The following is a 72089-nucleotide window of genomic DNA, read 5'->3' on the forward strand; positions in this document are numbered from 1 at the left end:
CCATACAACCAAAGCATACTTGTAGCACATCACAACTAATCAAGCAATATCCAATAGCAACAAGTAATTCAACACAAATAACAATTCTTTAAATAATGCATCTATACCTAGATGACATTTATCTATCATGTATGAATGCATGACATTTATCCGTGTATGCATATGCAATTGGCAATAAATTATCCAATACTATTCACTGCTTTACGATGTAGCCGGAAGCTATGCTCCATATTCCAAGCATTCTGCTATGCAACATTTGGTTCCTCGAGACTCGCAATCATATCTAAGGAAAGAATTAGAAACAAATTTTATCATTAATGGGAGCCACTTGCTATTAGCATAAGTCCTCTTAGTTCTAAGTGATCTATTTAAATCTTTCTTATTATTAATTATTATTAATTATTAATATTATTATTTTTATTTGTATTTATTTATATATAATTTTAATATAATACTTAATTATTAATATTTTGTTAATATTTGATTATTGTAATATTAGGTTCCTATTTTATATTCTATTTTCTATTTTATTTCTCAAGAACAAATCTTTTATATTAGCTTATTAATTCATCTATTTTATAACTCTCTAATTCTATCACTTGACTTACTAACTAGATTTTCTAATAATAATAGCAATATTGTTGGTATTGGTAATTAGCTGTTATTATTAGTGTAGTTAGTTTAGTCCTTGATAAATGTTCTACCAAAAATACGGCAGCATCTCCCTAAAACCGGATTAGTCCCATATTTTCAATTTTTCACATTTAAACAATAAAACACATATATTTCAACACAATCCATTCATGGGGCAAGCAATCATCGGTCAATTCCCATCATCCATTTCATACAACTTCATTTTCTAAATACAATTATAATGACCACACATAAATACATTTCTCATCATCTGTCAACTTAATTACATAAATACATAAATACATTTCATTTACCGCATAAGCATCATCATCGCCTTTGTACCCAATTCACTTAATACTTTGCGTGCTTAATTACTTTACTAGCAGCCGCTTTATCACCATACCACAGTTTTGGAATATGCCATTAGTTGTTCCATTGCATCATTACACTATGGCTCTTATACTAACAAGTTTGTTGACTTCTACTGCGTTTTAAGGTAAGTAATTTAAATCCTATAATTGTTTTATATTTACACTTATAAATGATGAATATAATATAATATTATTTGTCACAACAAAAGGTCCCAATTTATAGTTCAATACCAATTTAAAAATAAGGAATTCAAAATTTAATGTTTTACTTTCATTTTTAGAATTCACATTATATGATTGTTCAGTGCCCAATTATCTTGATTAAGTTTCCTATAATTATATATATCGAAACTTAACGACCGCTAACTATGCTCATTGAATATGATTCTATGTAATTAAACAATCTATAACCAAGTCAAGCCAACGGGTTCTAAATGAATATAGCAAGAAAATATAATATCGAAACTTAGAGCTCACCAATTGCAGAATCGCGATCAGGAGGATGAAATTCTGCCTCTCAAGGTCCCGTCGGAGCCTTGCCGGCCGGTCACGGGACTGCCGCCGCCACGGAGAGCCTCACCGGATTTGAGAAACCTTACAACCTCTTGCTCGAATTTCACGGGGAACTCGAAGCTAATGTCCGTTGGTTAATTCAGTGGTCCGTTTGGCCGGAACAAGCCTCGACAGCCGCCAAAGGAGCCACCGATCATGTTGGCTTCATCATTCTCCACAGGAAACCTCCATTCGATAGAGGGGAAATGCTTGCGAGGCAATAAGGAATTGATTGGACCCATTCTCAGCGTGTATGGTGGCCGGAAACGGCAAGAACTCGCTGGCGAACGGAATACGGTGTCGAACGTTTCAACGTCGTTTCCTCTCGATCCAAGCCCAAATCGCGCAAACCAAGGCTTGAATCAAATTCCTTGCGACAAGTAGAAGATTTTAGAGTCTTGATTCGCTCGATTCCATGGCATTTTGGCCGGAAAATGGAAAGGGGAGGAGGAGGTGAAGTCGGCGACGTGAGAAGGAAAATGGGGAGGAAGATGAGATTTTCTCTCTCCTCCTGATTGGTTATGACCTCTGGTTCGGTCCATTCTAACTTGGTTTGGTCTGAATCAGATTTTTCTTTGGTTTTTAATGATTTGAGTCTGTTTCTCGACGGTTCAGGGATGGATTTTGATTTAATCATGGTTCAATTTGAGATAATAAATTTTAACATCATTTAAAATTATTCTCAATTAAATTTAATTCAAAAACTTATGAAATTAAATTTTCCGGTTATTTCAGATTTTCAATCCTATACGAATGAATATTATAATTAAAGTATTTCATTATCAACACAAATTCGATTCGGAAAAGCGCACTTTGCTAAGAGGGTTAAAACCCTTTATGGTTAGAGTTCGAGGGAATTAAATCTCGTGACTATATAAAAAAAAAAAAAAAGAGTATTTCATTAAACTATATACTTTTTAGAATATAAATAAGAGTTTTTTTAATATTAAATTTTGAAAATATTTTACTCAAGTTTAATATTTTATTATTAAAATATATAATCAAAACTAAAAATGAAAAAAAATAAAAGTTCTGTATACGGATCCAAATACTAAATTTTCTACTAGTTTTCTATTCCATATTGCACGTACCAATATTCCCAAAAAATACATTTCACTTTAAATTTCATATTTCAAAATTCCGTTTTAAATTGAAATTCGATTTGGAATGTTATATTCCAAACCAATTTATACGCCCTACCAGTAGACATATTACAAATAACATTGTCAAGCCCAGAAAATTATTCACTCCATGAGCAACAAAATAACTGGTAAAGGGCTCATGCAATAAAAGTAGATCTTGAGAAAGCAAATGACAGAGCACAATGAGAGTTTCTTTATGATACCATGGTTGACATGGGGTTGCCTGTCAATTTCATTTCGGCAATCATCAGGTGTGTTACTTCATGTTCTATATATGCAAGTGGATTGAAATGGAGGCAGTTCTGAGATTTTTTATCCATCTTGGGTGTCAGGGTGATCCCTTAAGTCCTATTTATTTGTCATGTGTTTACTCTATTGGCAAGGAGACTAATCAGGGTATTTGGAAACCAGCAAGGTTGTCTGATAATGGACCTCCTATATCTCATCTTTTTTTTTGCTGATGATCTTATTCTCTTAGCAGAAGCTTCTATTGGCCAAGTTGACATTATTAACGGGGTCCTAGAGGATTTTTGCCATTAGAAATCTGTAAAAAAAAATACAGTCACTAGTATAAAAATAGTTGGAGAGGATACAAAGGAGTTCTATCTACTTTGAGCCTATATTTATTTATCCTAATAATGAATGAGCTAATCAGTAGTATACAAGATAATGTTTCTTGGTGCATGTTATTCACAAATGATATTATCTTAATTGATGAAACTAGTGAGAGATTAAACTATAGAGAAGAACTTTTGAATATAAGAATTTCAGACTAAGCGGAAGTAACACTAATTGTAGTTTAAAAGTTTACAACCCATATGAAAGCGTATTCCGTTTATCTACTAGTAGTAAAGTTTAAAAAGTTTAGGTACCAAACATGTAATTATTCCCTTTCAATTACTATTAATGAACAAAACCGCGGAACGATTCAAATCTATAGAGAGAGCATAGGAAAGCAGAACACAGTAGAGAAAAATGACGAATGAAACCAAGTTCAGTGTGATGGTGAGTTTGTTCGAATGGATACAGAAGACCAAATACCCAGCAAAGAAGCGTTCCAAGTTTCGCAAGTTCCTTGACACTTTCTGTAAGCCCGACGATTACTTCTCAGCGATTCGGTTAATTCTTCCAAGGCTCGACCGAGAGAGAGGCTCTTACAGACTCAAGGAGTCGGTGCTCGCCACCTGCCTTGTTGATGCTCTCGGAATGTCCAGGGAGTCAACCGATGCTGTTCGGCTCTTCAATTGGCGCAAAGGAGGCGCCAAGACTGGCGCCAATGCCGGAAATTTCTCACTCGTCGCTTTTGAGGTGGGTTTTCTCTTCCCTTTTTTTTTTTTTTGATTTAGTTTCGGATTTTTTTTTTTGGAATAAGACAATAGTTCTTTAAGAGAGAAATGATGTTAGTACTATCTGGGTTTGAAATTCTAGAGACACCTCCATAGAATCGCCTTAATTTGTATGTCACTGTGTTTTATTTTATGGAAATTATTTGTTGCTACTTCATTGATGCAAAATTGGTCTTGAACAGAAGGCAAGATACCGTTCATCTTTACTTTCCAGACTGCCAAACCTGCTCTTCAAACAACCCCAAATTCTTGAATTTTGTTTGATAAAAATACCAATTATTAATCCATTGTTAAACTTATGATTGGTTATTTGTTGTTTGTTATTTGCCCTTCAACGAGAGCATTAAGCATAATCTGATAAAATAATTTCAAATATTTAGTAAATGGGTCGAGAACCGAATTTTGGTTTGGTACTATCAGTTTAATTAGAGAACCGTTTGAGCCCCAGGAAATTACCTTTGAGATGGGATTCAGGACGGAATGGTTTTTGGGTAAGGGTTGAGATTCCTACGGTCTTGTGCCCAACCTTAGTTGGCATATCACACTCTGACATAGCAGTGTGTAATTTATAAAAAAAAGGGAAAAGAAAATCTCGTAAATACATGCAAGGAAGGGAGAACGGAAAATTGGACAAATGAACATGTTTTCGAGTTTTCTACACGAAAGCAGAAAGTAGGTAAAACAAATACAAAAAAAAATTAGAAAAGTGAAACAAGAAAATTATTCAACACAACTAAACATAGTCTTAATGCCTAAAATTTGTGTCATTGGGCAATGGAAAACTAATAGGATAAGGCAACACTGCAGATAAATGAGTAAAAATTGAAATTTTGTTCCTCATATGTTTATGTAAACCTTACAAGAGAAATGCTATGAATCAAGGATTTCAACTATCTCTATTGTTACGATTTGGATGAGCTTCCTCTTTTCACTTAAGCTTTGAGAGTACCCCTTCTATCTATAATTCAGTAATCTTTTGACGGAGCATACTCAAAATCCTTGAAATTCTAATTTTGAACTTCTCTTTGTATAACAAAGTTGCTTATAAATTTAAAATCCTCTTGCTCTTCATTCCATGCTTCCCTAGATTTTCAACAGAACATGACAATTATAATCTCAAAACAAAAAGAAGTAATTGTACAAATGATTGGGGGTGGGGGGGGGGGGGTGCAGATAGTGGTAACATTAATTTTTCCCTAGGGATAAGTTATTATAGTGAAAGGAAAACATTTTCTAATCTTAGGCTCCATTTGTTTTTGGAAAATATTTTTTTGGAAATTTTTTAGATTTTCTAATGTTAGAGGGTGTTTAAGAAAATTAATGCATGGAAAATATTTTCCTAACTAAAGAAAAACTAAACCATTTTAAATAAAAATGACTTTCTTTTCTCAAGAGATGAAAACATTTTCCAAACTTTGACAAATTTATTATAATCAAAGGAAAGCACATGACATAGCATTAATTCAGTAAACATCAATAATCACCCTTTATGACTGTTGCTAACTACTGATCACTTGCGTGATATTCTATGGGTACAGGCTGTTTAATGTCTATTATGATTTGCTATGATCTGTTAGATGATTATATATGATTTGATTAGGGCTATAATTAAGGATTGTATTTATTTGTATTGATTTCCTTTCTTACTTGTATCATTCTTCATGCTATTTAATCCCCAAGAGCTTGAGGGAATAATCAAGCAATGTGCTTCAAACAGTTCTTCTCTTCTGAGTTTTCACATGGTATCTGTTGAAAGAATATTTTGTATTTCCTTTTATTGTGTGTTATATATTCAATCTCTACACCACTATATATATACACAAGATTGTTCCAATATAGGAAGTAATCTAAATAGAAATAAACATAAACTAGGAAAGACAATAAACCTAAACTAGGAAAGACAATATTGACTTTAATTACAAAGATTTCAATACTCCCCCTCAAGTTGGTGCATAAATATTACTCATGCCCAACTTGCAAACTAAAGGATGAAACAGTTTGCTATTTAAACCCTTTGTGAAAACATCGGCTAGTTGCTCTTTTGAAGCTATATAGGAGACATTTATAAGGCCTTCAACTATCTTCTCTTTTATAAAGTGACGATCAATCTCTATGTGCTTAGTTCGATCATGCTGGACTGGATTATTCATAATACTGATGGCCGCTTTACTATCACAAAACAAGGATATATTTATTGTTTCAACCAACTTTAACTCTTCCATTAATCTGCGCAACCATAGGAGTTCACATATTCCCTGTGCCATAGCTCTATATTCTGCTTCTGCACTAGACCTTGCAACAACAGCTTGCTTCTTGCTTCTCCATGTGACAAGGTTTCCTCCAACAAAAACACAATATCCTGAGGTTGATATCTTATCATCAAGGGAACCAGCCCAATCCGCATCTGTATAGCCTATTATTGTCAAATGGCCATGTTTAGAAAATAAAAGTCCTCTACCAGGAGCTGATTTTAAATATCTTAGAATCCGATGCACAGCTTCTCAGTGAGACTCCCGAGGGTCATGCATATACTGACTCACTAAACTTACAGCATAGGCAATATCTGGTCTAGTATGGGCAAGGTAAATCAACCTCCCGACCAATCTCTGATACCTGCCAACATCAACTGAACTTCCCACTCCAGCTTGAAGCTTATGATTGGCTTCAATAGGTGATTCTGCAGGTTTGCATCCCAACATACCAGTTTCTTTAAGGAGATCAAGGACGTACTTTCTTTGAGAAATAAAAATCCCTTTTTCTGATCTAGTAACTTCTATCTTAAGGAAATATCTCAACTTTCCCAAATCCTTAATCTCAAACTCCCTAGCTAACAAATTTCTCAAGTGAGTCATTTCTTTTTCATTATTTCTAGTCATCACTATATCAACAACATAAACAATAAGCAATGTGATCTTACCTTAATGATGTTTAATGAACAAAGTATGATCAGCATCGCTCTGAATGTACCCAAAAGAAAGCATAGCTTTACTAAACCTTTCAAACCATGCCCTTGGTGATTGCTTCAGCCCATATAATGACTTCTTCAGCTTGCAAACTTTTCCTCTGGTCTTGTCATCATCAAATCCGGAGGAATCTCCATATACACCTCTTCTTTCAAATCACCATGTAGAAAAGTGTTTTTAACATCAAATTGATGTAATTCCCAATCAAGATTGGTTGCACAAGACAACAAAATTCTGATTGTATCATCTTGGCTACAGGGGCAAAAGTTTCCTGGTAATCAACTCCATAGGTTTGACTGAACCCTTTGGCTATCAATCTGGCCTTGTACCTCTCAATGGAACCATCTGCCTTATGTTTAACTGTGAACACCCATTTACATCCAACTGGCTTCTTTCCTGATGGAGGAGTTACAAGATCCCATGTCTCATTTTTTGCCAAAGCTTTCATCTCCGCAGCCATTGTAGCCTTCCATTTCGAGTCCTGTAACGCCTCTTGCCAATCTTGCGGTATAGAAACAGAAGAAACAGACAAAACAAAGGCTCTATAGGAAGGGGACAGAGCATTATAGGAGATGAAATGGGAGATGGGATGTTTAGTGCATGTTCTAACTCATTTTCTAAGAGCAATAGGAATATCAAGGTCATTGTTAGAAGGGCTGGAATCAAGATTAGGATCAGAATCATCAGGAATTAAAGAAGACTCACCAAGTTCTTGTTCAGCTGTATTTTCAGAGCCTGAAATTGGAGAAGACGGTTGATTAGAGGTCTCATGCTCCATGGTTGTATCTGTATTAGTCCGCTGTGTGTAGGTTTTCAAATCAGGTCTATCCAATCTTTCTAGAGGTTTGGGTGGTTGTTCTCTCCTACTATCTATGTCTATAGGAAACTCCCCCTGGAAAGGAATGTCATTCATCACCTCTTCCATCTGATATTTCTCCCCCTGAAGAGGTGATTGGGAAGGAAAATAAGACTCAAATTCCCGAAATGTAACATCCATACTCACAAAATATTTTCTAGAAGGAGGATGATAACAGTTGTATCCTTTTTGAGTAGTAGAGTAACCAACAAACACACACTTCAAGGCTCTAGGATCTAATTTGCTTAGACCATTCTGATGAACAAAACAAACACAACCAAAGACTTTAGGAGGTACAATATAAGAGTTTTTTCCTTGAAGAACCTCTAATGGAGTTTTAAAATTTAAAGTACGAAGAGGCATACGATTGATAAGGTAAGCAGTAGTCAAAATAGCATCCCCCAAACTGAGTACAAATCATTTTATGGAAGTTCCGAAAACATGAAAAAACTTCATTTTTTGTTTTCATTAAATAAATCCAAGTCGATCTAGTGCAACAATCAATAAAGTTCACAAACCACCTATAACCAGAAAGAGAGACAGTTTTAGTAGGACGCCATACATCAGAATGAATAGTAGCAAAAGGAATCAAGCTTTTATTAATAATTGGACAATAAGAATGCCTGGTGTATTTGGCTAGTTCACAAGTATCACATACTAATGAATCGAAATCACACTTAGCAAATAAAGTGGGAAATAAATGTCCTAAAATAGAAAAAGAGGGATGTCCTAATCTCCTATGCTATTGAATAACTTTATGGGAAGGATTTCTAGAAGTTCCTAACAAAGCTTGACCGGTACCCGAATTTGAAAAACGACAAACGTCATCCAACTTTAACATGAAGAACAACTCCAATACATGAAGTTTTATATACTTAGTATTCTAAATTTTGAGTTATCTAGAATTTTTGAATCTTGACATCACTTAGGCAAGCGCCTTGAGTGGCGCCTGGTGCCTCAAGCGATGGAGGACCTTGTCACCTCAAGGGCACCTAGCGCTTTTGACAACACTGGTGCTTACTTAGTGGTTTTTGTTGATGACATTGTCATAGCATGCAATGATCATGAAAGAATCTCTCAACTTAAGCAACATTTGTTTAGCCATTTCAAACCAAAGGTTTGGGAAAATTGAATTACTTTTTGGGAATTGCGGTAACACAGTCTAAGACAGGAGTTGCAATTTCACAAAGGAAATATGCCTTGGAATATTGGAGGAAACTGGCATGATGGATTGTAAACCTATGATACCCATATGGACCCTAATGTTAGACTTGTTCCAAGATAGGGGTAGCCGTTAAAAGACCCTGGTAGATATCGAAGACTTGTCGATAAGTTTAACTATCTCATAATCACACGACCAGATATATCCGTTGCAGTAAGTGTGATTAGCCAATTTCTTTAGTCTCCTTGCAATAGCCATTGGGATACTGTTGTTCACATTTTTCGGTACATCAAAGGAACTCTTGGACAATAATGCTATATGAAGAAAGAGGTCACACACAAGTGGTTGGCTATTCAGATGCGAACTGGGCAAGTTCTCTTGATAGGCGATCCACTTCAGGCTATTGTGTTATGATTGGAGGGATTTAATATCTTGGAAAAGTAAAAAGCAAGATGTTATAGCTAGATCAAGTGCAGAAGCGGAATATTTAACCATGGTATTGGTCACTTGTGAACTTATCTGGCTAAAGCAAATTCTTCAAGAATTGAATGTGGAGAAGTGAATCAAATGAAACTAATATCTAACAATCAAGTAGCACTGCATATTGCTTCGAATCCAATGTTTCACGAAAGAATGAAATGTATAGAGATAGATTGTCACTTCATTAGATAGAAGATTGAGTTCGGATGCATAGCTACCTCTTTCATTGATTCAAGTGATCAGTTGGCGGATATTCTTACTAAATCTCTACGAGGGCCTCGAATTGAATACATTTGTGGCAAGCTAGGACCATACGACATGTACGCTCCAGCTTTAGGGGGAGTGTTATGATTTGCTATGATCTGTTGTATGATTAGATATGATTTGATTAGGGTTGTAATTAAGGATTATGTTTATTTTTATTGATTTCCTTTCTTACTTGTATCATTCTTCATACTATTTAATCCCCAAGAGCTTGAGGGAATAATCAAGCAATGTGCTTCAAACACTTCTTCAGTTCCTAATTTTCTCAATGTCCAAAACCTCTTATTTTTTTATTCTGGATTGCGAGCGTTATTTGATTCGATCTCTATCCTTTTGCCTGTAATAGGCATTGATATTTATCTGGATTTCGTTTTCTCATTATCAATTGACAAGGTTGAAGCTATTCTATCTAATTATTTTTATAGATATTCTTTTTTCTATTTTTCTAAATAAAACAAAAAATAAATCCTATGATTTTTAAAAATGTAAAATCCTTGTATCATACAATGAAAAAGCTTTGTTTTTTGTCTTTTAAATTTAAGTTAAAAAAATGAATTGTAACCAAATTGTTTTGGCATTTGTGAGAGCTTTTTGAATCAAGCAATGGTAATTCAAAAGGTTCTCAATGGCGTACCTGAAATTTTTTTGTCTATATGCTTTGCTGTCCTATATAGTTTGTCAGTGAATTAGAGCGACCATCATGATTTGCCTTGTAATGTTTTTTTTTTTTTTTTTTTTTTTTTTTTTTTTTTTTTTTCATAATTAAAAAGAAATTTAAACGATATTAGGTTCTTATAATAATTCAAAATTTTTCTAATCTTGTCAATTAAAAATTTTAACATTTTTCTAGTTAATTTTCAACATTGCAATGAAATTATAGAAAATGAGTTCTTTGGAAAATATTTTCTAGACAAGTTATTTTTCATAATTAATGGAGCATTGGTATAATTTCATGATGTTCTAATCTAATTTAGTTATTTAGTTTTTTTGGTTAAGGATTTGAATGTTTAGTTTTATCTATCATGCTAATACCATTGAAGTAGAAAATTTATTGGTTAGAACATTGAATTTGAACTGCAATTTGTCCCTTGAAATTGTAAGCTTCAATCATTGGTTGATTGAGGCATTCTGCATGTTATTGTGGAAGTTATTGCTTTTAGTTGGTAAGGTTTATAAAAGGTTAATTTTGGAGTAGGTAAGGTTTTCCTTCTGTTTTTCATCTCTTTTTTTTTTTTCATGATAAAAAGATGTTTTAGAAAGTTTTTTCAGAATTAAATTGCTTAAATATTGAATTAAGACTTGTGCAACTTTGCATATTTTTCTTCCTCCACATTCAAAGTCTTGGAATTCTGACATGGATGTACAGGAGTTTATATATGGATATGTTAATTGCATCCATATGTATACGTAAATAGCATCCATACAGTACTTATTAGCATCTAAATTTTTCCTTCAATTTCATAATAATGATGTTTTTCATTGTCCAATTCTTGCTTGGAACAGGTCCTCCAACATAGGCAAGGAATGTCATCAGGTGGGCTAACAGTAAAGGAGTTAAATGACTTGCTTGATAGCTTGGCATTGAGTGAAAATAGGTATACCATTTGATTTTCTTTGCATCCTTTTGCATAGGGAATTTGCTTTTTGGTAATTTGATGGCCTAAAATCAAATCCAATTTGTACCCAAATATTTTGCCATTTAAGGTTTACAAAAGATTCACACATGGGAAAGGGATGTCTTGAACCCCACTCTTAGACACTTCCTCTAAGGCAGGATCATGCACTTGTAATTAGGAAGGCCAAGTCTGCCAGTACTTATTGATTTTACCTTTTTTTTTTTTTTTTTTCTGTTATGCATTTTTCATTTCCTTAGTTGTAGGAGGCTCTACCTCCGCTCTTCCCATTTCTCTAATAACATGATAAGAACTGAATAACTGAATAAAAACACCCTAAATGCAGCTGTAAAACTACCCTAAGTCTAGCAGCTCCATAACAATATACTCCCCCTCGAAAAGGCGCTAGTCCTAAAACGCAAGGGATGGATTACATGCAATCTTCAACTTGTAAAAATGTGATGCAAACAAAATCCTTATCATCCTTCATTATTGCTGCAAATAAGGAGCTGTTTATTGTGCTTCTACGTTTAATTAATATTCCTGGATCAAATGCTCCCCTATGTTCCTTTACGTCATTTCGTGCTTCTTTCCAATACTTTCCCATCTAGAGGCTGCCAAATCACAAGCAAGATCCTCTAGTTGTGCTAACAATTGATGTTGTTCGATTGTTTCTTTCTTTTGCTCTACTCTATCTTCTATATACAACTATTAAGACTTGAAATGGTTGCTGGAAAACTATGTTCTTTGCGGCAGTTCTAGGTTGTTCCAATTTGCCAACTTTCCTAAATTATTACTCCTTATAGATGGTCCAACAACGTTAGTGACCCTAGTAGATTCTGGACTGGCTGAACCTACTGGACCTTTTGCCTTCGATGCTTGACTATGGCTGTTCCCTTCCATTGTTGATGTTTGTTTTCAATCAGAAAAAACACGGGTGAGGGCTGTTAGTATAATGTTAGTATACTATTGTAATTAATTGACTATACTATTGTAAGATAGCTGTAAATAACCATCAATTAGGGAACTAATTAAGGCTGTAAATGTCAACCATAATTAGGAGACAATGGGCATCAAGTAGGAGACATATTAGGCATCAATTAGGGAGCCAATTAAGGCTGTAATTGCCAGCCATAATTAGGAGACAATGGGCATCAGTTAGGGCTGTAATTTAGGAATTTATTCCCAAATTTGTGGATACTTCAGTCTATTTAAACCCAATCAGCTTGTGGGAATAAACAAGCAAATTTCTATCAAAATTCCATTGAAATACAGCAAGTTTTGTCATGGTATCAGAGCCTAATTAGGCAATTTTAGAGCTGTTCTTTTATGAGTTTCAACTTTGTTTTTTGAAGAACAAAGTGCAGATTCTGCTGTCTTTAATTCTGCAGTTTCTGTTTCTGCTTTCTTTGTTTAGTTCATATCTTTGATGAACTCTCGATCATAGAAATTCTGAATTTCTATTTGGAGGTTCTCTTCATTTGGAAGAGATTCTGGTAGACATTTTTCTGCAACTTTCTGGCTGTAGGATTTTCATCTTGGTGGGTCTGTTGCTTCTTCTAGTAGACCTGCTCCTGGTTGTGTTATTCCTAATTTTGCATTTCTGGTCTCCTTGTGCTATTTGAGATGGCCACATCAAACACAGTTGAGAGTTTTCATGTTCGCTTCACCGGAAAAAATTATTCTTCATGGGAATTTCAGTTCCAGCTCTTTGTTACAGGAAAAGAACTGTTGGGCCATATAGATGGAAGTGATCCAGCTCCTAAAGATGCTAAGGAGTTGCTTCATTGGAAAGTTAGAGATGCAAGAGTAATGACATGGATTCTGGGGTCAGTTGACCCTCTTATTGCTTCTAATCTAAGATCTTCTAAAACTGCAAAAGCCATGTGGGATTACTTGAAAAAGGTCTATAATCAAGACAATGCTGCAAGACGTTTTCAATTGGAGAGCGATATTGCTAATTATTCTCAAGGAAATCTCTCCATTCAGGAATATTATTCTGGTTTTCAGAATTTATGGGCTGAGTTTACTGACACTATTTATGCTAAAGTGCCTGCAGAATCTCTCTCTGTACTTCAAGAAATTCATGAGCAAAGCAAAAGAGATCAATTCTTAATGAAGTTGAGGTCTGAATTTGAGACGCTTCGCTCAAATTTAATGAGTCGTGTTCCTTCACCTTCTTTAGATATTTGTTTTGGCGAATTACTTCGCGAAGAACAACGTTTTCTCATTCAGGACTCTCTCCAACAAGAAAATACTGTCAAGGTTGCTTTTGCTGCCCAAGGAAGAGGAAAGGGTCGGGACATGAGTAGAATTCAATGTTATAACTGCAAAAATTATGGCCACATTGCTGTCAATTGTGGAAAGAAGTTCTGTAATTATTGCAAACAGTCAGGACATGTCATAAAGGAGTGTCCGACACGGCCTCAAAATCGAAAATCGAATGCTGCCCCAATTGCACCAAATAATCTCACTCATTTTGCTGCTCCAACAGTTTCTACAACTCCCTCTTCAGCTGCTGAACCTGTGATTCTTACTCCAGAAATGGTGCAACAAATGATTATTTCAGCCTTCTCCGCCTTAGGATTACAAGGTAACGATACCTTCTCCTCCTCTCAACTTTGGCTTGTTGATTCTGCTGCCTCAAATCATATGACAAACACATCTAGCATGCTTACCAATGTTCGCAAATATCATGGTTCAACTGAAATTCAGATTGCAAATGGTAGTACAATACCTATTACTGAGATTGGAGATCTTAGACCATGTTTCAACAATGTTTTTATATCTCCAAAGCTCTCAACTAAGCTTCTTTCGGTTGGTCAGTTAGTAGATAACAATTATGATGTGCATTTCTCTCGTAATGGTTGTCTTGTGCAGGATCAGGCATCGGGGACAGTAATCGCGAAGGGGCCTAAAGTTGGGAGACTCTTTCCATTACTATTTTCCGGTCCTCGTATCTCTTCATTTTGTACTACAGTTATTAGCAAAAGTGAACTATGGCATAGACGTTTAGGTCATCCTAATCCTGTTATTTTGTCTCATTTATCAAATTCTGGTTTCTTGGGCAATAAAGAATTCCTTGCTAAGGTTCCTTTTGATTGTTCCACATGTAGACTCGGTAAAAGCAAAACTCTTCCTTTTCCTTCTAATGGTAGTCGTGCTGTCCAATGTTTTGATATAATTCATAGTGATGTCTGGGGCATTACGCCCGTTATTTCTCATGCTCAATACAAGTACTTTGTGACATTTATTGATGATTACAGTAGATATACATGGGTATACTTTCTTCATTCTAAATCTAATGTATATTCTGTTTTTAAGACCTTTTTAGCCTATGTTAAGACTCAGTTTTCTACTTGTATTAAAGTATTACGATCTGATTCTGGAGGAGAATATATGTCTCATGAATTTCAGAATTTTCTTCGTGAGAAAGGGATTGTCTCACAACGTTCATGTCCTTATACACCACAACAAAATGGAGTTGCTGAGCGTAAAAATCGTCATCTTTTGGATGTAACCCGAACTTTGTTAATTGGATCTTCAGTTCCATCTAAGTTTTGGGTTGAAGCCTTATCTACTGCAACTTATCTAATTAATAGAATGCCTTCTCAGGTATTAAGTCTTGACTCCCCATATTTTCGTCTATATCATCAATATCCTAATTATCATGATTTACACACATTTGGTTGTGTTTGTTTTGTTCATCTACCTTCTCATGACCGTCATAAACTTTCCGCTCAATCTGTTAAATGTGCATTTATGGGTTATAATTCTTCTCAAAAGGGTTTTGTTTGCTATGATTCCACTTCTAACAAATTTCGTGTTTCTCGCAATGTTATTTTCTTTGAGCATCAATATTTCTTTCCTAATCTTGCTAAGTCTTCTTCTACTTCTCCCATTCTTCCAATTTTTGAGGATTTACCAATTGTTCCTAATCGGTTTAAGCCTGGATTTGTGTATGGACGACGTCAACCAACGGTGCCTCTTCCCGAGACTGATCCCTCATCTATGTCTGATTCTCCTGAATCTACTCTGCGTCTACCAGAATATCCCGACCTCCAAGACGGTATGGTTTTCCTGATAATCCTGCTGGATATTCTGCCACTTTATCTGATATTTCTATTCCATCTTGCTACTCACAAGCCTCCAAGAATGAATGTTGGCAAAAAGCCATGCAGGATGAACTTCAAGCTCTTCACGACAATCATACATGGGAAATTCTTCCTTGCCCTCCAAATGTTAAGCCCATTGGATGTAAATGGGTTTATTCAGTCAAGCTTCGTTCTGATGGAACTTTGGATCGATATAAAGCTCGATTGGTTGCTCTTGGCAATAAGCAAAAGTACGGAGTGGACTATGAGGAGACCTTTGCTCCAGTTGCAAAGATGACTACCGTCCGTACTATTATTGCAGTTGCTGCTTCTCAGGGTTGGCCTCTTCATCAAATGGATGTCAAAAATGCTTTTCTTCATGGTGATCTTAAAGAAGATATTTATATGACACTTCCACTGGGTTTGACTTCCTCATCTTCAACACATGTGTGTAAGTTAAAAAGATCTCTGTATGGCCTAAAACAAGCTCCACGTGCCTGGTTTGACAAGTTTCGATCTACCTTACTTCAGTTTTCATTTGTGCAAAGTAAATATGACTCCTCTTTGTTTCTTCACAAGAGTTCTGCTGGTTTTGTTCTACTCCTTGTTTATGTAGATGACATTATTATCACTGGCACTAACACATCAACGATCCTCACTCTTCAACAATCTCTTCAAACTTCTTTTAATATGAAGGATCTTGGTCCACTTACATATTTCTTAGGGCTGGAAGTTCACTATGATTGTTCTGGGATATTTTTGCATCAACACAAATATACTACAGATTTGATTACTTTAGCAGGACTTCAAGATTCATCCCCAGTTGATACTCCTTTGGAATTAAACGTCAAGTATCATAGTCAAAACGGAGATCTTCTTCCTGATCCATCTCTTTTTCGGCAATTAGTTGGCAGTTTGAATTATCTAACTATTACACGGCCCGATATTTCTTTTGCAGTTCAGCAAGTCAGTCAATTCATGAGTACTCCGCGTCACTTACATCTGGTAGCAGTTCGTCGAATCATTCGCTATCTTCTTGGCACATCTTCTCGGGGTTTATTCTTTCCTACTGGCTCTCCCATACGCCTTGTTGCTTACAGTGATGCTGATTGGGCCGGTTGTCCAGACACTCGACGCTCTATAACTGGTTGGTGTATGTTTCTTGGCGATTCTTTGATATCTTGGAAAAGTAAGAAACAAGACCGTGTTTCAAAATCTTCTACTGAGTCTGAATATCGGGCTATGTCCGCTGCTTGTTCCGAGATTGTTTGGTTACGTGGGTTACTTGCTGAAATTGGCTTTCCTCAGCCTCATTCTACTCCTCTACATGCTGACAACACTAGTGCCATCCAAATTGCTACCAATCCAGTTTTTCATGAACGTACCAAACATATCGAAGTCGACTGTCATTCTATTCGAGAGGCAGTAGATACCGGTGTCATTTCTCTTCCACATGTCTCCACTGCTCTTCAAATTGCTGATGTATTCACAAAATCTATGACACGACAGCGTCATCAATTTCTCGTTGGCAAATTGATGCTTCTTGATTGTTAGTATAATGTTAGTATACTATTGTAATTAATTGACTATACTGTTGTAAGATAGCTGTAAATAACCATCAATTAGGAGATAAATTAGGCATCAATTAGGGAGCTAATTCAGGCTGTAAATGTCAACCATATTAGGAGACAATGGGCATCAATTAGGAGAGATATTAGGCATCAATTAGAGAGCCAATTAAGGCTGTAATTGCCAGCCATAATTAGAAGACAATGGGCATCAATTAGGGCTGTAATTTAGGAATTTATTCCCAAATTTGTGGATACTTCAGTCTATTTAAACCCAATCAGCTTGTGGGAATAGACAAGCAAATTTTCTATCAAAATTCCATTGAAATACAGCAAATTTGTCATTGATCGCCCAGCATCAATTTGAGGGGGGATGTTAGTATAATGTTAGTATACTATTGTAATTAATTGACTATACTATTGTAAGATAGCTGTAAATAACCATCAATTAGGGAACTAATTAAGGCTGTAAATGTCAACCATAATTAGGAGACAATGGGCATCAAGTAGGAGACATATTAGGCATCAATTAGGGAGCCAATTAAGGCTGTAATTGCCAGCCATAATTAGGAGACAATGGGCATCAGTTAGGGCTGTAATTTAGGAATTTATTCCCAAATTTGTGGATACTTCAGTCTATTTAAACCCAATCAGCTTGTGGGAATAAACAAGCAAATTTCTATCAAAATTCCATTGAAATACAGCAAGTTTTGTCAAGGGCATCTAATTTGGATTTTAGTTCTTCATGTTGGACTTTGTTGGCAGCTTGTTCCTCTAGGAATAATATCAGAATTCTACCAAGTTGCTGTTGAACAGAGTCGCCAATAACTTTTGGCTTTGATATCTGTCAGGTGAATTTTAATGCGTTTGTATGTATTTCTTAGGTCAAGATACAATTCTATATATACAAGTTTCTCTAACCTATTCTTGGAAAGTGTATTTCTCATATCCCTATGATTAAGCCATCTACATATACAATATTTGACTTCCCATAACAAAACCAGATGTTATAGTCCCAAATTTGGATCTAGTTATTGATATTTGAGATAGGGTGTCATAGGAGGAGTTTTTTTCCTTCTATCTATGGTGACAAACTTACAGAGAATCTGCATCTCCTAGAGCTCACTAAGAGAGAACTTTACCATCTCTGAGCTTTAGGAACTCAAAACCTTTTCTTAAGAATCTGCTTACAATTTTTCCTGATATCACAGCCTTTTGAACAACTAAATGCAAAGCTAAAACTATCCACTACCCACTACAATAACTACCCACTAATTACTACCTATTACAATAATAACTTGCTTAATAACATGATAAAAACTGAATAACTAAATAAAAACACCCTAATACAGCAGTAAAACTACCCTAACTACAGCAGCTCTACAACAGCTTCGGTGGGAAATATTTCTTATTTGTAGGTTAATTATGGGCTAGATTGGCTTGGAGCAATGTGTTATGGCGCTGCTTGACTTAGGGTAGTTTTACTGCTATTTACGGTGTTTTTATTTAGTTATTCAGTGTTTATCATGTTATTATCAGTTTCTTTGTTAGTGGCTATTAGTGGGGTGGTTAAGCAAGTAACTTATTGTAATGGGTAGTTATTAGTGGGTAGTGGGTAGTTTTAGCTTTACATTTAGTTGTTTAAAAGGCTGTTATATCAGGAAAAATGTAAGCAGAATTTTATGAAAAGGTTTTGAGTTCCTAAAACTCAGAGATTGTAGAGTTCTCTCTTAACGAGCTCTAGGAGATTGCAGATTCTCTCTAAGTCTGTCACCACTGATAGAGGGAAGAAAACTCCTTCTAAGATACCCATCTCAAACCTGATTCCCCTAATTCAAAGACCCATAACTAGATCCGAGATGTTATGGCGCTGCTTGACTTAGGGTAGTTTTACTGCTATTTACGGTGTTTTTATTTAGTTATTCAGTGTTTATCATGTTATTATCAGTTTCTTTGTTAGTGGCTATTAGTGGGGTGGTTAAGCAAGTAACTTATTGTAATGGGTAGTTATTAGTGGGTAGTGGGTAGTTTTAGCTTTACATTTAGTTGTTTAAAAGGCTGTTATATCAGGAAAAATGTAAGCAGAATTTTATGAAAAGGTTTTGAGTTCCTAAAACTCAGAGATTGTAGAGTTCTCTCTTAACGAGCTCTAGGAGATTGCAGATTCTCTCTAAGTCTGTCACCACTGATAGAGGGAAGAAAACTCCTTCTAAGATACCCATCTCAAACCTGATTCCCCTAATTCAAAGACCCATAACTAGATCCGAATTTGGGACCATAACAATTGGTATCAGAGCCAACAGTTATGGGCGAATCTGTTCAAGACCAGCTTACCAAACTCTTCAATTTACTCTTATCCGAGCAGCAGGCCAATCAGACCCGTAGTGAGAAGGTTGAACAACTTCATGCCAAATTGGATGCCATGTCTTTTGACTTGGAATCCATAAAGAAGGGGCTGACTTCCTCAAGTGCTCAAAGTCAAGCACCGAAAGCAAAGGGTCCAATAGGTTCAGCAGGACGAGAATCTCCTGGGGGCACTACAACTGTTTCGAAATTCACGGAGTTGGAGGTTCTTGGACCACCTATGAGGAGTAATAATTTAGGAAAGTTGGCAAAATTGGAACATCCTAAAACTGCCGCAGAGCGAATAGTTTTCCAGCAAATGTTTCAAGTCTCAATAGTTGTGTGTATAGAAGATAGAGCGGAGCAAAAGAAAGAAATAATCAAACATCAATTGTTAGCACAATTGGAGGGTCTTGCTTGTGATTTGGCAGCCTCTAAATGGGAAGGGAGTGGGAAGAAGCAATTCGAGAATGACATAGAGGAAACATTAGAGGAGCCATTTGATCCAGGAATATTAATTAAATATAGAAGCACAATAAACAGCTCCTTATTTGCAGAATAATAGAGGGTGATAAGGATTCTGTTTGCATCACATTTTCACAAGTTGAAGATTGCATGTCATCCATCCTTTGCGCTTGAGGACAAGCGCTTTTCGAGGAGGGGTGTAATGTTATGGCGCTGCTTGACTTAGGGTAGTTTTACTGCTATTTACGGTGTTTTTATTTAGTTATTCAGTGTTTATCATGTTATTATCAGTTTCTTTGTTAGTGGCTATTAGTGGGGTGGTTAAGCAAGTAACTTATTGTAATGGGTAGTTATTAGTGGGTAGTGGGTAGTTTTAGCTTTACATTTAGTTGTTTAAAAGGCTGTTATATCAGGAAAAATGTAAGCAGAATTTTATGAAAAGGTTTTGAGTTCCTAAAACTCAGAGATTGTAGAGTTCTCTCTTAACGAGCTCTAGGAGATTGCAGATTCTCTCTAAGTCTGTCACCACTGATAGAGGGAAGAAAACTCCTTCTAAGATACCCATCTCAAACCTGATTCCCCTAATTCAAAGACCCATAACTAGATCCGAATTTGGGACCATAACACAATGTATGACCATTGTATGGATGCAAGACCATTCTTTTGTTATTAAACTGTGTAAATACTTAATTAATAAAGGTTAGAGCAATGAATGAAATTACTGCTTATTAAGGTCCAATTCCTAAACCTGTTTGTGTGTGATTGTTCTGTGTGAAAGGTTTCCTCTCTATCATTTCCTACAATTTTAAAGTACCTAATCAATTTTTCAAATCCCATCAGTTGCACATGTTTGCCTTTTCTTTCCTGTCAATGGGAAATGCTGATTGTAGATTTTGTAAATTCTTGAATTTCACAATTATGACGTAGTGAACTTGTGAGAATTCTCAATCTGGTCCTTCTTGTTGGGTGTGATTTCTAAAGTAGAATGTTGACATTTTTCCTCTCTTTGACAACCACGAGAACAGGGAAGAAAAAACTTCAGTTCTTTCCAATCTGATTAAGAAGACGAATGCTCAGGAAATGAAATGGATTATCATGATAATTCTCAAAGGTACTGTCTGTCAACATTTGATGATAATGAGACATTTTATGCTCACTATAATCGTTACGATTATTACTATTGTTCAGATCTCCTAGCTGAGTTTTCAACTGTGTTTGTAAATGTGTTTCAGATTTGAAATTGGGAATTAGTGAAAAAAGCATATTTCATGAATTTCATCCTGATGCCGAAGACTTGTTTAATGTCACATGTGACTTAAAATTAGTTTGTGAAAAGTTGAAGGATCGAAGCCTAAGGCATAAGCGCCAGGTTTGTTGTATGCACAAAGTAGTACTTTATGCTATAGAATGAGAATTCATCATGTTCTCCAAGCTTTAACCCATACATTTAAATTGTAATTTGAGCATGCATATGTGAATTTTGAGAGACTAATGTGTGCTTTGTTGACTTGAAATTCTTACAAGAATGCAAGTCAAAGATTTCAGGTTTTAGTGACTTGATTTGAGAATTTTTTTTTTCCAGCTACACCTGTCATATGTGAATTTGTATTAAAGTTCCTTGGTTACATGTATCCTAAGAATTCAGGATTATATTTGTAATTTTTAGGTAATGGTAGCACACATTTGGTATGCATTGAAACATTGTTTTGGTTAGCTTCCTAAAAGTTGCTTTTTTATGCTCCTCTTGTTTTAGAAGCAATAGGCAATGCTTAATTATGAGGAAAAAAATTTGGAAATGGGAAATTTAGTGATAAACAAATTCTCAATTTTGATTTTTTTCTTTTAAAATTTCCCTTAGCTTCTCTCAGGTGAAGTGAAGGCTGTATATTTACCACGTATACTTTCAGTTTGTAACATTTGCTTCATGGAAAAATCATTTGATTTATGGACATCAAATGATTTTCTTTCATTTTCGATACTACATATGTTAACAAAATACTTATATTAGCCTTTATATATCTTAATTATTTTTCAGGACATTGAGGTTGGAAAGGCTGTACGCCCTCAACTAGCTATGAGAGTTAGTGATGCACATTCCGCATGGAAAAAGGTTCAGGTCTGCCTTGTTGTTTTTATCTTTTCTCCTCCTCCTCCTCTCTCTCTCTCTCTCTCTCTCTCTCTCTCTGAAGTATAATATTAGCATTTGCTTGAACAAGTAATTTCTTTAACCAAACTAAGGATTTAAGCATAATCTTTGCTCTCAGTATTTGGTGTCCCAGCTAGTGTATCAGTACCATATAGTGTTAACTTGAGATGTATATATATTTTTAATTAGCAGAAATTACAGGTTCATATTTGAATAAAGAGTTTAACTACATCTGTCACATATTCATACTTTGAACACCTAACTTAACTATTTGCTGCAAGGTAATTAGAATATTATACTTCATAATCTATTTTCTATTTTAACATAAAAATCAAGTAATAATGGTCTAACACCTATGTTAAGCATGCACTTACAGTTAGAGCTGGTCAGGGTTCCTGTTCAGAACAGGAACCTAACCAGTTTGGAATTGGACCCATGTGGAACTTAAACTCACTAGAACCATAACTGGTACCTGGAGGACTAGTTCTAGCTCTGATTCGGATAGGACTATGGCCACTCCTATTTTCAGCCCTTGCTTGTATAAAAATGGGCTAACAATACAGTGAAAACCAAAAATGAGGCTACAGCATTTGGAAAAGAAAATAAATGAGAAGGAAAAGACAAAAAGAATGACAAAGTGCACTGTGGAATAGGTTATTTCACCAATAAAATTAAACTCAACAGTAGCTACTGAATAGACGCAAGAAAAAAAAACCAAAATTTAACAAGTTTTGGTCAATTTTGTCCACATCCTCGGATACTACCAAAATAATATTTCACTATTTCAAATTCCTATTACAAAGTGAAATATTACAAGGAGAGGTGGAAACTATGTCTAACAAGAAATAGACAAGTGTTTGGGATATGTATGATAAAAGGGAGAGGGTTCCTTTTATAATTAAAAGAATCATCTTCACTTTCTCATTTCCACGATGTGCGACAGCCACACACCAACTGATCTCCACCTTGGTGAATTCCCATACCCACATCTTCCAAGTCCCTCACAATATAGCATCTTCAAATCTGCGTTGAATCGCTAACCTTCAGTTTTTTACAATATTGATCAAGTCTAAATAGTGTCTGAAGTTGACAGCTGTCACCACCTTTTTCATCATATCTATAGGATTTTCAATTGTCTTGGTCTTCTGGAGTAGTATGTGACCTTCCAGAAGCTTACCTACAAAGTGATGCAGAACATTGATGTACTTTTTCCTTGCATGATAAATTTGGTTCTTTGCTAAATGCATAGCAGTTTGCCTAGCACAATGCGTTTTATGTGCTTTTGTCAAACTCCCAATTCACTAAGCAACCTTTGAAGCCAAATTGCCCATTAACATCCTCCATAAATGCCATATTTTTGACTTAGTTGATTTGGAATATCCCTGTATAGGTCGCATAGGAGGATATATTGCTTCTTTCCTTATTGGTTCTTTTCTTGTTTAGAAGTTGATACTTGTGTATCCAGTTTTGCAGTTCGGAACCGAACTGCTCGAATGCTCACCCCTAGCCACATCTGCAAGTTGAGTTTTGGGATATGTCTTCCAAGTTTGGCAACAATTGAGATTGGTATTGAAGGTTTAATAACTAGCGCATCAAAATTAAAGATCATACCAAAAGTTTAGATCTTTGAAATCATTGGCTTGATATATTTATAGTACATGTAATGTTAACCAATTAACTTCAAGAAATCTATAATTGAAAGAAACAAAGAGCCAATGCAATGGAAAAGCTGTATTTCTAATGGACATGTATGCACATATATGTAAATGCGTGTGCACATATTCACATACTCAAATGCTTATATACTCATTTCAAACATTTTCTTATTTGTATTCCAAATCTATTTTTTTGAGTTACTAAGACAAGCATATGGAAGCTCAAAGATAAGTATTTATATTATTATCATTGGTATGCGTATACATGCAAAGGCATGCAACATAAATATATAGTGTCTATATTTCCTTGTTTTTCCTTAATATTTTCTTATGCTAAACAAGTTTGTTATGCTTTTACTTATTCGCGTAGCTTCATGGGAAGGAAGTAGTTGTTGAATGTAAACTTGATGGTGATCGGATACAAATACATAAGAATGGGGCAGAAGTACAATACTACTCAAGGTATGTATAGGTTGATTTCCTCAAAACTTTAATCTACTAATTTGAATCTAGTATTCTACTAGGTTCTGTCCAGCTTTAAAGGCACTTAAATTTTAATTTATCGAAATACTAAATACATTTTGTAGTAATTTTACAATTCATAATGAAGATATGTTTGTAAAATTTAAAAATGACAATTATTCTAATTTTTAAGAATTTTACTTTTGATTACTATTCCCTTTTACTTAATATATATTAAATCAATAAGTTCGATAATTTTTTTTTTAGAAGGATTAAAGAATTTGAATAAGAATATAATAGAGAAGAAAAAAAAAAAGACATTATGCAATTTTTTAAGGACATACTAGGCATTTTAAAATTTTTTAGGGATGTTTGTTATCTTATATAATTTGTTTATATTCTATTCGCCTCATGTTAAGTGTAAAAGGGTACAATAAAAATTTACATATATTCCCTAGGTATAAATAGAGTTATAATGATTGAATGAACATTCTTTATTCACACAAAAAAACATGGTATCGGAGCATATTGTTGACCTTTCTTCAGCTCATGCATAGTAAAGAAAGAAACCAATTAGAGAGAGAAAAACCTAGATGGGTAAACCCACTGTGGCTTCAAGAGGGAGAGGGACGTGTCATCGCCCATCACAGGTGAGAGGGCCTGCCAATCAGTCTGCCTGCAGATTCCGGCGACTGTCCGACGAGGCACGTGGTACCACACGCCGCCATAGGTTTATGCTGCTAGTCCTACTCACCGACGCATGGCAGCGTGTGACGCCATTTCCGGCCACCACTCGGGCAGCAGTTTGCTCTGTCAGACTCGCCCCAGTCTTGTGCCTTCACCTGGCATATTTTTCTGACTGGTTCTCACTTTTTTAGGGCTGTCTCTCATATTTTCTCATTGTTTTGGACTGTCTTCAGGTTGTTTTTTGGTTTCAGGCTTGATTTCCGTGTTTTTCTGGGTTTTTTTTGACAATGGGTGATGGTTCAGTGATCGTTGATACTAAGGTTGTCCCTTCACATGACAACCCTTTGTTGCAAATTAGCCTGGTAAAGCTTAATGGAACAAATTACCTTGCTTGGTCAAGGTCTTGCTTATTGTTTATCAAGGCTAGAGGGTTACAAGGGTATATTACTGGTTTTAAAGTCTCACCCGCACCTTTGAGTGACACTTATGATAGATGAGACTTCGAAAACTCATTAGTTATGTCTTAGCTAATTAATTCCATGGAGCTTAGGATTGCAAATGGGTATTTGATCATGGATACTGCAGCAAAATTTGGAAAACTGTGACTAAGACCTATTCTCAGCATGGAAATATTGCTCAAGTGTATGAGCTTCGCAACAAACTCCATGGCTTGAAGCAAGAGGAATTGATAGTTAACCAATACTATGCTGTTTTGAATGACCTATGGCAACAACTAGACTATTATTGAGATTTATCATCCCAGGTGGTGAGAAGAGGAAGTGGGAATAATTCCTATCTGTACCTTAACAATTTATGAACCTTGTTAATATTGATGAAGAAATACAAAATCCAGATGAATCACAACCAAGAGAGGATCATCAGGTTCAAAAGAAAAGATAGACTAGATGGGCCAGATTTAAAGAGATATAATAGAGGGGAGAAAACTAGTGCCATTGTGCACGATTCCATTGCTCAACCGTCTTCCTTGCAATCAGGTTCGGAAAATCAATGTGGTGAGCTTCCTATAACTCCCACTCTTCCTAGTTCTAGTACAACTCCTATAATACATAGTGTTGATTCTGATCCTATTGCTAATCCTGTTACTGATGACACCAATATTCCTACTGCTCTCAGGAAAGGTGTGAGATCATGTACTAAACATCCTATCTCTCAATTTGTTTCCTATGATTCTTTGTCTTCTTCCTATAGAGCCTTTGCCTTGTTTGTTTCTTCTGTTTCTATTCTACAGAATTGGCAAGCAGTGTTTCTATTCTACAGAATTCTCGTGTTACTTGGTTATTTTTAATGAAAAATTGTTTTGAGATATTCTCTATTTTCTGTTCCTTTTGTGCTAAGATTAAAAATCAATTTAATACCTCTGTTCACACATTGCAAAGTGAAAATGCTAAAGAATATCTATCTAGTCCCTTCCAATCTTATATGTCATAGAATGGTATCTTCATCAACCATCTTGTGTTGATACTCCTTCTCAAAATGGGGTTGCAGAAAGAAAAAATCGACATCTTCTTGAGGTTGTTAGGGCACTCCTATTTCAAATGAAGGTCCCTAAAAATTTTTGGGCGGATGCTGTCTCTACTGCATGTTTTTTGATTAATCGCATGCCTTCTTTTGTGCTTAGTGGTGCAATTCCTTATAGTGTCTTGTTTCCTTCTAAACTTTTATTCCCTATTGAACCTCGTATTTTTGGTTCTACTTGTTTTGTTCGTGATGTTCGTCCTCAGGTTTCCAAATTAGATCCAAAATCCATTCGTTGTATTTTCCTTGGGTATTCTCGGCATCAAAAGGGATAACGTTGTTTCTCTCCCGATCTTGACCGTTATCTTATTTCTGTCGATGTCACATTTTTTGAGAATACTCCATTTTTTCCTTCTCCTATATATAAGAGTGAGGGGGAGGATGATGAGTTTTTAGTCTACGCTATCCAACAATTTCCTACCACTCCTGCTCCTGTTCTTGTTCCTGCTCCTGTTCTTGTTCCTACTCCTGTTCTTGTTCCTGTTCCTGAACTTGCACTGCTCCTGCTACAGCGTCTGCTCCTCCTATTCCCCCCGCTGCACCAGCATCTGTTCGCCCTCGTTTTGAACAGGTTTATTCCAGGAGACCAGGAACTCTTGACTCACTTCCCCTATCTACCGCTTCAACAGAAGGTCCGGATCCCTCCACTCAACCTGAGCTTGTGCCATCCACTGCTCCGTCAGACCTTGACCTTCCCATTGCTCTTCGAAAAGGTAAACGCACGTGTACCTATCCTATTTCTTCTTTTGTTAGTTATGATCATCTTTCTCCATCATCTCGTTGTTTTGTAAGTAACCTAGACTCTGTCTCTATCCCTAAAACTGTTGTCCAAGCTTTGTCCCATCCTGGTTGGTGTGCAGCAATGCAAGAGGAGATGGCTGCCTTAGATACTAATGGTACTTGGGATCTTGTGCCTCTCCTGGCAGGTAAGAAAGCTATTGGTTGTAAATGGGTTTCACAGTTAAAATGAATCTTGATGGATCTGTTGCCCGTCTCAAGGCTCGATTAGTTGCTAAGGGCTATTCTTAGATTTATGGCCTTGATTACTCTGATACTTTTTCTCCTGTGGCCAAATTGTCTTCTGTTCGTTTGTTTATTTCTTTAGCAGCTACTTTTGACTGGCCTTTACATCAGCTGGATGTTAAGAATGCCTTTCTTCATGGGGATCTTCAGGAGGAAGTTTACATGGAGCAACCACCAGGCTTTGTTGCTAATGGGGAGTTGGGTAAAGTGTGTAAACTTCGAAAATCTCTTTATGGCCTAAAACAGAGTCCTCGAGCTTGGTTCGGTAGATTTTGCAATGTGGTTCACCAATTTGGCATGCAGAAGAGTACTTCTGATCATTCTGTATTTTTCAGAAGTACTAACACTGGTTTGATTCTACTTGTGGTTTATGTTGATGACATTATTATTATAGGGAGTGATTCTGCAGGCATTACATCACTCAAGTCATTCCTATAGACTCAGTTCCAGACAAAAGACTTAGGATTGTTGAAGTATTTTTTGGTATAGAAGTATCTAGGTGTAAGAGAGGCATCTTCTTATCTCAAAGGAAGTATGTCCTTGACTTACTAAAGGAAACTGGAAAGTTTTGTGCCAAGCCATGCAGTACTCTGATGACTCCTAATTTGCAACTTTCAATTGGTGGTAAGCTGAATTATCTTACGGTAACACATTCAGATATTGCTTACTCTGTAAGCGTCTTAAGCCAGTTTATGTCTTCTCCTACTGTTATTCATTGGGAAGCTTTAGGACAAATTTTGTGCTACTTGAAAGGTAATCTAGGTTGTGGCCTCCTTTACAGTAATCATGGGCATTTGGACATTGAGTGTTTTTCGGATGCGGATTGGGCAGGTTCGAAGGTTGATAGAAGATCAACTTCAGGATATTGTGTCTTTGTGGGTGGAAACTTAATATCGTGGAGGAGCAAGATACAAAATGTAGTCTCACGATCGAGTGCTGAATCAAAATATCAAGCTATGGCGCAATCTACTTGTGAGACAATTTGGATTCGTCAATTGTTAGAGGAAATTGGCTTCAAGTCGTCCTTGCCTGCAAAGTTACGGTGTGATAATCAAGCTGCTCTTCACATTGCATCAAATCTAGTATTCCATGAACGGACAAAACATATCGAGATTGATTATCATTTCATTCGTGAAAAGATACAACAGGGTGTTATCTCTATAGGGCATGTTAAAACAAGTGAACAGTTAGGAGATATCTTTACAAAAGCTTTAAATGGACCTCAGGTTAACTATCTTTGTAACAAGTTGGGCATGATTAACATCTATGCTCCAACTTGAGGGGGAGTGTTAAGGACTCGTTGTAAATAGAGTTCTGTTAGGAGTTAGATTCCTAATAGGTTTATAGTATCTTGTATATGTATATTTATGTGACCCTATTGATGAAAATAATACAACAATAATTTTCCACAATATTCTATAGTAATAAATAAATATGACATTATAATGATTTTTGTATGTTAGGTATTAAAAGCTTATATGTCATGAATAGAATATGTTCCCTTATATATAATAATAATAATATTATTATTATTATTTTCAATTTTGCAATTCTTTAAGAATGTAATAAACATTTTAAAATTTTATTAAGAATGTTTAGGAATCAATAATAATATATAATTAATTTGGGATTGAGGCTTAGTTATTACTATTGTAATTAGAAAATAAATAATTATATATATGAATCATGAAATACTCATTATATGATAACAAAACGACGAAAACTCCAAAAATATCCCCAATTCAATATTATGTCATTAAAAAGAAAATTAAAATATAGTGAGTAGTACTGAAATTGTAAGAGGAAACTTTATTTTTGATAATGGACAAACATGCATGAATGTGTAATATTGTATTTTATCTGCAAAAATGTGTTTTCAATGGAAATTTATAAAAAGTGGCTAGCTTTGTTGAAAGTCCAAAAATACCCTAAAAGTACTTAAAATAACAAAATAAAAACAATGAAAAAATTAAATAATAATTAGGCTCCGTTTGTTTTTGGGAATAATAGAGCTTTGAAAATTATTTTTGTTAGAAAATATTTTCTAAACTACTCATTTTCTGTTGTTTGCTTTTAATATTGAAAATTAAAAATTAATTAAAAAGATATTAAAATTTTTAATTTAAGACCTTAAAAATATTTAGAATTATAGGAATTTCATAGTTTTTACAAAATTATTGTTAAATGTGAGGAAGAAATGCGTAAAAATGATAGATTATGGTAGTGGCCTACTGTGGTCAGTGATTGATGGTAGTCGGTTGTGATTGAAGGTGATCGATAATGGTGACTAATCGGTCATCATAGGACTAATAAACTTATAGTTGAAAAATGTTTTCCTCTTTTGAAATGGAGAAATTATTTTCCTTTAAAATGGCTTGATAGGAACAATATTTTTTGGTGACCGATTTCTTGAGCATCCCAAACATCAAAAGATTAGGAAACTTTCTCTAGGTAAGTTAGTTTTCTGAAACAAATGGAGCCTTAAAGTCTCTGGGGAAATTAATAATTTTTAAGTAAACTTGATAACAATTTTGGAATTCTGCAAAATCCTTAAAATGACAAAAAAAAAACACAATGAACAAAGCGGATGAGTATATTGGCATTGATATTGTGGTTCATTGTGGAATAGTATGGAAAGGAACAGTCCTAGGAAAAGAAAGGAAACAAACAGTTCTAGAAAGGAGGACTTTGTTACAGTGAAAATAGAGAGAGTTCTTCAGGAAAAGGAAAATTATAATAATAACTAAGTTGTGGCAAGAGGCAGTTTGGTCAACATCACCCAAAAATAACAATCTTCTTCTATATGAAATTATGGAGCTCTGGTTACAGTTAACTTAGTAATTCCTAAAGCTCAATTACTTAGAGAATCGGTGACTGCTTTTATGCTTAAGATTTATTTGCTTCATCGATACCATCATTTTTGCAGGAATTTTCTTAATCACTTTGAATATGGACATGGAATGTCAAACATCATTACTCAAAATGTTGTGGCTGATAGGTGAGTCTCCATTAGAAGTTTTCGTATTCCAGTCTATATCATTTCTTCTGGCTTTTCATTATTCTGCTTTTGTGTCTTTCAATACACACATTGGACAGACTGACTGACATAGTTCCAGTCTGGTTGTTGCCCTCTTTTTTCCCCTATTAAAATTCAAACCTTGATTAATGTTTGATTTGAAGCTGTTTTATATTATGCATAACTACTTATTGGTAGTGTATGGCCAGAGAAGCCTGAGGAGAATACATTTGATTTCTTATCTTGTGAATTGGATCAATGCTTTAGAATTTCTGGTCTAGTAATTTTTTTTGTCACTGATGTCTCATAGGTGTATACTCGACGGTGAAATGTTGGTTTGGGATTCCTCTTTGAATCGGTTTGCTGAATTTGGTTCAAATCAGGAAATAGGTAATTTGATATTTTAATTTTAAAGTTTACCCTTTTCCCTTTTGTTTTTGGCTTCTTATAATAATTTTTCCTTGTTTTTCTTTCTTTCTGCATGATTACTTAAGTGCTGCATATTATTCATTTGCAGCGAAGGCAGCGAAAGATGGACTTGACAGTGATAGACAGGTTTTTTTTTATTTTTTTTATTTTTAAATTATTTCATTATGTTAGGAGTACTGTTTGAAAGTTTAATTCATATGTTCTTCTGGTGCAGTTGTGCTGTATCCTATGTCCTAGTCAATTTAAAGTTGATGTTGGGTCGAGCTTAGCAAGTGCTTTGAGTTGCAATTTACAAAAATAATATTCAATTCATCCTCAGAATCAAACCAGAGAAGGATTCTATTCTCCTTGACTTGATCCCCTAGATGTTGCTTTTGACATCCTTTATGTTGGAGATACTAGTGTCATTCACCAAAGCTTAAGGGAAAGACATGATCTTCTCCGAAAATTTGTGAAGCCTTTGAAGGGCCGTTTAGAGATTCTAGTACCTGATGGGGGTCTCAATAATCGACGTCTTCCTGGTAAATTTTTTATCATACATGAAAATTGTGCAGTTGATTCGGTTTGTTTTTACCAACTAGTTTTAGTTGGTCCCTTGATATTCTTATAATGCTGTGATGCATTGTCCAACACGAAATTCTGTTATCAGAATAGTGAGCCTCTAGAATGTGCTTTTGCCATATTAGACAACTGAGGGTCAATTTGATTCTGATTGGTTGGATTATTTTTGAACCCAAACCCATTAGTTTAGTTTGACTTGCTTATTTGCTTGGATTAGTTTAGATTAGAGTCGTAGTACTTTATCTCATATTTGAGTTCATATATTTAGAATTTCCATCATATGCAGTAGCCGAACATTGATTTACCCCCATACTACTTATAGTGAAATTGAGAAAAAGTATTTGAGGAAGTTGAAAATCTTACAAATTTAGAATTTTTCTTTTTTTATTGTTGAATTTTTATTTATTATACTAGTATGAAGCATTTTTGGGTGGTGTAAACTATCAAGTCAAGACAAATGTATGCTTAAGGAAGATGGGAAAATGCCAGGCTCATGTCTTTGGTGAGTTTTGGCTCATTGATACTTGTTGGGAATGTATGGTTTATATGGGGCTTTCAGCTCATTAGAAAATCTGTTCTACTAGTTTTGGTTCAAATAAATTAATATATTGATTTTTATTGCGACAAATGTTCTTAATTATGAATAATGCTTGTCTTTGGAAATTCAGCAATCTGCCCATGCTAATTATGCAGGGGAACCTCCTTGTTCGCTTATTGCTTATAACATGAATGATGTTGAGAGATTCTTTGAGGAGACTGTTAAAAATAGGTCAGTGTTCTTTGTTGTTTTAATTTGATGGCCAAATCTGTGGAAACTGAATTAACCTTTTGTAATTTTGGGATCTTTTTATCTTATCTTTCTGCAGTACTTACCCTCCATAGATAGTGATGTGCTAATTTGTTTTCTCTGGTCTCTAATTTGCTTTTATCTATGGAATCAAAGTAACATTTCATCATCTTTTTGTGCTTGCATTATGCAATACCGAACTTCCAGAGATAGTAAGCCTGTAATTTGCTGCCATCTCTTTTCTATGCACATTATTTGCTCTTAATCTGTAGAGTTTTTAGTCTTTCATTATTGCAGGATATTTTTGTCTTGTTTTTCTGCAATACTGATCTTCCTGAGGCAGTACTGTTATGCAATCTGTTTATTTGAGCTCTCCTAATTTGCCTTTTGTTTTTATGACATGTTGCCATCTGATCATGATCATGGTCCTTGCTCTTTTTGTTATTATTATTATTCTTATGTTTATTTCAATGGAGAGGCTGCAGGAAGGGTTTGTCTGTGTGTGCACATGCTAAGTTTGTCACTGCATTAATAATGTTTTGATGTTTCCATTTGAGCACCAATTGCCTCACATGCGTAAGTTCAATGTACATCCGCATCATTATAATCTTCATCATAGTCATCTGATCCATTTTAGTTTTTATCTGTTCTTGGGTTTGTATGACATACTATGTCGTTGGCAAATGTTTCTTATTCTTACTGTCAGATATATGAGCTCGTTATTTTTCTTTATTATTATAGAAGTTGTGTGATCCATAATCTTATTTGCAATCATACATTGTTCTTCTAGAGATGAAGGGATCATATTAAAAGACCTTGGCTCAAAATGGGAACCAGGTGATCGAAGTGGGAAATGGCTGAAATTGAAGCCGGAGTACATACAGGCTGCTTCTGATTTGGATGTTCTTATTTTAGGTTTGTACTTTATCTTACTTGTGGTTTCTTTTAAATTAATTTGTTTATTTGTTTTTCATTTTTGTGTCCTTGGTTGTAGGAGGATATTATGGTTCTGGGCGTCATGGAGGAGAGGTTTGGTTCCTTTCCTTGTTTTTTTAATTTGTTTCTCCGAAGGAAATCAAATGAGATAGTAAAGGTCTTGCGCTTGCCATCTTGGTAATTAAAAGTTAGGTGCTGTAATATAGCACCATTTCCTATTTTCCTTCCTTGAACTTGATCTGTAAGGACTAATTGATTTTGGTCTTAATTTCTAGGTTCAGAAAATGAAATGTGAATTTCCTCATATTGCCTTTTTAAAATTAATCCTTAACAAATTGTAGGTGGCTCAATTCTTGGTTGGTCTGGCAGAGCGCCCTGCTGCAGATACATACCCCAGGCGGTGAGCATTTACGAACTGTTGACAATTTTAGACAAATGAGCTGCCTCCTTTCTTGTCAACTCAATGTTGAATCCAAAATAATGATAATTATAAACTCTATGTTGCAATTTATATGGTTATCAAATAATTATGTAGGTTTAGCTATACATGTCAGAACAAGCAAACTTCTTGGAATAGTTGAGCTCTGTTTCTGGCATTATAAGTGAGAATTTTCATTAGAAAGTATATTTTGGTTTAACACTTTGATATGTAAGGGGCAAAGGAATTGGGGGACTAATGCTGTCACCTTTTTTGTAGATTCATCTCCTTTTGCAGAGTGGGCACTGGACTATCTGATGACGAGCTAGCTGCTGTTGTAACCAAACTGAAGCCTTATTTTAGGTATGGAATGTTGCACTGGGGTTATAACAGTTCATGATGAAAAATTCCCAACTTCAGACACATTGACAATTGCCACATACTTTAAAATGGTTAATTATATTCTATACTTAATTCATTTATTATTATTGTCAAAGCTTGAAGACCAGGTGAAAGTTTGACGCTTAAGTGATACTTTTTTCTTAGGCATTACCATTAGTCTTTGGCGAAACATTGTGGAAAATTTCTCTTTTTTTTTTTTTTGGGGGGGGGGGGGGGGGTGGTTTGGTTGGTGGTCGAGGAGGTGTTAGGCATAGATAAAATTGAAAATGATACATGACGTATAGGACACAATTAATGCATTTCCAAAGTAGTTAACCATTGTATATTTTAGAGATCTTGTGGCAATTGCATTAGTTACAGATTGTCTACAGTTAACTACTTTGGAAATGCATGAAGAATTGGTAGGTGAAAAGAATGAAAAAAGGCCTAACTACAAAAGAAATGCTCAAAATTTGACACCTTCATGCAATTCTATGTTGAACTTTTAGTTTTGGCAATACTTTGAAGCAACTTTTTAATTTTATAGTTCTATCATCAATTGGAATTCAGGTGAATTAAGATTGGATTTGGTAACATTTAGGTCTGCATTTATTTATTTTATCGTGCATCATGTGGGAAAACTAATATAATAAAATGCAAAACTGTTAGCTCGATAAAATGAATTAACAAACAATGATGAATCTAGGTCCATTGAGTCAGCAAATTGAGGTTTAATTTCGCTTGAATTTGAATTGGCGATAGAGTTGCAAAATTTAATGCTACAAAAAATTATCAAAATTTAAAGTTCGTTGTAGGATTACAAAAGACACTGAAGTTTAAGTTTGACTGCTTGTGATCATTTGCCATATGGTCATGGACCTTAAATCTGTCCAATTGCTTTGACCAAACTAAGGTTTGTGATTAGACAATCATTTGAGTAACCCATTTTATGTTCTATGAAATATAAGAGAAATAAAGAAAAGGCTAAAAGGAAATTAAAAAAAAAGAAACAAGTATAGTCAGGCTCTATAGCAGTTATATGCAGTTGGCAAGATGTAATTGTCTCTGTGACCTAAGAAACATTCCATCATTTTGCATAACTATTCTATGTTTTGGGATTTTTCCATATTTTTTACAACAGATCCACACTTGAGATTGTCTGGATATCTGCATATATTTGTGGCTTGTTCTTTTCTTTCAGGAAATATGAATACCCAAAGAAGTCACCACCAAGTTTTTATCAAGTAACAAATAATTCAAAAGAGAGGCCAGATGTGTGGATTGAGAGCCCTGAGAAGTAAATTTTCTCCATTCATTTTAAACCATTTGGGGAAAGAAAAATAATGTTTCTTAAGATGAATATTTACTTATTTTTTTCTCCTTCCTTTCTTGCAGATCGATTATACTTTCTATCACAAGTGATATTCGGACTATAAGCTCTGAGGTTTCTATCTGAAACAATATGATATTTGTTCTTTTCTTTAGTAAGTTTTAAAAAAGGGAGATATACAAGATGTGCATGGCCTTCCCCTTGCATTAGAAAGAAAACTATTTTCATGTCCTAAACCTGCAACTATCACGTCATAATAGAGTAACTCCATTGTTGCACACTGTGCATATTGCACACGTGTGTGTGCATTGCAGTTAAATGTTCTCTCTTGAAAGATTTGCTTTATTTATGCAGATGTCTGATTTAAGCTCTGTTCTTCTAGGTATTTGCTGCACCATATAGCTTGAGATTCCCACGCATTGACAGAGTGAGATATGACAAGCCTTGGTACGAGTGCCTTGATGTTCAGTGTAAGAATATTGATCATATTCATACTTTAATCTTGCATCTATCACTATGTTGTATTTGGTAAATTGTAGATTTCTATCTGACTTGGGCTATTTGTCGTCCTTTAATCAGTAGTTTTGTCTTTTTGCAGCATTTGTTGAATTGGTACATTCTAGCAATGGTACCACACAGAAGGGAAAAGATTCTGGAGGCTTGCAAGATAGAAAACAAACAAGCGTAAAATCCTCCAAAAAGGGAGGAAGAAAGAATGCATCTGTTGTTCCATCTCATTTTATTGAGACTGATGTCTCCGATGTTAGGGAGGAAACCTTGATATTTTCAAAAATGATGTTTTGTATCCTTTATCTGGTTCACCAAGTTGATTCCATCATTTCCCCGCCTCACATGGCTGACCACCTATACTATTTTAAATTCTACATTGCTTACTAGCCTTCACACCTTCCTGCACTCTTCTCACTGTGGTTATGGTTTCAGCTTAAAGATCATTACGTTTTTCCTCTTAAATCAGATAATTGGTTCCTATAAGAATTACATCCTATAAGAATTACATAATTTCTAGTAGAAGGCTGGTTTATCTTCTCTATGAAGTTATGCTGTTTGTAAAAGATAATAGTACCACACCCTCTATGGATTAATGCATGGGTTCCAAGTTATACAAGTGCATTTTCTGTTCAGTAGTTTGTCATTTTCCCTTTGGTAGCAAAATCTGTTTTATCGTTTCAAAGTTCTGACTAATTACTTGAACTCATTCTAATTTGAACCAATATTTGTGAGTTTTGGAAGTGATGTTTCTATGACTTTGAACGCAGTACTATCAAAATTTTCAGTTCTTCTTACTTGGTTAGATCATTGATTTCCTGAGCAAGTACAGACTTTGTTAATGTGCCTCCAACTCACTCTCTGGAGTCCTTACACAAAATGGTCATCGAGAATGGGGGAACATTTTCAATGAATTTAAATAAATCAGTTACCCACTGTATTGCAGCTGAAAACAAGGGTCTCTCTCTTTCTTAGTGCAATTGAATCACCACTTTTATTCTGGAAACAGTATGATTAAAAAAGAATTTCTTTCTCAGGGATTAAATATCAGGCAGCAAAGCTTCATGGAGATGTTATTCATTGCTCATGGGTATTGGATTGTTGCTCACAAAAAAAGCTCCTCCCGTTACAGCCAAAGTTAGTTTTACATTCATTTAATTTGTTGCTTATTTTGAAAAAGCTCTCTCATACACATGCACAAAAATACATTGATATGGTATAAAAGGCTTTTGACCTAGTATCTTTTGAAGGTACTTCCTCTTCCTTTCTGAAGCTTCAAAGAAGAAGTTACAGGAAGAAATTGATGAATTTTCTGATTCTTACTACTGGGACATTGACCTTGCAGACATCAAACAGGTATATTTATGATCATTTATTTGTTGCCCACACATTTGAATGTTTGTTGTATTAACTGCCGTATCAATACAAAACCTGAAAGGTAAGATAAATATCTAAACATAGGGTTACAGCTCTGGTAACTGAATTGCGAAACTTTCTGAACTAATGTAAATGTTTGTTTCACTAATTTTTTGGACTGAACTGGATAACAAAATTAACTGACATTTTTTCAGTTAACCGGTGGTTTCAGTTCAGTCTGCCAGTTTATTGTCGTCATTTTTCAGCCAAATGACACCTTTTGAATTTTCTGTTCACCTCTTACTGTGTTAAAGCATGTCAGAGTCAAGCACAGCTAGCACTCAAATCATTCAGAGACAAAATTAAACCACAAATGTCCAACTAGGCTATAAATGAATGGAGGAGGTGAATGCATCTGAGGAAAAAAATGATTGAAAAGTAAGCTATTTTGAGAAAGATGGAGAGGTGAAAGAGTGAGAGATATGATCTTTCTCAACCAAACAATAGTCCAAATAGAAGAGAGACAAAAAACTTAACTTGATTAAGCCTTAATCCTAAATAAGTTGGAACTGGCTATGAGAATTTTTGCTTTCATTCTAACAGATCAAAAATACACCTTCAGAAAGATCTACGGGTTCTTTTTTTTTTTTTTTGTCCAGTTTTTCTCTGCATGTTATCCTAGATCTGTCCCTTGCTTTCTTATCTCCAACAACTTCAATTGGTCAACCTTCTGTAACATGTATTGGTTAGCTGATAGTATGGATGTCCAAACTATCTCATGGATTTTTATATCTTCTTTTACTTGTAGAAAATTTCATTGTATGATGTGTAGCTTGATGCCTAGGTGATGAAATATGGTGATTTGCAACCCTGACACAATACACCACCATCATACAAGTGATTGTGTTTAAGCTCTATTGTGTCAGGGACTGTAAGTGCCAAGTGCTTAGGTTCTTAAATCTTGTGCCTCACATAGAACTTAAAAGGGTAGGTGTTTGATAAACATAAAATAAATTTTCTACTAGGATATGTAAAAGGAGGTCATTTTTAGATGCAGAACAGTAATATAGATTAGACTCTAAGCTATAGCAGGGTCTTGACTGCTAGGAGTCTAATCAACATTAATTTCCTGGCGTCGAAATGATCAGTTTGGTTGACCAATATCCTAGGTCTAGCTTTTAGTTTTTTACTCAGTTTTTTGAATTTGTTATCATCCTTGGAAGTGTCCAAGCAACAACATCAAATGCTTTAAAGACATTTCTGTATTTAGTATTGAAACTGCCAACTGATATTCACAGCAAATTTAATGGAGCAACTAAATTAAATTTACTTGCTTCATTGTTTCCAGCTTTTAGAGAACATAAATGCTTCGGAAGATGCCAATAGAATTGAGTATTATAAAAGAAAGTATTGTCCAAAGGATAAATGGTCTCTCTTTTACGGCTGCTCTGTGTACTTCTACCTTCCAACACAGTTTTTGTAAGGTCTTCTGACTATCATGGTTCCATATTAATTTTCTATATTTATTAGCCTTTGGGATAGATTAACTTTATGCGGTTTATGAATAAATATTAGCTCAGATGTTGTTTGCCTCCTTTCTTGAACATTTAATCTTTTGAAGAACACCTGATTGGGAGACCTTGTTGGGACTTAAATCGAGGAGGTTGAAGCTTGAAGTTCTCATGGGTGGTGGCTATGTCAGCAATAATCTTGCAAATGCTACCCATATGTTGGTCTTGACAGTGCCAGGAATATCCAACATTGATTTTGATGCTCTTACAAAGAGGTACTCCAAGATCATGTTAGGTTTTGCTGCATAATCAATTTAAATTTTTCTTCTCCCTTTTTAGGCAATGTTGTAAAAAAATATGATGATATCCGACTTCTGAGTTTATGATACTTTAGCAGGTTAAAATACCTTTTTTTTTTTTTTTGGTTTTCTTGCTTTATTTATTTTCCTTTTCAGAGGTATTTTATTCTTTGAACCGTGTAAAACTAATTTTTTTTCTTTTTTAAGCTTATTATAGCTATTCTTACTATTAAATATTAAATAAGAGTAAATATCTTATTTTAAGTGATTCTTAATTTTCCTTCTATTTATGTAGTTTTACAGGTAAAGACAAATATTTCCTCTTGAATAAGAGGTTGTCTGTGATTGGATATCAGTGGTTGGAGGACTCCTTGGAAAAACAGAAAAAACTGGAAGAGGAGACATACAGCTTGAAGCCCTCTGGTTTGCAAGAGTTGAATATTGAAAAGTGGTTAGTGCACATGTGCTTTAAGTTTAGGGTGTTATGCATATGCTGCATATTTTAAGCATTTGAAATGGCTAATGATGCATCTTATTGCATCTGAGAATGCACATTACTGATATCAAATAACTATTGTTTGCATTTTATTGACAGCCATGATACATAAGTTAATAGGATGATATAGTGACATTAAATTTTTAGATATGCAACACGTCTTTGCGTGCATCTTATTGTATATGTATATTTAAGTGTCTCGTCATAATGTACTTCTGCTATTTGATATAAAGCCAAGAAGCAGCTGCAGCTATATATATATATATATATATATATATATATATATGCGCATCTTGAACACATGTATATCTGCATATTAAATGTCCTTCTTAATTTTCTTGTGATTTTCTTTCTTATGTCATTCTACTGGCTTTAAAAAAAAAAAAAAAAAAAAATTAGTGCAACTTCTTAGTGTCCAGTGTCCAACATTACCTGCGTCCTTAGTTTTTATGATATGGGTGATTTGTTTCTGATTTTCAATTCTGGAAGTTGTCATTGTTACGAGATGTAGCCCGCCAAACCATTGTTGTGTAGTCTGATGGTCTTATCAGGAAATACAACCGGTACATTCTAAAATAACTCTTGTCTGGACATCTTTACCCTTGGCCATGAACCTCCTTGGGACTAGATCCGTCTTGTATCCGTGATACTAATAGGAAGTGAAATATTATGGCAAGGAAAAGTTTGATGTTATTATCGTCAATTCCCTTCATTTTGAGAATTTCTGTGATTACATGGATTATTCTTACTTGAACAAATACCTCGACAATTCCCACTTGTTAATACAAGTACAAACATCAAAAAAATTTCTATTCCCTCTTCAACTTCAAACAGGAATACCACTATAGGAACAACCTTACTATTCCATAGGATACTTATGCTTAAGTATAGGAAGCGGAAGTCCAAGCCCAAGTGGAGACTGAATCTCTTCTCAAACTGCCCTGTGGAAATCTTTGCGTCAGAACAAATGGTTTCCACTTTCCAGTGCCTTTGGTTAATATTAATTTTTCACCTTCTCCTCCCTCCCCGAACTCTAGTGCCAGATATGGAAACTAAAGTATGCTGCAAATTACTGTATATTGTTCTTCCTCTCTCTTTCTCTGCTAGCATCTATTCTAAATTTGTTGCCTATGAATTGGCATCATGTGTTTCCTGGCTAGTGACATTTGTTGGATTGGCAACTTGTTGCATGCGTTGGTGGCAATATATAGCAATCACGAGTCCAAGTCTTTTTGGGTAACTTGAATCATCTGCTCAGCCCAAGTGGCTGATATGGAAACCGAATTAGCATATTACCACACAATAGCATACGTTCTACTCTCTCTTGCTAGACTAGTATTTGTTCTAAATGTGTTGCCTATTAACTGGCGACTGTTACTAAATGAATCTGCCAAATTGGTTACGTATTACAGCATCAAGTATAAGCTAGATTTTGGTAGGATAGTGAACTTTGAATTTGGTTGGAATAATTATCACTCAGAATTTTTTTTTCATCAAAATAGTGCTGGTTATGACTCACGCTACTAAAGATTGAAAATTTGCTTTTGCTTATAAGTGACCATCTTTGATAATGACTATATCTGAACTATACACATCCTGTGATCAAAATTTATTCTATTTCAGGACTTAACACTTTTATTCTGTTCTCTTCCTTGCCCAGCAATTATGATCTGGATAACGACCAGAAACTTCCATCTTTTCCTGGCTGCCAAACAGAAGAGCAAGGCAGAACTTCCTTTGAACATGCTAGTATATCAGCCTCGCCCAAGAGAGATGTGAAACGGAAAAGAGGGGGACTTGCTGGCAGGAGTGTGAAGAAAGGAAAAGCAGGCATTAGCAGAGCTCGAAAAACACAGACACGCGTTGGAAAGCCTGCTAAAATATGTGAATATGAATCAGATGAAAACAATTCATCTGATGATGAAACAAAAGGAGAGATCAAAATGAGCAAAAATGCAGAGATTAGCAAGAAAAGTTCAGAAATCAAAGAGAGTAAAACAGAAGAGTCAGAATCATCACACATACACATGAGTGCTGAGAACGAAGTTACTGAAAGGAGAGAGGATCAATCTTCTGATGTTGAAATCTGTGAAGGTCAAAGAGACGAGTGGTTCGATAAAACTCCTAATATTGCAAAGGGTGAAGGGCAATATGGGAAGGAGAAAGAGAACTCTGAGAAACTTGAAGTTATGGTTGATCCAGTTCATGCCATGTTATTGGACATGATTCCTGGTCTTGGAATGAAGAAAATGGAAAAACCAAAACCATTTCCTGATAATGAAAGGCCAGCTATAGATCCTACTGCACCGCCTGCAAAGAAAAAGAAAGTCAGCTACAAGGATATTGCTGGTGAACTGCTCAAGGATTGATGAGAATCTTGTAATGTTTATCGGGTTGTAAAAAGTCAGATTTGACCTTTTGAATCAATTATAAAATGATTAAAAAAATCCGATTTCATTTTTTAGCCCAATTTAATCCTTGAATTTGTTTTGATTTTTATAAATTTAACATAATTGATCTTTTTTTCCCTTTGTATTACACTAAGAATGCTAAGATTAAATTTTTCCAACACTTTGTGAATATCAATTTAAAATTCATAAAAAATATTATTTCTGTAATATAATAAATTTATAAACATGCATTATAATTTTAATTTATTCAACATGAATTATAATTTAATTTATTTAATATGAAAAATACATAGATTTCATAAGCAATAATCCAGTAATAGAAGTTAAAATGTTCAAATTAACACATTTATAAACTTAAAACCATCAATCAAGGTAAAAAGAGAGACAATATACTTCATATATCATTTTCCTATATTCTATAATTAATTAATTTTTTAATAAATTAGTCAGCTTGATCTCAACTACAGTTTTAATAAATGTTCATATATTAATTTTCACATTGTAAGTACAATGAAGAATTAGAAGTTAAATTGACTCAAAATCTCAAATATGATTTTTTTTTTAATTATAATGATTTTCACGTTGTAAGTACAATGAAGAAATAGAGGTTAAATTGATTCAAAATGTCAAATATAATTTTTTTTTAATCATTTTAAATAAGTTCAGGGTTTACAATGCACTGCCGTTCAAAATCAAGTATTGGAATTGGACTTGCCAATTGGGTTAAATTGATTTAAAAATTGAAATCGGATCTTTTAATTATTTTATACAAGTTCAATGGCTAAATTGATCCAAAAAGTCAAATTTGATCTTTTTTATCCTACTAAATAAGTTCAGGAATCAGATTGACATTTATTCTTTTTATATAATATTCCCTTCATCATAAATGTAATCGTTTATTGCATGATGAATAGGATAGCAATTAATTCTCTCAAATTAAAATAAAATGTTTGTTAATTTGACAATATTTGTGGACAAAAGAATTATACTAAAACAATGTATGTTCACATGTGAACTTATTAGTTTTCAATTAAGAGTTGGTGTAAGGTTTTCATCTCATTTAATTTCATAATATTGACTTTTTTTATGAATTTTATGATGTTGACCTTAAAATGATATCTAATGTTAATTAAATAAGTTGGAGAATTTAAAGTACGTGTAAATTTAATTATATTAGTTCGATAAATATTCCAAATACGATTTTTATTTTGAATCATTTAAAATATTCAAAACAAAAATTAATAATTTATATCAAAAAGACTGAAAACTAATACTGATTAATTAGTAATCAAATGTAAAAATTTAATTATGATTTGACTAAACTACATTTGAATCCCTAAATCATATTTTAATTAACACTTTTGTCATTTTATTTTTAAAAAATATTAATGATGTCCTTAACTTTTGCTTAAACTTACGACTTGGTCTTTCCGTCTAAAATTCAATACTTTATCCTTAATCAAACATACTTTTTGGATGAAATATGTTCGGTTTGTTGAATAGAAATTGCTGATTCTTCGAATGAAAGAACATGATAATAGTTTAAACAATGTTAGGGAATTCATAGTAATTTCTTGATAACAGATGAATGAAAGTATTAATATCTATGAACTTATGTCTTTTACACCCTTATATTGTTGCAAAGTAGTTAAAAGAAGTGTGGTTTAAATTGGTAGCGAATCGGTTGAAAATTAGAGGCAAACCTAGAAGCGAAGGGTGAGCTTTGTTCACTCTTTTAGTCATAACACTTTTCACAAATAGAATTTCAAAATAATCTTGGTACCATTAGAAACTAGACAAAGAGTTGTCCAACCATATTGCAAGTTAAAATCACATCTAAAATAGGCCACGAACCCCCAAATCAATCAAAAGGTATCCAGTTGAACAAGATCGAACTAGGGTTAATTGCTAGGCCAAGCGGTCAACGCTAAGGCCTTATTTTTTACCAATGGCCTTAATGGTGATCACTCAAGCCATAAGCGGTTAGGCAGGCATGATTACGGTTTCAGAACACCAGTTTCGATTTCAAAATCGTCCGTTCTAACAATAAGAAAAGTGAAACTGAAACTGAACCGCTTTTAGATGATTTTTTGAAATGCCGATTCTGGTTTTGTTTCGGTTTGAATTTGAAATTTGATAATATATTTCAAGCTGTTTAAAATTCTTTTTAGATTTATAGCTTGAATAAACAACAACAACAACAATAATAATAATAAATATTGTTGTTGAAAAAATCTAAACCAACTTAATAAAAATTCTTAAAATTTATTTTAAACATAATAATAAAATGAAAAATAAATTGAGATTTTCTTTAAGAACATGTTTTTCACAGGTTTAATGGTTCCGATTTCAAAAAATGAAGGACTTGAACTGAACCTTAAGTGCATGATTTCGATTATGTCTGAACTTAGAAATAGTTGACCTCGATTTAATGCCAGTTTTGACCGGTTCAGTTTCAATTTTATTCCGATTTAAAATCGAATCATCATCATCCTTACAATCAAGCATAACAATCCCACCTTGTGATGTCTTCACTCTTCCACTATAAATTAAGCTCCAAAAACTCATTTGAAACCACTAACTGATAAAGATTACTTTCTAGATACTTTAGTTGAAACTTTACTTTGGATTTTTAGCTCTCTTCTCATCTTCTATTCTTTTTGAATATTCTAAGTGAGTAGCATAATATTCACTCAAACTCGCTTTTTCCCTAGTCTATTCTCTTCTTTTGGAGATGCTCCTCGTGAGGAATATCACCCTACTTTAAAGATTTTTTCTTGCCCTTGCTTTGGCGCCTCTTTGATTAACCAAACCATCACCAAAAAATCGTTCTAATAATTTGGAGCCTCTTTAATCATCTAAACCTTGAGTTTTAATTTAGATTTCTCCTTGAAATCTAAATCTTTTCCAAGCTGAAGCTCCAAGGCAAGAAGGTTCCCACTTCGCCGATCAAGCTAAGAAGGAGTCGAGCGAATTTGCAACACGAGACTTGCCCAAGGCTAAGGTGCATTCTCTTTAATCCTTAACTTTTTCAATTAAATATTTGCTTTAATTATGCATTGCTTCAAACTTGGTGATGAAAGCCAAAACATAATCATGTAAAGGATTAAAATAAACTTTCTCAATTATAACAAACCAACCCCCATTTTACGAGTAGAACTGCTTGGTTCTAATTCTCATTTAAAGGAATAAGCATGCACGCTCGACTACAAAAGCTGGAGTTGCGAACCTCAAGCAGCCTAATTTTTACATTTCAAAAGATTTTTGAAATAATTCAGAAATTGGATATTCAAGGAGGACTATTTAGGGAGGTAAATAAATTATTAGTAGAATGAAATATAGAACAATCTAGAATCTAGAAAAACCAGAGGACCTTGATTTAAACCGAAAATGAAACCATAGAAAACCAAGATTAGAATGGTTTGAACTGAACCAAACCTGAGTTAGACTGGACCAGAGTATATAAACCAATGAAAGAGGGGGGAAAACCAGAAATTTCTAGTTCCTCTCCTCCTTCTCGCATAGGTCGATCTTCCTTTCTCCTCTTTCCATTATTTTCGACCAAAAGTTCATTATTTTCGTTGGTGGAGCCCTCAGACCATGACTGAGTAAATGAAGCTTAAAGCTTTGAGCCCCTTGCAAGTTTCTGGCAATTTTCTTGTCGGTTCTAGTGGTTTCAAGCGCCAAGAAGGACTTTAATGACTTCTTTGAAGTCTCTTAAGTGATTCCCCTAAGTTAATTTGCTCTTCTGATGAGGAATAGGGGAGCCATCATTACCAAATGTTAGTGTAATTAGTGGATTATATGAGTTGCTATCCTAGATGGAAAATATATAAAAGGTTACTAGTGTTTATAAACACTTAATATATTTATTTGAATAAAATAGATGATGGGAAAATATGGAGAGAATCCAAAATTGGACTATATAAATTTTATATATTTATAGTCAAATAACGAAGTTGTTAATATTTTTTTATATATACAACTTTATTATTGTTATTATTATTATTATTATTTAATTAATTTCAAAATATTATTATTATCATTTAAATTCAAAATTAATTATTTAATTAATACAAGTAACGGTTTTTTTAGCAGTTACTAATTTGAAATTAATAAAATTGCTAGTGCCAGTTGAAAATAGATCTACATCTATTCAAGTCTCCTTATCGTTATATAAGTCATTTTTTAAACTAATACAATAATTTTAATGGTGTTCAATGTTGTTTTGTAAAATCCTGGAGGAATACCGCAATCAAATCTAGAATACAAAATAGTGGGGACTGTAATTCCTTAAGGATAATGAACATACTATCAAAGCAATTTTTTCTATTTACCACATTTTGTAGTTATTATTTCCAACAATCTTAAGGAATTAAACATTTACTATGGAGGCTACTAGATCTAAGATGTTCAAATCTGACATGCTAAAATTGGATCGTTTTGATAGAACCAATTTTCACCCACTGGAAAGATACATGGTTGTTCTGGGTCCCGTTTATATATGACACAATCCAAGAGGAAGGGGTGAATTGGATTTCTAAAAAAAATAAATATAACTTTCAAAAATAAAATCAGAATTCTGTTGCAGCGGAAATAGAAAGCGTTTGTGGAAGTTAGTTATCAAGTTTAGAACTACCTCAAAAAGCTTGATGCAAGATTAGAAAGAATTCGTAAAGAGCGGGTATTGTGATTAGAACTGCTTTATAAATCTTAATCAATTTCAGAAACACTTTATAAAGGAAAGTTATTACGTTTAGAACTACTTCATAAAGCTTAGACAAATATTAATGATTTTGTTAAAAACAGTTATTGAATTTTAGAATTGCTTCACAAAGTTTAAGCATACTTAGAAAATTGATTAAATTCAAGTTGTGATTTTTACTGAATATAGACGAACAGATTAGAACTTGGTATAATCACAATACAGAAATCCAGAGTTCTAATGTTCAATAAAGATAAAGATTATTCAAGTTTAAAACCATAAAATCATTAACAATTTTGCATATTTAAAAGATTAACAGTAGTGTAAATAAAATAGAATCAAGCAAAACTTCAGAAAATAAAAAGATGAACACAGCGATTTATAGTGGTTCGACACTAACTCGCCTACATCCACTCCCCAAGACTCATCTTGAGATCCTCCACTATGTTATCTCTTTTCAAGGATAAGAGACAAACCAACAGTACAAAGCAATAGATCAACACCTAGATCTACCCTTTGTCTTACTAGATTTTTCAAAAGTTCTAGTCAACCTCAACCCTTTCTGTTTTTGCAGAAAACAGAAACTCAAATCAAAACATTAGAATCTCACACAAGGAGAAGGTTGCTTGATAACCTATTCAACCATAGCTTTTCACCTAAGCTATTACAGAAAAATTTTTCAAATAAAATACTTATTGATAACAGATTACAAAATCTATATAGACAGAAAGAATTGCAAATATAAACACAAGAAAAATAGAAATCAAGTTTAGAAAACCGATTTAAAGAACAGAACTGTTTTTCAAAAGATGTTGCTATAAAATTTTCTTTTCTCTTAAAAATATTTCGTGAAGCAAAAAGACAAAAAGAAATAAGGGGGTTAAGAGAGAGCTTTGAGAGATAAAAATGTTGAAGCAATGAACTCTTATTCTTGAAAATCAAATTACCCGCGTCTTCACAAGAGGAAGACGCCTTTTATAGAGGGATGAAGATCCCGCTTTAGAAAGCTTTTTATTTAGCTTTTAAAAAAGAATTTTGACTTTCCAGAGATGAAAGATACGGAGATCTTTATTTATTTTATTGCCAAAAATGTTTTAAGTCAAAATCTTTTCTTTTAAGGTAAGCAAATAAAAGCAAAAGTTTTTGGACTTTCTTTATAAAACAATTTCCGAAAATAAAAAGATATAAAAATCTTTTTTAAATATTTTGTTACCAAAAATAATTAAGACATAATCTTTTTCATTTAGGTAAGTGAATTAAAATTGAGATTTTGACTTTTATTGTTTAAAGTAATTTTCGAAAATCATTTTTGAGAGAGAGAAAAATATTTTGTGCTTATAAAAAAATATTCTCTCTATCCTACAATAAATCCTAACATACTAATAACTAAAATCTTCAATAGTCTTCACGGTCTTCAACTAATCTTGGATGTGTAGGAACTTGCCTTCTTTATCAATTTTCATATTTAAAAACCAATAAATCTACAAAAAATAATATTAGCACTAACAAAAATATTAAATTTATTTGCTTTGCATAATCATCAAAATCTCAAGATAGAATTGACTCTTGAGCCAATAGTTGTTCTTTCTCACTGAATTGGAAATTGCTTATTTGTTGAGTATGGATGTTCCTATAATTTCAAAACCAACTGATAAAGATTATGAGAAAATAAAAGCAACTTGAAAAAAACGTGAGGAAGATGAGATTCGCTGCAGAGGTTTCATTCTAAATTCTATCTCTAATAGACTGTATGATTTATTTCATCCTATTAAGTCACCATAAGAAATCTGGCTGGTCTTGGAAAATAAATACACTTGTGAAAAATAAGGCAGAGGAAGATTTCTGAATATGAAATTCTTTGAATTTCAGATAATAGATGGCAAATCCATTATGGATCAAGTTGATGAATTGCTTGTGTTGGTGTCTAGACTTAAATATTGTAAAATTGATGTTTCTGAATCACTTCAAGTGTCTATTGTGATTGTCAAATTGCCAACCGCTTGGAATGATCATAGAAAGAAATTGCATACTTCTAAGCAATTTACTATTGATCAATTAATAAAGGTCACTTCCTAAAATTCTTATTTTCTTTTTTATATTCCTTTGTAATCATGATTTTATTTTTGTGATATATGTAATTTTTAATGTCATATTACTATTCTAATTACTGAATTCTGGTAAGTGATCTCCTGTTGAACCAAAAATTAAAGTTGAGTGACTAAAGAATGACAAATTGAAATTATGTAACCTAAATAAAACTAAATGTAAAATTAGGTAACCATTAGTATAATTTACCTAATAAAGCATGTTAGAATAGAAGAAGAAATAAGAACTCATAAGAAAAAATATGCTTTAGTCTCAAATTCAAAAGTTAATGTTGTTGAATTTAGGAAAACAAGCAATTCTGAAAATAAGTTTGTAAAGAAAAGAAAATATGAAGGTGATTCTTCTAACAGTAAGAAAAACAAAAGTTGTTTTCATTGTGGCAAAAAGGGACATTTTGAGAAAGAATGCAGATTTTGAAAGAAGGTTAAAGCATAAGAAAAATCTGGATAGAATAAAGCAAATGTTGTTGAGCAAGTTACTTCTCAGAATATTGTTGCTATGGTTACTGAATGCGATATGGTAGCAAGTGAGAAAATTTGTAGATTGGTGGTTTGATTATAGTGCTAGTGTTCACATTTGCAGCAACAAAATTTTTTTTAAAACTTATCAAGTTGTAGGAAATGATGACAAAGTACTGATAGGGAATTAAGATACTGCCAAAGTTCATAGAAAAGGAACAGTGGAACTATCATTTACTTCTGAAAAGAAATTAACTTTGTTAAATGTTTTTCATGTCCCCGATGTTAGAAAGAATCTAGTTTCTGCTAATATATTGAGTAAGAAAGAGTTGAATGAGAAGGAATTGTGTATTGAATCTATGCGTGATTTAAATTATACAACACATACCCTTTATATAGGTGTATAAAAAATCATAAATGAGATGCAATAGGATCATAATAAGATACATAATTAGATACATTAGGGTTAGATCAGATATACTAGGTTCAAATTCAGAAACACTAAGATTAAATTCAGATATAGGATTAGATTCCAATACTAGGATCACGATCAAATTTTATTCTAACACTCCCCTCAAACTTAGGGTGGGTGACTAAGAGACCAATCTGAGTTTGGAAACTAAACGTTGGAAGGTCGAAGCATGAAAGGATTTTATGAAGATGTCTACAAGCTGATCAAAAGATGAGACAAAAATCAACCAAAGGGTTCCACAAGTAAGGTGAGTGCCAGTAACATGACAATCAATCTCAATATATTTTGTCCACTCATGAAAGACATCATTGTGTGTCACTTGAACAGCACTTTGACTGACAGAGTGAATAGGAGTTGGTGTTGTAAAGGAACCACCTATCTCCTCAAGTAGCCAACATAACCAAACCAACTCAGTAGCAGTATCGACAAGAGCTCAGTATTCATATTCAGTGTTAGAGGGGGAAACAATGGTTTGTTTCTTACTTCGCCAAGATATGAGAGAATCACCTAGAAAGAATCAAAAACTAGTTGTGGATCATCGATCCGAAGGATCTCTACCCCAATCAACATCAGAATAAGCAGTCAGCTATAGTAAGGAAGAGAATGAATAAAATAAACCATGGAAGATAGTGCCTTTGACATATCATAGAATCTAGAGTACAGTAGTAAAATGAACAGTTCAAGGAGAGGTCATGAACTGACTAACACGATGCACTGCATGAGCAATATCTGGTCAAGTAATTGTAAGATAGATAAGACTGCCAACTAGCTGGCGATATAAAGTTGGATCACGAAGAGGTTCCCTACCAAGATGCTAAGTTCCCATTTTTCTTCCATCAGTGATTGAGCAATGGTGCCGTTTAAGATACCAAATTTTGAAATCAAATTAGAGGAATACTTAGTCTGAGAAAGATAGTAACCATTAGAATCAGAATTCACTTCAAGTCCCAGAAAGTAGCTAAGGTTTACAAGATCCTTTAACACAAACTTTTGATTCAGATAGAGTTTGAGATCATGAATGCCCGAAGTATCATCTCCAGTGATAATCATATCATCCACATAAAGTAAAACAATGACCAATGTATAGTTTGTCTGATGATGAAAGAAGGCTGAATCATAAGTACTAGAGTGAAAACCAATCTGGCATAAAACATAGTTAAACTTTGAAAACCAAGCTCGCGGTGCCTGTTTGAGACCATAGAGTGCTTTCTAAAGGCGATACACTTGATGAGGAGAGTGTGGATATCCAGATGGAGGTATCATATACACCTCTTCGGATAAGTCCCCATTAAGAAAAGCATTTTTAACATCCATATGATAAAGAGACCATTGTCGAGCTGAGGCAACAATAATAAGAGCTTGTACATAAAGGGAGCAACATGAGCAAAAGTCTCCATAGTCAATGCCATATTCTTGCATGTATCCTTTTACAACCAAGCATGCTTTATACCATTCAATACTCCCGTCTGCATGACTCTTGATCTTGTACACCCATTTGCAACCTACAATAGATTTACCTAGAGACAAATCAACTAAGTCCTAAGTGTTAGTTTTAATAAGTGCTTCTAATTCTTCATTCATAGCTTTCTGCCAAAGGGTGTCAGTGGAGGCTTCTTTAAAGGTGGTAAGTTCATAAAGGGTTGCAAGAGCAGAATAACAATGATAATCATTAAAACGAACATTAGGTTTGACTACTCTATTAGAAGAAGTACAAACCTCATGAAGAGTGTCAATAGAGAAGGAGGGTGCTGGAGGAGCATTGTTGGAAGAAGAAGGGAGATCGCCTGTAGGAACGGGTGTATCAACAGGAGCAAGAGGAAAGTCTGAGGCAGGTGGTGTGATTAGAGGAACTAAAAGAGTGATAGGAGGATTATCTGCAAAAGGATCAATAAAGAAAGATTATATAGCAAGTTCAGATTGAGAAGGAGAGTTAAGAGATGTCACTTGAGTAAAGAGGATGTTTTCCCAAAAGACAACATGACGAGAAACTCATAACCTGTTAGAGATTGGATCATAACAATGATACCCTTTTTGACCTATACCATACCCCAAGAAACAACACATGTGAGACCGTGGTTCCAATTTACTTCGCTCATGCGGATGAAGTTAAACAAAAGAAACACAACCAAAAACATGTAAAAGATTATAATTTGGAGAAGCATTAAACAAGCATTCATAAGGTGTTTTATTACCCAGAACTGAGGAGAGGGTACAATTGATTGTACAAACGGTAGTTAGGACAGCATCGCCCCAAAAATATTCAGGAAGAAAGGCAAAACGTAAAAGGGCACCTACTGTCTCAATAATATGTCTATGTTTTTACTCTGCTCGACCATTTGTTCAGATGTTCTAGGACAGGAGGTTTGGGCAACAGTGTCATGCTTTGCTAGCAAGCTGAGAAAAGGAATTGAAGTGTATTCTCTAGCATTATCAGATTTGAAAATTTCAATAGTTCGAGAAAATTGCGTCTGAACCATTTGAGAGAAAGTTGAATAAATAGATAGTAACTCAGAATGATTTTTGAAAACATAAATCCAAGTGAACCGAGAGAAATCATCAACAAATATAACAAAATAATAAGATCCTGCCATAGTATTATTTGGAGAATGACCCCATATATCAGAGTGAATTAAATCAAAACAAGTAGTAGCTCTTGATTCACTCTTATTAAAAGGGAGTTTAGTTTGTTTACTTAACTAACAAGGAAGACACTTAAAATCATTAAAAGACATAGATACTTGTCCTAACTGACTGCTAGAGTTAAGAGGAAGAAGTTTGGAGATAGATGCTTAACCAAGACGAGAGTGCCAGAGTTCAACTACTTTATTGGAAGAAACAGAGGCTGCAGCTAATGAGGTAGATGGTGGGTGAAGTTGATCCATCAGAAATAAGCGATCCACCTTATGCCCTATCATCACAACATTCCTCGTCACATCATCCTGAATGAAACAACCAATCTTGTTAAGAAATATATGATAACCAAGATCAACAATTTTTCCAACAGAGACAAGATTATGTTTTAAAGATACAAGTAAATAAGTGTCAGGAACAGAATTGGATGATGTAGAGACTGTGCCAATATGAGTAGTATGTAAAAGGGTGCCATCAATTGTGTGAATAGGTGGAATAGAAGTAGTAGGTGAATCGTGTGAGAAAGAGTGTGAATCAGATGTCATATGGTTACAACATGCAGAGTCAAGTAACCAATGTTGTGTACCTATTGTAACAGATAAGGCAGAAGAACTATGAGATGAAGAGTTAGAAATACCACTTCCACCACCATTTTGAGACTGACAAAGCTGAGTATTACGACCAATTCATCTGAAGTGAGTTGCACCTGGGTGAGAGAAGAAGACCCAGCAGAAGGAGTAGTGTTCGTTACAGCAGCCGCTGAGCATGAAAAAGATTTCTATTTGTTACGATCACAATGTTGTAGAGTGCAACATTCTTAGTGATGATGAGTATATATCTTATGGTAATAGCACTACTTCTTGCTAGGAACTGGAGAAGTAGGACAAGGAACAGCCAGTACAGTTTAAGAAGAAATAAAAGTGTAAGGGAGGCCACCGTCTTTTACCTTGTCTACTCATATTTGATCTCAGCAAGAGTTATCTCAAGAGATGGAGTAGGAGTTCGATTCAACTCTTCTTTGTACTCACTGACTAAACCGTTAGAAATTAATGAAGAGGTTTATTATCCCAAGCAGCATTATAATGAACCAAGAAGGCGGTGCATTGTTCAGGATGAGACTGCTTATCCCAAAGAATAGCCATGGAGCTATAATAATCTTGAATTGACTAACCTAGAAGCTAACGAAGATGAAGGAGTTCTTGATCAATCTGATATTGTAAACTCTGAACAGTGACAGTGTGAGTGGTTGCCAAAAAATCCCAGACATCCTTAGCTATTTTACCAAAACCAAACAACTGATTAATTTTAGAAGGTGTTGTATTGGCGATCCAACTCATAATTTTAGCATTACCAGCTTCCCAATCAGCAATATGGGTGGCATAGTCCGTAGCGATGGATACTGGTTTGGTGATACTATCTAAAACCTAACCTCAAAGTTTGCGACCTTACAAGAACCATTGTATTTGTTGTTTCCAAGAATGATAATTAGTATCATCTAAAACAAGTTGAATGGGATGAACAATATCAAAAGAGGAAGAAGACATTTGAGGTGGTTGTGGAAGGCATGAAGACCCACATAAGAAGATCCAAAGCCTACAAAAAGAAGAAAAGTAATTGCCTAGAAAGGCCCTGATACTAAGTTGAATGAGAAGGAATTGTATATTGAATTGATGTGTGATTTACATTATACAACATCCTTTATATAGGTGTACAAAGAATCATAATGAGATACAATAGGATCATAATCAGATACATTAGGATCAGAGTTAGATACACTAGGATCAGATTCAGATACACTAGGATCATAATAAGATTTTATCCTAACAGAAAGGCCTCAAAGCTGTAATAGAAGTAATATTTTCTAAGAATGGTGTGTTAGTAGGACAAGGATATCTTGTGATGGCATGTTCAAATTATCTATTAATAAAATTGATGTTTTTGTTTATATTGTCGACTCTTCTTTTGATTTATGGCATACAAGATTAGCTCATGTTAATTTAGATCAATTAAATTTATGTCTAAACATGGTCTGATTTCTAATGTTAATAAGCATGATAAAAAAGTGTGAAAGATGCGTACAAGGAAAGATGACTAAGAAACCATTTTCAAAAAATGAAAGAACAACAGAATTACTTGGACTTATGCATTATGATATCTGTGAATTATATGGTCATTTAACTAGAGGAGGAAATATATATTTTATTACATTCATAGATTATAATTCTAGACTTACCTATGTATATTTAATGAAAACAAAAGATCAAGCATTTGATATGTTTAAAAGTTACAAACTGTTAGTAGAAAATCAATTGAAAAGAAAATTCTAAGAAGTGATAGAGGAGGTGAATATATTTCCAATGAATTTTCAGTATTTTTTGACAATAATGGTTTGGTTCACCAAGCAAGTGCATCATATACCCCACAAAAAAATGGACTAGCTGAAAGAATAAATAGAACATTGGTTGATATGATTAATGCTATGCTTTTACAAGCAAAATTACCAATGAATCTATAGGGAGAAGCTTTATTAGCAGCTTGTTTTGTCTATAACAAAATACCTTCAAAGAAATTTAAGGTTTCACCATATGAAGTATGGAAAGGAAGAAGCCAAAATTAAATTTCTTAAGAGTATGGGGTTGTATAGCCTACTATAGAGTTCAACATCCTAAAAGAGAAAAATTATGACCTAGAGGAATTAAAAGAATCTTTGTGGAATATGCTGAAAACTCAAAAGCATATAGATTATTACATTTTGAATCTAATGTAATTATAGAATCCAAGGTTGATGAGTTTATAGAAATAAAATTTTTTGGTGATTCAAATTATAATTCACATCATAATATGGAAAACAATGATCATCCAATGGTTTTAAACATGATGGAGCTAATAAATGTATTTATTCTAAGTTCACTAAAGACTATGGTGTGATAGTGTGTCTTTGTGGACCATGATTTCAGCATCGAGCTTCAGGAAATTTTGATACAGTTCCAACGATATGAGAATAAGCTCGATCAGACGTCGTCTGGTCCTCGAATGGTCCTTCGGAAGGCAAAGGACTAAAATCGAGCCAGAAAGGGCAAAGGCATAAATTGCCTTGGTAGGTACTGACTAGCCCCTTTTTGGTACCAGCCAAGGCAGCCAGAAGGGTAGCCACTGGTACCGGAATTCAGGTGGCCGGTACCGACCAAGGCGCGCCAGACAGCCTCTTTGGCCTATAAAAGGAACTCCCTCCCCCTCATTTTCACACCTTTTATTGCTTGATTGAGTGCTTCTCAAGCATCAACAACTCTATTTCTCCCTCGTGAACATTTCTAATACTATATATTCTGACCTTGCTCTTTTTCCTTAGTTGAGTTAAGGCCCGACTTGGTTCTCAAAAGTCGATCCTTTCGACTTTCACTCACACTTTGGTCTTCCTTATACCAAAGCTACTAGTTGATTAATTTATTAATTAATTTAAAAATTAAATAAATTAATAATACGTTAATTAATAATATTATAAGACTATAATAGGGTCCTTATGCGCAACCTTTGCTCAATTTGAAGGAAAAATTGACCTCTTCGGTCATTAACAACCGTGGAGCTTCGATCCGCTCACGTAACAAGCACTAGGGTATAATCACTAAACTTGAACTTTGTCAATTAAAGCCCCTAGTCAGTCCGGCACCTCACAAACTATCAAGCCCAGTCCGTCCAGCATGTCGCATGATATAGGCCCAATCCGTCTGGCAAAATCGATAAAACCAGTTTTCAACTAAAGCTTGGTCCAGCTGGCAAACCCTCCAAGCCCAATTCCCAAGTGGTACCTTCAAAACCCTACCATCCTAATCAATGGTAAAACTTCATGTGCCCTGATCCTCATACCAACGAGGTATAAAGGCACACCTACGGGTTTCAGCCTAGGTAGTGAGCTCTCAACCAAACTGATCGGTTGGGATTTAGGGAAATATGTCGCACTACCTACAATACTCAATAAACGACGCTAGAATCGGGCTCCTCTTCGAATTACACATCTTTTCAATAATTATGATTTTAATGCTTTATCTATAATTGCCATGCATGATAAGTATGCTCATGCATCGATAATCTGACATTCATGCAAAACACAGTTTTTTGATTTCTTAATTATGACCCAAGCCGTTGATTCATTTGAAAGAAGCTGAAAACCTAGTCCCCAAACCCAATGATTCGAGGCTAATGCATTTTATCCAAAAAAGCATACTGAAAATGGAGTCCATCACGGGGTTTTTTCCTTAATCTTTTTCCCGAAAATAAAAACAAATTAAGGTGGCAACTCCATCATACCACACACCTGTCAAAGCGCTCCAAAGAGCCAACTCGACAGCATATAAGCACTAAACCGAGCCATAACTAATCAAACAAACTAAGGAACTGTAAGGAGTTCCTCCTAGTTTCCATGACAAACCATCCAATGGGCTTGTTTGGATCTACTCCATCCTTCATATCTTTCCAATGGCGCTTGGAAGAGGGCTCACAACTAGCAACTCTGCTGGGGACTTAAACATTTTTTGACAAACTAAAAAATATAGTAAGAGGACTACCGAGTAGGCTTTGAATCTTCGATTTGAGTTTAATTAAGAAATCACCTTTTGCATACATTCAGATGCACCATTTGGGATCATTTCTCATCATTAGAATGAAGCAAATCGAGTTGCTATTATCATTTAAGGCAATCTTCCTTAGAGCTGCCCTAGGTCGAGAAAGCTGCTCACCCAATCTTGCGTACCTCCGTTCCTTACGGTAGGGTAAAGTGTTTGGCATACCAATCATTCCATTTGATATGACATGGTCAATGCAAGGTATATTCCAACCCTAGCGAATGAGACCCTTAAACACAATCCACCAAAAGCATGTAATGACCCTAGAACTGATACCTAGGATTATATGCACCTGAAAAATCATAAAACGGTTTTGGCATTACATCCATGCATTCAAGCATTTCATGTCATGGACCAAGAAGTATCCTAAGCACCAACCAGTGGTCAACCCTAAGCACCAACTAGTGGTCAATGCTAAAACACCATCCAAGCACCAACTAGTGATCTACCTAAACACCAATCCAGTGGTCTACTCTAAGCACCAACCAGTGGCCAACTAAAGAACCAACCAGTGGTCAACCCAAACACTAACTAGTGGTTAAACTTAAGGACCAACCAGTGGTCAACACTAAGCACCAATCTAGTGGTTTACCTAAACACCAATCTAGTGGTCTACCTAAACACTAATCTAGTGGTCTACTTAAACACTGACTAGTGGTTAGACTTAAGCACCAACTAGTGTTCAACCTAAGCACCAACCAGTGTTCAACCTAAGCACCAACCAGTGTTCAACCCTAAAATACTATCCAAACACCAATCAAGTGGTCAATACCTAAACACCATCTACTGGTCAACCTAAACATAAATTCCTACCTAAGGAGACATGTCGGACTGAGACACTATCTTAAAACCTTAAGCACTGAGCAAATACCATCATGACCAAAGCTTTAAGCAGGACCTAAGCACCCAAAATTCTCAAATGCCCGATTAAGCCATCAATTCTTGGCTCGAGCATTGCTTCCATTACCAAAAAGCCTTAAACTTGACCTAAACACCTAAACTGGGGGCAAAGCTCCAGTCCAAGCCTTAAACCCTGACCTGAGCTACCACATACCGAACAGCCTCAAAACTGACCTGAGTTACCAAAAAGCCTTGAACCTGGCCTAAGCACTAAACATGGGGCACAGCCCCGATCCAAGCCTTAAACCTTGACATGAGCTACCATATACCGAAAAGCCTCAAAACTGACCTGAACTACCAAAAAGCCTTAAACCTGACCTAAGCACCTAAATTGGGGGCAAAGCCTCGATCCAAGCCTCAAACACCAACCTGAGCACCTCACAACTACCAAAAGCCTCAAACACCGACCTCAGCACCTCAGTATTACCAAAAGCCCCAAACTCTGATCTGAGCACCTCAAACTAACTAAAGCCTTAAACTAGACCTAAGCACTCAAACTGGGGGCAATGCCCGATCAAGGCCTCAAATCTTGACTCGATCATTGCTTCCCATTTTCCTTAAGCCTTAAGACTAACTTGAGTCGTCGAAGCCTCAAAATTGACCTGAGCTATCAAAAAGCCTTAAACCCAACCTAAGCACCTCACAACTACCAAAAGCCTCAAACACCGACCTCAGCACCTCAGTATTACCAAAAGCCCCAAACTCTGATCTGAGCACCTCAAACTAACTAAAGCCTTAAACTAGACCTAAGCACTCAAACTGGGGGCAATGCCCGATCAAGGCCTCAAATCTTGACTCGATCATTGCTTCCCATTTTCCTTAAGCCTTAAGACTAACTTGAGTCGTCGAAGCCTCAAAATTGACCTGAGCTATCAAAAAGCCTTAAACCCAACCTAAGCACCTAAACTAAGGGCAGTGCCCTGATCAAAGCCTCAAGCATTGATCGAAGCATTGCCTTCCAATTTTCAGACCTCAAACCCTGACCTAAGATACCAAAACACCTCAAAACAGACCTGAAGTACCAAAAGCCTCAAACCTTTACTTGCTTTCCTTTTTTGTGGATATCAAGCATACCTCATTTCCCTAGGATTTGACAGCGGACTTAAAAAGCCACCTACAGACGCTTTACGCCCAATCATTTGAGCTTTCCTCGAAGGCCATGGAGCAAATGCTAACAACTTTATTTTCCTCTTCCTCACTTTCGAGGTCACTTGAAATCATCCCATATAGCTTTTAGTGCCTTCTCCTTTTTAATTATTTTGATTAGCTTCTTTAGTTTAAGACAATTTGTTTTTATATGACCCGGTTTGCCACATTCATAGCAAAAAATTTAATTCTTTTTAAAGTTCTTTAGCACAAATTTCTTATTATGGAAGAGCATTGCCTTACCTTTCTAGTGATTAATGCTAGTTCTTTCTTATTAATTTTCTCCTCATTATTAGAACTTTATGAAGTTGCTTTTAGTGTAATGCTCTTCTTATCCTTAGAAGGTTCTTCCACTAAATCAATTTGAAAAGTCATCTCATAATCGACGAGATTTCCAAGAAGCTCATTAGCCGGGATTTTGTTTAGATTTTTAGCGTCCTTGAGACAAGTCACTTTGGGAAGCCATTCTCTTGGAAGAACTTTTAATGATCTTCTTGTTTAACTCTTCATTTGTATAAGTTTTTCCAAGAGACTTCATTTATCCAATGATCTCAATTAATCTATCATATATTTGAGTGATAGTTTCATTGGGTTTCACTTTGAAAAGCTCAGATTGGTAGGTGAGAATCTCCATCTTATTTTCTTTGGCTTGATTAATGCCTTCACGAGTGACTATTAGTGCATCTTATATCTCTTTTGTAGTAGTTTTCATGCAAACTTTGTTGTACTCACTTTTACTAAGAGCACAAAAGAGAAAATGAATTGCTTTGTCATAACCACGTTATTCCTCTCATGGTCATTCCATGCTATTTTTGGCTTAGGAACACTAACACCTTCCACAATTTTGGTAGGCACAAATGGACCTTCTTCAACTATATCCCATAAATCAATGCCTTTTGATCTAAGAAAGTAATACATTCTATTCTTCCAATATTGACAGTCATTACCATCAAAGAAGGGAGGTCTAATAATGGATTGACCTTTTTGTGATTGCTAGTTGCCGGCTGCCATTTAATCAGTAAATTTAGGAGACAAGGCTCTAATAATACTTGTTCTCCCTTATAGGAAACCAAGAGGGGGTGAATTGGGTTAATGCAGAAATTGGTGCATTTTTATTTTGTTGAAAAAAGTATAGAAAATAAAAAATGACTATTGGAAGAGAAAATAAGAGAACATAACGATTTATAGTGGTTCGGCAAATATCGTGCCTACATTGATTAAAATCCTTTTCCGAGCTCAAGATCAAAATCCAATTCTAATTCTGGGTAAGAATCACAACCCACCAACTACAATCTTCTCTCATAATAGGATTATAACCAATATACTTTTGTTAAACCCAGGGTTCAGCCCATCCTAATCCTCACCTTTAAGAGATGAATCAAAGGTGTAAAACACTCCCTTAAATGCTCAATCCCAATAAGAGAATAAATGAGATTACAAAAGGAACTCTCACAAAAGAGTACAATTTGAATTTTCAAGAATAAGCTCTCAATATCACGTGTATAACTCAAAATATTATAGCTCACTTCCATGTTTTTTTTTTTTTTTTTTTTTTTTTGCACTCCTCTTATATTTTGAAAACCCCAAATGCTTGTATTTATAGTTAAAGAAGAGAGCTAGTCATTTGGCTCTTCATTCAAATTTAAAATCATATTGCAAACTTCATAATTACAAAGTTGTTAGCCAATTTGATAGATTTTCAAACTATTTTCAAAATTTAATATCTCCACCTAGAAAATTTAAAAAATTATGGAGTAAATTATGTCTAAATATAGAGGCTGTCCGGAGTGAATGCGTAGCTCTGAGCTCATGGTCTTTCTTTGGTTTGCTTTCGGAGGTAGGAAATAGAATAAAAGTCCAAAAGCTTGAGGCAGCTGTGTAGTGTAGTGACTCCGTACCCAGTGTGGGTTGGTTGACTCCTGCTTCCCTTTTTTCAGAAATATATATTCATTTTATAATTCAATCCCAATAATTAGAAATAAATCTTTGAATATTATATGCTCAGATCTTTAGGACAAATGTAACACTTCTTAGTCAAATGTCCATATTTGTTTGTAGAAAAATGATATTGATGCACAACTCTTTTTGTATTGTACTAGCCTTTTGGAGCTACTATATTGAAAAGTTTTATATCAAAATTCTACTCTCATGAATTATGATGCAATTTTGAATCGAACCCATTTTTATTGATTCTATCTGTTAGTTTGAACATCTTATAGTAAAAAAATTCATAATTAATTATATTGGGCTCAATTCTTATAACAAAATTTTTTTTTCTGAAATTAGACTCATATGGCTTTCAAACAATAATTTATTTGACTCTAAAGTCATTCTCAATTGGTACAATTTATTTCTTGTATTTAGCTCATTAGCAAACCCTAGCATGCATTATGTCACCCTGTGAACCCCTACCCCGAATATCATAGCATATGAATGCATGTGACTAAGGCAGAAATGCACGTGAATGTATGAGTCGCCACCTTGTTTAATTATTTTAGGGTAAACTAGGAAAAAACCCAAAGTGACTCCGATTTTAATTAACCTAATTACTAGATTAATTATCCCAATGTTAAAAGCATGGTCTGCGAACCCGAGGTGGATCCCGAGACTATGTCATGTTGATGAACTAACCTAATGAATGAATGTTTTGCAAGGTAATTGGACCAATGAAAATGTTCATGTGATTTCGACTTGCTGCTCGGGGTTAAATCCCAAACGTGCCTACGTACTTCCGTTTGAATGGAAGATCAAAGTCGACGTAGTTCGATAGGCCTCTTTTAGGGGGCTTTGAATGGGGATGCTTTATGCATGAGTGTGTGTATGCTTTGTGCATTTTGTTTAGGCATTTTGCCAAAGAATTGATTGATTTTTAGGCATTTGATGCTAAAAATGTTGATTTTAATGGCTTTTAGCCAAAAAGATTGATTTAGGCAATCGTTGCCAAAAATGATTAATTTTAGGCGATTGTCGCCAAAATGATTGATTTTAAGGCTTTTAGCCAAAAAGAGTGATTTAGGCAATTTGATTGCCAAAATGATGTTGATTGGGCGATTGTCGCCAAAATGATTGATTTAAGGCTTTTAGCCAAAATAAGTTGATTAATTTTAAGGCATTTTGCCAAAAAGATTGATTTAATTGTAGGCAATTTGTTGCCAAAATGTGATCGATTAAGGCTTTTAGCCACAATTATTAATTAATTGGACTTAAGCCAGATTTGTTTGAAATAAAGGCGATTACACCATAGCTATTAATTAACTAGGTATTTTAAGCCAATATTGTCGGATTTTAATTGAGGCAATTTGTTTGCCTAATGATGACATAGATGCATTTATGCAGTTGTAGAATTATTAGGAGTGGAAAAGAAGCATGCATGAAGTGCTAAAATTAAATAGGCAGAGTTCAGTTCATGTACCTGATTTAATCGTCGACCGCTTCTTAACTCCAGGTTAAGCTCCTCGTTAAGGGAATTAATTTTAATTTAATTTTAAGCGACCAAGTATCACAACAATAAAATAAAACTAAAATTAAAAAATGCAAGAAAGCAGTAAAGAATCGCAAAGAGCGTAGGGAGAAGGAGCGTCCGTCAACACAGACTGAGTGCAGAAAACGGAGGGTCGGGGCCACTATTTATAGAAAAAAAAAATGGACATTTCGACGGCCGGGCCGCCGGTGTCCGGCGGCTGGGCCGCCAGGGTCTCGACGGCTGGGCCGTCGGTGTCCGGCGGTGGGGCCGCCGGGATCCCGGCGGCCGAGCCGCCGGACACCGACGGCCCAGCCGCCGGACACCGGCGGCCCGGCCGTCGAAATGTCCATTTTTTTTTTCCATAAATAGTGGCCCCGACCCTCCGTTTTCTGCACTCAGTCTGTGTTGACGGACGCTCCTTCTCCCTACGCTCTTTGCGATTCTTTACTGCTTTCTTGCATTTTTTAATTTTAGTTTTATTTTATTGTTGTGATACTTGGTCGCTTAAAATTAAATTAAAATTAATTCTCTTAACGAGGAGCTTAACCTGGAGTTAAGAAGCGGTCGACGATTAAATCAGGTACATGAACTGAACTCTGGCGGCGGAGCCGCCGTGCCGGTAGTTTTGACAAAATTCGCTCCGGAGACTTTTCCGAGAGTTCCGGACCTCCAAAAAAAATTTCGAGACCAGTTCCGCGATCCTCGCGACGTCCCGGACGTTTTAAGTACCATATTGGCATATTTTCGGTGAACTTCCAAAATGGCCTTTAGTCCGGCCGGGCTGTTTGCAGTCCGAAAAAAATGGCTCTTCGAGCCTCAAAATTTGGGTGTTCACAGTTGCCCCCCCACCGGCAACCATAAAAATGATTTATGGGAGTCGGTGGTTGTCTGAAACGCAAATTTTGGAGGCGAAAAACGGACTCGTCCAGAAGACCCGCGTTTCGGCCATTTTCTTATAAATAGCTTGAAATCTCACTGTCCACTCATTCTAAACTCTCTACACACAAGAGTTCTCTCAAATCCTCTCATCTTTCAAAGTTTTACAAGACCTCCTTCCTCTATGGCTTCACCAAGCAGTGAGGAGGATTTTCTCGGGTCTTTGGGGATTTCTCTCGACGAGGTTAATCTAATGGCAGACGCTGACACGCACGCTTCCATGACTGGCATCTATGCCCAGGTGAGTTCTTTTCCACCTTTGCATATTTTATTATCTGGGCCTTAGGCCGAAAAACTGTGGATTTTTAGGGCCTTAGGCCAAATTGTGAACTTTTGGGCCTTAGGCCAAATTGTAAATTTTGGAATTTCTTTTGTTACCTCTTTATTAGTATGCATGCTAGAAACGGAACTAAGATATTACCCTCAGTAAGGAACCGAGGAGTAACTCTTAGGTCGTCTTTTACCTTTTAGGATTCCCGTATCAAATTGGATGTAGCCGAGAGTTCTGTGGCTGGAGTTCCGCTTGAACTATTTGATCAAAATAACCCGGTTGGTGCGATTATCCGTCCATCCTATCTGGGCTATCTGAGATATCTTGACATGGGTCGAAGTAACTACAAGGAGCTATTGTGTGCTTAGGCTGAGAGGTGGTGGGACACTACCAATACCTTCCACTTTTCTTGGGGCGAGTTGACAATGACCCCTGCAGATTTTTCTGTGATCTCCGGGATCCCTTTCGGCATTCGGCCGATCGAGCTATATGATGATTGGAGGGTTGATATCTCCCCCGACCAGATGGTGGGGCTGATTGGGATAGACCTGCCTCGGACTGTCGAGCCAGGCTCTGCTACCCCTACTCTGAGTATCTCCAGACGTTGGTTATCCCTCCAGGCCCCAGGCATCTATGCTAGATACGGGCGGGGAGAGCTGACGGCTACTCAGGTGGCCCGATTCACCTTGTTGCTGTTGTTTGCTTCGACCTTCTGGTCCAACAGGAAAGAGAGGTTTAACCCTTCTATCTTAAAGAGTTTGGAGAACTTGGCTCATTTAGAGGAGTATGACTGGGCCGGTGCTATTCTGAGCCGCATGTATGATGATATGTGTGACTTGAGCCGAGGCCACGGCAAGCTTAGCGGGACCTACTACTTCTGGGAGGTAGTGTAAAGAACATTCTCCCTTTCTGTACTCCTTTCTCTCTCTCTCTTTTTTTTTACTGATCCCCCTTTTTATTCTGCAGACTTGGGCATTTGAGCACTTTCCTTATACTCGCCCAGAGTTGCTCCAGCCTAACCCCGAATCAGGGCTGGCGCCTCTGGCTTGGAGATGGTACAAATCAAACCTTCATCCGGTACGGCATAAGAATTCGCTGAAAGAGCTGAGAGCCTTTTTTGATACTTGCCCGGTGGAGCAGGTACATGATTGGTGACTTTTACATATGTTAAATAAAAAGGATTTACTAACATATTTGTATCTTCTATAGGCTGAGGTGGGGCCGATGGCTGCCCGCCTACAGGGCTGGATTCAGGCTGATCCTGATTTTCAGCGGTCAGATACCTTGTCCCAACAGAGAGTGGTCCTGTCACACCCCATCCTGCGGCGATATTATTTGGGCGAGAGAGTGGACTTTCAGGTAAGAGGCTGTCGTTCTGTCCCTTATGCCCCTCCCGAGGACATGCGAGCGGGTAGGCAGATGATACTCACAGCTGCTCATACTGAGGGCATCCCCCATGTGGAGTTCCTCATGGGGGGAGATTACGATGAGTTCTGCGGGCTTTCTTTGATGCCGCCCATCGGATCTCGTTTTGATGATTTCCAGGAACCGGTTCCTTCTCGACCACTTGGCACCCGTTCTTCTCGGGCTTCGGGCCCCTCGACTAGGACTCCAAGGAGGAGGCCCAGGACTGATCCTACTTCTTCTACCCCGACTGCGAGACCGTCGCAGGCTGGGCCCAACCGGTTGGTAGGTTCTTTCAGAGCTCCCCGGGCTATTTTGGAGGCTACCGGGCCGCTTCACACAGACCTTGCCAGTCTACGTCTTCCATATGGTATTTCCTACTTTGTTCCCCACGGTCTCCCGGCTTCTCGAGAGGTCTCACTAGAGGGTTTGGATTGCACAGTTCTTCCTTCTGAGGACATTACTGAGGTAAAGTCTGACAATCTCTCACGAAAAGGATTCATAGGAGATTCAATATTGACTTGTATTTTTTTTTGTTTATATGATTTCCAGGTTCCTGTCGGGCTGATTAACCAGATGATGGAGCTGTTCCTCGGGATGGAGCGGGAACTAGCTGCGGCCTGGACCCAGACAGCCTTTGACGATGAGAGGGGGAGGAGGCCCCGCCGCTGATAGCTGCTAGATTTCCCCGCTTTGCTTTGTTTTTCTTCTACTGTATTTTCTGTACTGAGACTCGGCTGCTTCTCTGAACTTGAGCTATATTTCTGTACCGAACTTTATTTATACCTGCACTTGATCAGTACTGAGAAAATATATGCATGATTATCAAATTTGAGAGAACATGGGGTTTTATTCTAAGACCAACACCCCTTCTTCTTTTCTTTTTTTCTTTTTTTTTTTGAAAAGGTACACACACACATTTTTTTTAAAAAAAAAAAAAAACTAAATCTAAAAAAAAACAAAGGACACCCTAAAAAAAATTATATATATATATATATATATATATTTTTTTTTTTTTTTTTTTTTTTTTTGCTCCGGCGGCTGGGCCGCCAGGGCCGAGCCGCCGGCTCAGGCGGCTGGGCCGCCAGGGCCGAGCCGCCGAGGGCTCGGCGGCCCGGGCCGCCAGGGCCGTGCCGCCGAGGGCTCGGCGGCCCGGGCCGCCGATTCCGGCGGCTGGGCCGCCAGCTCCGGCCGCTGGGCTGCCGGCAGGCGCGCCCTCCCTCTATAAAAAGGGCCTCTGCTGTCTTTCTCTCATTCACTCTCTTTTTTTAGACACCAAAAAAACGGGTCAGTTTCTCCTCTCTTTGTTTCTTATTATTTTTTTCAATTTATCATTTTTCATTATTATAATTTTTTTTAAAAAAAAAACAATAAATAATAAATAAAATAAATAAAAGGACATGAATCCCTTCTACAACCATAGTATGCACAGCTGGACTAAGAGTCTCTCCAAAGTTGAAAAGATCAATTTGGGGAGATACGGTCTTTCCCCCATTATTACCCTTAGGGGTGTAGTAATTGACTGGATTTTCTTAAGGGCCTGTATTAGACTTTGGGATCCTGAGGCCCATGTTTTCCGGTTTGGGGCGATGATGGAGGAAATGTGCCCTCTCTTTGAGGAGTTTTGTGTCATTATAGGGTGTGACCCCAATGCCCCTTTGGTCAAGCATGAGGTAAAAATTGGGTATGTTAGGTCATTTGAGACCCTGTTTCAGTTTAGCCGACCCCAAGCTAAGGTTATGATCGTTGATGACCAAAAAGCAATTCTGCTGCCTCTGATTGATGAATTTTTGGAGGCTCGCCCAGATGATCCTAACCGGATGAGGCTGAGGATGCGGGCCTTGGTTTTCTGTTTATTGGCTGGCTTTTTATTTAACCGGGACCCAGGCTTTGGGGATTTGCGTCTTTGCCCCATGGTTCTACAAATGGAGGATATGGGTTGTATTGGCGGCATTGTGCTGGCAGAAACCATCAGGAGCCTTGACAGGGCTGCTTTGGGGTTTGATGACTGGACAGTTTCTCCCATTATTCTCCAGGTATTTCTCTTTGTTATCTTTTCTCATTTTTTTTTTCTTTTTAAACCATTCCCTCGTAATATAAAGGATCCATTACTCAGGTTTGGTTGAAGGATCACCTACAAGTGGTTGCTGCTCCTACTTCCCTTCCTTATAACCCATCTCAGTATCGCATGCGGAGGATCTTAATCTCGCATCCCGCTACTGACGCATGGGCTTCATGGTTGATCGAGTTGGGCCCAAACGAGATATTGTGGTTCATCTCCTGGTACAACATCAACCGTTTTATCCAGATTAGCCTTCATCACACCCGAGTTTACCTTCTGGGCCTTACACATTGTACCTGGTACTGTGCTTCGCGCGTCTTGAGACAGATGGGGGTAGATCAGACTGTTCCGATTACGGATGACTTTCCTGCTGATTCGGCCATCACCCCGGGTGTTACCCGAGCCGTCCTTAGGGCTTGGGTTAGAGATCACCATATGGTTAGGCCCTTGCCTAATCCTACCAGTATTCAGACTTCTCCTGAGTATCGAGCCTGGTTCATTGCCACTGTCTGGCCAATTGAGAGACCAAGGAGGACCGCACTGTTGAGTGCACTCGAGGGTTGGGTTCAGGTTGATGAGATTGGGACTGGTGAGGAGATTGTGCTGGCTCCTAAGACAGGTGAGGTGGATCACAGTTTAACAGCTAAGGGTGACTCAGAGGATGTTGCTCCACGGAGGAGACGGGACATCTAGACTTCTCCAGGCTTTTGGACTTTATCGTTTTTTTTGTTTTGGCTTTGGATTTTGGATGTAGTTTTGCCTTTGCTTTGGACTTGGACTTTAGATTTCATCATTTGCTTATTTTGTTTGGATTTATTGCTTTCTGCCTGACTTTGGGCTGCTATTAGAATGAGATTTGACTTTTTAGCTTAAATTGCGAATATCTTTTAGCTTTCCAAGCATTTTCCAACTTTATTTATTTCAAGCTCTAGTTTTTGCCTAAGCTGCCCTTTCGGGTTTTCAACTTAGTGAGCTACCCATTTTTGCCTAAGTCGCCCTTTCAGGTTTTCGACTTAGCGGGTTTTTCTTTTTTTTTTCACTTTTTTTTTCTTTTCTTTCCTCTATTTGGCAAAGAAGAGATGAATTATGAAATGATTTTTTATTAATGTTTAGACCGCGCCCAATGAGGGCTGCCTACATATCTCCGATATATAATTTCTTTTTTTCCAAAGAGAATCAGGTCTAATGTAGTTCGTTTTACATTATGCAAATGATTACAATTTACACAAAATATCTTTTTAACTGATCTAAATTACATGGATTAGTGAATTCCAAGCCATCCAAATCAGTCAAAATAACGGCTCCGCCTGACAAGATCTTCTTCAACACATAGGGTCCAGCCCAATGAGGACGGAACTTCCGCCGTGGATCTATGACCGGTTGTCTAATTTCCTTCAGAACCAAACAACCTTCTTCCAGTTTCCGGCCTTTGACCTTCTTGTTAAAATGTCGCAGCATTCTTCTTTGATAAACTTGAGTTTGGTGGATTGCTCGCAATCGCTTTTCATCCATACCCAAAAGCTGCAAATGATAATTCTCAGCCCAATTTGCTTCACTGATCTGGCTTTCCCGGATAACCCTCGCCGACTGAACTTCCAGCTCAATAGGCAATACTGCTTCCATGCCATATACTAAGGAATACGGGGTTGCCCCAGTAGGTGTTCTGATTGAAGTCCTGTATCCCCACAAGGCATTTGGCAATTGTTCGTGCCACGCTCTATGCTTTTGAACTGTCTTCTGCAAAATGACTTTTATAGCCTTGTTTGCAGCCTCTACAGCCCCATTTGTTTGTGGACGATAGGGTGAAGACTTGTGATGCTGAATCTTCTTTTGCTTCAGTAGATCCGAGAATTCGCTTTGAAAGTGAGACCCGTTATCAGTGATGATCTCAAATGGCATTCCATACCGACAAAGGATGTTGGTACGAACGAACTGTGCTACCTTCTTGGCATTCAAGACCGAATAGGAGGCTGCCTCAATCCACTTAGTGAAATAATCAACAGCAACCAGGATGTATTGATGGCCATTGGAAGCCTTGGGATGGATCTTTCCGATCACGTCTATGCCCCAAGTTGCGAAAGGCCATGGTGAAGCGATGGGCTTCAAATTGATCGGAGGCTGCTTTTGCAGCTTGGCAAAAATTTGACACTCGTGGCACTTCTGCGCGTGCCTCACGCAATCTGCATTCATGGTTGACCAGTAATAACCCAGGTTCATGATTTTTCGAGCCAAGGCTATCCCGTGCATGTGTGGACCAGACTCCCCATTATGTAAGGAATCCATAATGGCTTGAGCTTCTCCTTCATCAACGCACCTTAGGTGCAGGCCATTCCAACTTTTCTTATACAGAATTCCACCGATAAGGAAATATCCAGATGCTAACTGTCTCAATGTTCGTTGATCAGCCTTTTTGGACCCGTCCGGGTAGGCTCCATTCTGAAGATAGTTCTGTATATCCCAAAACCACGGCTTGTCATCGACTAGGTTCATGACATGCGCTGGCTGTTTCTGCAGCCGAACCGTCAGTGGTCGAATGACTTGATCTCCCCCTACATTAACCATGGAAGCCAAGGTTGCTAAAGCATCTGCAAACTGATTTTTGGCGCGCGGCAGGTAGTGAAAAGATAGTTCCTCAAACTGCTGAGCCAATTCATCTAAGCGCTGTAGGTAAGGAACCAACCGCTCTTCCTTGATCTTCCATTTCCTTAGGGCTTGAGAGACTATTAGGTTGGAATCTCCAAAAACCTTAAGGATTTTTATTTCTTTTTCTAGGGCTGCTTCCAACCCCTTGATGCAAGCTTCATACTCGGCTTCATTGTTGGTGCAGTCGAAATCTAGTTTGACTGCGATTGGGACGTATTCTCCACAAGGAGTTTTGAATATGACTCCAACCCCGTTTCCATGGTAGTTTGAAGCTCCATCGAAGTACATCTCCCAGACCTCACTTTCCACGCTTAACAAATCCTCATCAGGAAATTCTACCTCCGGCATCTGGTCTTCGACCGGTAATTCTGCTAATTGGTCAGCCAAGGCTCCACCTTTTACTGCCTTCCGTTGTACAAACTTCAAATCATAAGCTGCGAGCACTGATACCCACTTAGCCATCTTGCAGTCAAGAACCGGCCTCTCCATAAGGAATTTCAAGGGGTTCGATTCAGAGATGACATAGGTCGTGTAAGACGAGAGGTAGTGCTGCAGCTTTGTACAGGCCCACACTAGAGCCAGGTACAACTTCTCTATCTTGTTGTATTTTAGCTCGTATTCTAGCATCCTTTTGCTTAAGTAATACACGGCATTTTCTATCCTTGTATCTTCTGCTTGTTGAGCTAGCATTGCACCCATCGCTTCTTCTGTCACTGATAGGTATAATAATAAGGGCTTTCCTAGCTTTGGTGGCTATAAAACTGGCGGGGATAGCAGATATTGCTTGACTTGGTCGAAAGCTTTCTGGCAATCCTCATTCCATTTAACCGCTACTCCTTTCCTGAGTAATTTGAAGATCGGACCACAAGTATCGGCCAATTGATTTATGAACCGGCTGATGTACTGTAGCCTTCCCAGGAAACCCCGAACTTCTTTTTCCGTCCTTGGTGCTGGCATTTCCAGAATGGCCTTGGCTTTCGAAGGGTCAATCTCTATGCCCTTCCGACTAACCATGTGCCCCAGAAATACTCCGGATGTAGCTCCAAACAGACATTTTGCCGGATTGAGCTTTAAATTGTACTTTCGAAGTCTAAGGAAGAACTTCTCAAGCGCTGTCGTATGTTCTTCGGTCGTTCTTGATTTGACAACCATATCGTCCACATACACTTCTACTTCTTTGTGAATCATGTCATGGAAGATGGTTGTTGCCATTCGTTGATAGGTTGCCCCGGCATTTTTGAGCCCAAAAGGCATAACCTTGTAGCAATAGGTTCCCCACTCTGTGATGAATGCCATTTTCTCTTTGTCTGGCTCATGCATCATTATTTGATTATAACCGACAGCAAGATCAGTCAAGGAGACCATCTCGTGTCCAGCCATTCGGTCCACTAACAAGTCGATGTGCGGCAGAGGGAAATCGTCCTTCGGACATGCTTTATTCAAATCCCGGTAGTCCACACACATTCGTACTTTTCCATCCTTCTTTGGCACCGGCACGATGTTTGCTAGCCATGTCGGGTAGGCGATAGGTTCTATGAACTTGTTTTCCAGCTGCTTGGCAACTTCCTCCTTGATTTTCAAGGACCATTCTGTTTTCAGCCTTCTTAGCTTCTGTTTCACTGGCTTAGCCTCCGGATATACTGGAATCTTGTGCACCACTATTGCTGGGTCAATTCCGGTGATGTCACTCGCTTTCCACATGAAGCAATCAGCAAATTTCTTCAAACATTCACTGACCTGTTCCCTGTTCATGCAATCAGATGCGATGTATGTATGTTCATTTTCTTCTTTGCCAATTATTATTTTTTCCTTTTCATTTTTTATTTCATTTATTTGATTGTTTTTGCTTGGAAATGCTTGGAAAGATAGACACGCAGGGTAATCAAGAATTTGCAAGCCTTTATTAATTATGACGGAATCGTCTTCAAAGAATACATCGAATTTGAAATCTGGATCTTCTAGATCCGACACAGACGACTCGGAATTGGAACTAGACTCTGACTCGGTTTCAGACTCAGGGTCAGACTCAGACTGAGTACAGGACTTTATTACAGACTCGGGTACTAGGCTTGACTCGGGAGGGGGTTTATCAGCAGCGCGTTCCTCCTCGGCGTACCAGTTGGTGAGAGACCCTTCGTTCGGCTTGATCAGATCTAGCAGGTCTCGATTCCCGTCACCTCCTGTGATAACCGCAACTTCGTCAAAGAGACTAGGCTGCATGAAGTCTTCTACTTCCAGTTCAGTTACTGTTTTGGGCCTGTTGCCCCAGACATCTGAGAATATCTCCAACCCAGGCAGCATCTTCTTAGCGGTTGGGTAGCAAAAGGGTTCTCGAAAGCCACAGTAAGGAACTGCTTCTCCCAATTTACGGAAATAACTGTTCAAAGTCGAAAAGTAAGGCCGTATCTGTACACTCTCTTTCCTTCCCCCTCTGGTTCTCTTGGCACGGTCTTCATTAGTGGGTTCATAGCCCA

The 72089-nt window shown here is 36.2% G+C and overlaps 1 protein-coding gene and 1 long non-coding RNA gene across 2 annotated transcripts; one reads left to right on the top strand and one right to left on the bottom strand.

Annotated features, from left to right (window-relative positions):
• The first annotated feature begins 3548 nt into the window (after positions 1 to 3548).
• On the top strand, positions 3549 to 41858 carry ATLIG4 (DNA ligase IV). Its single transcript, XM_089725032.1, has 27 exons — positions 3549 to 4006; positions 11273 to 11364; positions 20878 to 20963; positions 21085 to 21221; positions 21888 to 21962; positions 24024 to 24115; positions 30288 to 30359; positions 30688 to 30767; positions 30895 to 30932; positions 31021 to 31027; positions 31172 to 31327; positions 32061 to 32136; positions 32945 to 33069; positions 33149 to 33183; positions 33432 to 33490; positions 33788 to 33871; positions 35091 to 35186; positions 35285 to 35333; positions 35602 to 35689; positions 35818 to 36021; positions 36559 to 36684; positions 36764 to 36863; positions 36977 to 37082; positions 38431 to 38561; positions 38704 to 38868; positions 39188 to 39343; positions 41049 to 41858. The coding sequence occupies exons 1-27, from the start codon at positions 3674 to 3676 to the stop codon at positions 41755 to 41757; spliced, it is 3477 nt and encodes a 1158-aa protein (XP_089581158.1). The 5' UTR covers positions 3549 to 3673; the 3' UTR covers positions 41758 to 41858.
• LOC119371288 (uncharacterized) lies at positions 40913 to 41554 on the bottom strand. Its single transcript, XR_005178873.2, has 2 exons — positions 41414 to 41554; positions 40913 to 41302 (listed from the first exon to the last, which is right to left on the bottom strand). It is a non-coding gene; the product is annotated as an uncharacterized LOC119371288 (long non-coding RNA).
• Positions 41859 to 72089: the final 30231 nt, after the last annotated feature.

The sequence above is a fragment of the Jatropha curcas genome, chromosome 8, assembly GCF_041381405.1.
Source record: "Jatropha curcas cultivar XTBG-Jc1 chromosome 8, XTBG_Jcur_1.0, whole genome shotgun sequence".
In the NCBI taxonomy this organism is placed as follows: domain Eukaryota; kingdom Viridiplantae; phylum Streptophyta; class Magnoliopsida; order Malpighiales; family Euphorbiaceae; genus Jatropha; species Jatropha curcas.

Coding starts and splice junctions, on each gene's coding strand:
- ATLIG4 (XM_089725032.1), top strand. CDS start 3,674: ATGACGAATGAAACCAAGTTCAGTGTGATGGTGAGTTTGTTCGAATGG. Junction 30,768..30,894: donor TGGTTCAAATCAGGAAATAG/GTAATTTGATAT, acceptor ATTCATTTGCAG/CGAAGGCAGCGAAAGATGGA. Junction 32,137..32,944: donor GAGGAGACTGTTAAAAATAG/GTCAGTGTTCTT, acceptor TTGTTCTTCTAG/AGATGAAGGGATCATATTAA.